Below are 61,281 nucleotides of genomic sequence, written 5' to 3' on the forward strand. Positions count from 1 at the left end.
CCAACACCGCCTGTCCCCCCCCAACACCGCCTGTCCCCCCCCAACACCGCCTGTCCCCCCCAACACCGCCTGTCCCCCCAACACCGCCTGTCCCCCCCCAACACCGCCTGTCCCCCCCCAACACCGCCTGTCCCCCCCAACACCGCCTGTCCCCCCCCAACACCGCCTGTCCCCCCCCAACACCGCCTGTCCCCCCCAACACCGCCTGTCCCCCCCCAACACCGCCTGTCCCCCCCAACACCGCCTGTCCCCCCCCAACACCGCCTGTCCCCCCCCAACACCGCCTGTCCCCCCCCAACACCGCCTGTCCCCCCCCAACACCGCCTGTCCCCCCCCAACACCGCCTGTCCCCCCCCAACACCGCCTGTCCCCCCCAACACCGCCTGTCCCCCCCCAACACCGCCTGTCCCCCCCCAACACCGCCTGTCCCCCCCCAACACCGCCTGTCCCCCCCAACACCGCCTGTCCCCCCCCAACACCGCCTGTCCCCCCCCAACACCGCCTGTCCCCCCCCAACACCGCCTGTCCCCCCCCAACACCGCCTGTCCCCCCCCCAACACCGCCTGTCCCCCCCCAACACCGCCTGTCCCCCCCAACACCGCCTGTCCCCCCCCAACACCGCCTGTCCCCCCCCAACACCGCCTGTCCCCCCCCAACACCGCCTGTCCCCCCCCAACACCGCCTGTCCCCCCCCAACACCGCCTGTCCCCCCCAACACCGCCTGTCCCCCCCCAACACCGCCTGTCCCCCCCCAACACCGCCTGTCCCCCCCCAACACCGCCTGTCCCCCCCCACACCGCCTGTCCCCCCCCAACACCGCCTGTCCCCCCCCAACACCGCCTGTCCCCCCCCAACACCGCCTGTCCCCCCCCAACACCGCCTGTCCCCCCCCAACACCGCCTGTCCCCCCCAACACCGCCTGTCCCCCCCCAACACCGCCTGTCCCCCCCCCAACACCGCCTGTCCCCCCCCCAACACCGCCTGTCCCCCCCCCAACACCGCCTGTCCCCCCCCAACACCGCCTGTCCCCCCCCAACACCGCCTGTCCCCCCCCAACACCGCCTGTCCCCCCCAACACCGCCTGTCCCCCCCCAACACCGCCTGTCCCCCCCCAACACCGCCTGTCCCCCCCCAACACCGCCTGTCCCCCCCCAACACCGCCTGTCCCCCCCCAACACCGCCTGTCCCCCCCCAACACCGCCTGTCCCCCCCCAACACCGCCTGTCCCCCCCAACACCGCCTGTCCCCCCCCAACACCGCCTGTCCCCCCCAACACCGCCTGTCCCCCCCCAACACCGCCTGTCCCCCCCCAACACCGCCTGTCCCCCCCCAACACCGCCTGTCCCCCCCCAACACCGCCTGCCCCCCCCCAACACCGCCTGCCCCCCCCCACACCGCCTGCCCCCCCCCGTGCCGCCTGTCCCCCCCCCCGTGCCGCCTGTCCCCCCCCCCCGTGCCGCCTGTCCCCCCCCCGTGCCGCCTGTCCCCCCCCCCCCCGTGCCGCCTGTCCCCCCCCCGTGCCGCCTGTCCCCCCCCTCCGTGCTGCCTGTTCCCCTCCGTGCTGCCTGTTCCCCCTCACTGCTTATCCCTCCAGCAATGCCTGTCACCCACCACACCACTTGCCCCCCCATGCTACCTGTCCCCCCCGGCTGCCTGTCCTCCCCACACTGCCTGTGCCCCCACTGCACACCCTCTCCCCCTCCCTCACTTAATTTCATCCTGACATTATGCTTACGATTTTTGGGCCAGTTTGTATCTTTTATCCTCGTTGCCAATGTAATAATTCCTGTTCACTGATCAGGTAATGTTTATTTACATTTACCATGGGCGGCACGGTAGCACAGTGATTAGCACTGCTGCTTCACAGCTCCAGGGAGCGAGGTGGTTCCTTAAAGGAACAGTCCCACACTTCACAGGTTAGTTTTTTGTATTCTTACACTAACATCCTGTCTCTCTCTGAACATAGAACATAGAACATTACAGCGCAGAACAGGCCCTTCGGCCCACGATGTTGCGCCGACCAGTTACAAAAACAATGACCCACTAGCCTATACCAATCCCTTTTCGTCCATAAACCTATCCAGAGATCTCTTAAAAGCCCCCAAACTAGATGCATTTACAACTGCAGCAGGCAGGGCATTCCAATCCCTCACCACCCTCTGGGTAAAGAACCTACCCCTGACATCCGTCCTGTAGCTGCCCCCCCTTAATTTAAAGCCATGCCCCCTCGTGCTAGCTTTCTCCATCCGAGGAAAAAGGCTATCACTATCCACCCTATCTAAACCCCTAATCATCTTATATGTTTCAATAAGATCCCCTCTTAGCCGCCTTCTTTCCAACGAAAACAACCCTAAATCCCTCAGTCTCTCCTCATAGGACCTCCCCACCATACCAGGCAACATCCTAGTAAACCTCCTCTGCACCCTCTCCAACGCCTCCACATCCCTCTTGTAATGCGGGGACCAGAACTGCACACAGTACTCCAAGTGCGGCCGCACTAGAGTAGTGTACAGTTGCAACATTACACTGCGACTCCTAAATTCAATCCCCCTACCAATAAACGCCAAGACACCGTACGCCTTCTTGACAACCTTATCTACTTGATTCCCAACTTTCAGGGATCTATGTACACACACACCTAGATCCCTCTGTTCATCCACACTATTCAAAGTCCTCCCGTTAGCCCTATACTCGACACATCTGTTGCTCCTACCAAAGTGAATTACCTCACACTTCTCCGCATTAAATTCCATCCGCCACCTCTCGGCCCAGCTCTGCAACCTATCTAAGTCTCCCTGCAGACTATGACACCCTTCCTCACAATCTACCACACCTCCAACTTTGGTGTCATCAGCAAATTTACTAATCCACCCAACTATACCCTCATCCAGATCATTAATAAAAATTACAAACAACAGTGGCCCCAAAACAGATCCCTGAGGCACACCACTCGTAACTGTACTCCATGATGAATATTTACCATCCACCACCACCCTCTGTCTCCTATCTGATAGCCAATTCCTGATCCAACTTCCTAGATTACCCACAATCCCATACATCTGCATTTTCTGCAGAAGCCTACCATGGTGAACCTTATCGAACGCCTTACTAAAATCCATATATACCACGTCAACTGCCTTGCCCCCATCCACCTCTTTGGTCACCTTCTCAAAAAACTCAATAAGGTTAGTAAGGCACGACCTACCCGCTACAAAACCATGCTGACTATTTCTAATCAATTCATTACACTCCAAATAACTATAAATCCTATCCCTAATAATTTTTTCTAAAACCTTGCCCACAACAGAAGTAAGACTCACCGGTCTATAATTCCCGGCAAAGTCTCTGTCCCCCTTCTTAAACAATGGGACAACATTCGCTATCCTCCAATCCTCCGGAACGTCAGCTACAAGCTTCACACTATTCCAAAAAATATTCTGCTCTTGTATTTTTCCGGCCAAAATGAATAACCTCACATTTCTCTCACATTATAATCCATCGACCATTCAGGTACCGACTCACTGAACCACTTTGTCTCTTTGTGTCCTCCTCACATCTTCCTTCACCTCCTAACTTTGTATTGTCAATAACTTCAATACATCTCTCTCACTCTCTTTGTCTAAGGCATTAATATAGATTGTAAATATCTGGGATGCCAGCACTGATCCTGACAGCACTGTTACAGGTTGGTAACTTACAAACGATTTATTAATGCCCACTGTGTCACAGGCTGGAAACGTTGGCTCGACTCTCTTCCCACAGATGTTGTCAGACCTGCTGAGATTTTCCAGCACTTTCTGTTTTTGAACCAATCCTCTATCAATGCTCAAATATTTCTGTTCAATTTTCTCTAAGCCTGAGTCCTCAAGGGAACGGTCTCAGCTTCTCCAGTCTCTCCACAGAACTGAAGTCCCTTTTCCCACTTACCATTCCTGTAAATCTCCCATAACTGGGAGACAGGCAGTGTTGGGAGACTGGGATTGGGAGATGATATCTGGGAAGGGAGTGGGGGAACTTGTCCACCTGTGAACTGAGGCTGTGATTCTGTTGGCAGTGATCTGGAAGAATCTGATTGAGAAAAACGGTGGTATCATCACCAGCTCCCTCGATCTGACGTCCTTGGCCAAGATTTCCGATGGCTACACCCCGGGTCACCTGGTCGAAGTGGTGAAATCAGTTCTCACTGAACATCGAATACATCAGCAGGCAAAAATCCCCCTAACTGCAAATAACTTCCTCCGAGCACTCAGCAAAACTGAACCTGTCTACCAGCAGGAAGAAGCTGCTTTCGCGGTGAGGAGACACAGAGAGGGAGGGAGACGGAGAGGGAGAGGGAGAGAGAGAGAGAGGGAGACAGAGAGAGTGACCGAGACAGAGAGAGAGAGGGGGGGAGAGAGTGACCGAGAGAGAGAGAGAGAGAGACAGGGAGAGACAGACAGACAGACAGAGAGGGAGAGAGAGAGAGACAGACAGACAGACAGAAAGAGACAGAGAGAGTGACCGAGAGAGAGAGAGTCAGAGAGATGGTTAACAAAGAGAGAGAGAGAGAGAATGTAAGAGAGAGAAAGAGTGAGTGACCGAGAGAGAGAGCGAGAGAGAGACAGAGAGAGAGAGATGGTTAACAGAGTGACACAGAAGGGAGAGAGACAGTGACCAGGAAAGAAAGAGAGAGAGAGAGAATGTAAGAGAGAGAAAGAGTGAGAGAGTGAGAGAGAGAGACAGAGAGCGAGAGAAACTGGGAGGGTGTGTCCCCCTGTGGGAATAACAAGAACTTGGGGATATTTTAAGAATCCGTTCTCTCCCTTTCAAGACAGGGATGAGGAGAAATGGTTTTCTCTGAGGGTCATTAAGATGGGGAGTTCTCTCCCACACAGTGCACTGGAGACGGGGGGCATGATTTTCCCAGCTTGCACTGGGTGGGGAAATGCCAGCAGGAGTGGCGATCGCCATGACTTTCCCAGGCCCGTTTTTAACATAATCACAATCACGTTGGACTAGGGGGCACAGCCTCAAGATAAAAGGGGGGCGGTTTAGAACGGAGTTGAGGAGGAACTTCTTCACTCAAAGGGTGGTGAATCTCTGGAATTCTCTGCCCGTTGAAGTGGTGGAGGCTGCCTCGCTAAATATTTTTAAGAAGCGGGTTGATGGGTTTTTGATAAGAGAGGGGATTAAGGGTTATGGGGAGAGGGCGGGAATGTGGAACTGAGCCACGACAGATCAGCCATGATCTTATTGAATGGCGGGGCAGGCTCGAAGGGCTAGATGGCCCACTCCTGCTCCTATTTCTTATGTTCTTTTGTTCTATGTTCAATATGGAAATGTGAATTTCCTTCTCATTAGTGAGCCATGGGCAGTATCCTTCGTGCTCACTGGCATTCCCGCCCACCAGCGGGAAGTTAAGCTGGGAACCCAGCATGATCTCCCCTGCTGGTGGGGACAGAGGCCATTCAGGCCCCCCGGGAGGTCAGAGGCAGGGGGTTATCTCTCGGTCAGTGCCGGCCTGGCACCCTGACACTGCCCACTGGGCACAGTCAGTCTCTGTTTTTCTCACTCTCTGTTTAGTGTCTCTCTCTTTCTTTGTCTCATCAATTGGTGGAGTTGCTGATAGTACTGAGGATTGTCAGAGGATACAACGGGATAAAGATAGATCGGATAGATTATATCAATGATCTGGATGATAATGTGGTAAATTGGACCTGCAAATTTGCTGATGATACAAAGATTGGAGGTGTAGTGGACAGTGAGGAAGGTTTTCAAAGCTTGCAGAGGGATTTGGACCAAATAGAAAAACAGGCTGAAAAATGGCAAATGGAATTTAACACAGACAAGTGTGAGGTATTGCACTTTGGAAGGACAAACCAAAGTAGAACGTACAGGGTAAATGGTAGGACTCTGAAGAGTGCAGTAGAACAGAGGGATCTGGGAATACAGATACAGAATTCCCTAAAAGTGGTGTCACAGGGAAATAGGGTCGTAAAGAGTGCTTTTGGAACATTGGCCTTTATAAATCAAAGTATTGAGTATAAGAGTTGGAATGTTATGGTGACGTTGTATAAGACATTGGTGAGGCCAAATTTAGAGTATTGTGTACAGTTTTGGTCACCTAGTTACAGGAAGGACGTAAATAAGGTTGAAAGAGTGCAGAGAACATAGAACATAGAACATTACAGCGTAGAACAGGCCCTTCGGCCCATGATGTTGCACCGACCAGTTAAAAAACAATGACCCTCTAACCTAAACCAATCCCTTTTCATCCATAGAAGGTTCACAAGGATGTTGCCGGGACTTGAGAAGCTGAGTTACAGAGAGAGATTGAATAGGTTAGGACTTTATTCCCTGGAGCGTAGAAGAATGAGGGGAGATTTGATAGAGGTGTATAAGATTTTGATGGGTATAGATAGAGTGAATGCAAGCAGGCTTTTTCCACTGAGGCTAGGGGAGAAAAAAACCAGAGGGCATGGGTTAAGGGTGAAAGGAGAAAAGTTTAAAGGGAATATTAGGGGGGGATTGTTCACACAGAGAGTGGTGGGAGTGTGGAATGAGCTGCCGGATAAAGTGGTAAATGTGGGGTCACTTTTAACATTTAAGAAAAACTTGGATGGGTTCATGGATGAGAGGGGTGTGGAGGGATATGGTCCAAGTGCAGGTCAGTGGGACGAGGCAAAAAATGGTTCAGCACAGACAAGAAGGGCCAAAAGGCCTGTTTCTGAGCTGTAATTTTCTATGGAGACTTGGGCAGAGAAATGGCAGATGGAGTTTAATCCGGACAAATGTGAGGTGATGCATTTTGGAGGATCAGGTTTAGGTGTGAATTATACTGTAAATGACAGAACCCTGAGGAACATTAACATACAGAGGGATCTGAGCGTGCAGGTCCACAGCTCCCTAAAAGTGACAACACAGGTGGCCAAGGTGATTAAGAAGGCATACGGCATGCTCACCTTCATTGGTCAGGGCATTGAGTACAGGAGCTGGGAAATCATGTAACAGCTGTATAAAACCTTGGTTCGGCTGCATTTGGGATTTTGCGTGCAGTTCTGGTCACCCACTACCAGAAGGATGTGGAAGCTTTGGAGAGAGTGCAAAGAAGGTTCACCAGGATGTTCCCAGGTCTCGAGGGTGTTGGCTATGAGGAGAGGCTGAATAAACTAGGATTGTTTTCACTGGAAAGACAGAGGCTGAGGAGAGACCTGATAGAGGCCAGCAAAATGATGAGGCACAGACAGGGTGGATAGTCAGAGGCTTTTATCCAGGGTAAGTGTCAATTACACGGGGGGGCACAGGTTCAAGGTGAGAGGGGGAAGTTTAAGGGAGATGTGCGGGGGGGTTTTTCACACAGAGAGGGGTGGGTGCCTGGAACGCGCTGCCAGAGGAGGGGGTGGAAGCAGGAACATTAACAACATTTAAGAAACATCTGGATGGGTTCATGAATAGAGAGGGAATAGAGGGATATGGATTGAGTGAGGACAGAAGGTTTCTTAGTTCAGTCAGGCATCATGATCAGTACAGGCTCGGAGGGCCGAAGGGCCTGTTCCTGTGGCTGTTCTTTATTATTAACGCTCTCTCTGTTACTCCTCAGAACTGGGCTGCAAAGACTCCGCTCGCCAAGAAAGCTCTGAAAGTGAAGAAGGAAAAGGAAGCTGAGGAGATTGCAGCTCAGGAAGCGGCCAATAAGAAAAAGCGATGAAGGTTCAGTGATTGGGACTGAGTCTCAGCACCCAGATTTTACTTTGCCGAATAAACCATCCCCATCTCCCAAAACCAGCAGAACCGGCACGTTCCAAAATAAAGACATCGCAAAGAATATTCCTGAGTGAATTCACTTTCCATCTTATCAACATACCAACCGCGAGCTCCAGTCCCTCGACCTCCAGTCCCTCGACCTCCAGTCCCTCGACCTCCAGTCCCTCGACCTCCAGTCCCTCGACCTCCAGTCCCTCGACCTCCAGTCCCTCGACCTCCAGTCCCTCGACCTCCAGTCCCTCGACCTCCAGTCCCTCGACCTCACCTCCCTCGACCTCACCTCCCTCGACCTCACCTCCCTCGACCTCACCTCCCTCGACCTCACCTCCCTCGACCTCACCTCCCTCGACCTCACCTCCCTCGACCTCACCTCCCTCGACCTCACCTCCCCCTGTCCCACAGTCTCCCGTCCCTCAAATCTGAGATCCTCAGCCTCAAGTCCCTCAGTCTTCACTCCCTCAGTCTCCACCCCCTCAAACCTGAGACCGTCAGACTTCAGCCTTCACTCTCCAGTCCCGTGGTCTCCAGTCCCTCAAACCTGAGACCCTCAGCCTCTAATCCATCAGTCTCCACTTACCTCATTTCCAGTCCCTCAGATTCCAATCCCGCAGAGTCCTCAACCGTTCCTCATACGACAAGCTCTTCATTCCAGGGATCATTCTTCTGAACCTCCTCTGGACCCTTTCTGAGGCCGGCACATCCTTCCTTAGATATGGGACCCAAACTGCTCACAACTCTCCAAATGGGGTCTGACCAGAGCCTTATACAGTCTCAGAAGTCCATCCCTGCTCTTGTATTCTAACCCTCTCGACATGAACACTAACATTGCATTTATCTTCCTAACTGCCGACTGAACCTGCACGTTAATCTTAAGAGAATCTGGAACAAGGATTCCCAAGTCCCTTTGTGTTTCTGAATTCCTAAACATTAGAAGTTGATAAGATGATGAGGGGGATTGATAGAGTGGACGTGCAGAGACTGTTTCCTCGGGGTGGATGTAGCTGTTACTAGGGGGCATAACTATAAGGTTCATGGTGGGAGATATAGGAGGGATGTCTGAGGTAGATTCTTCACTCAGAGAGTGGTTGGGGTGTGGAATGCACTGCCTGCTGTGATAGTGGAGTCGGACACTTTAGGAACTTCCAAGCGATTATTGGATAGGCACATGGAGCACTCCAGAAGTGTGGGATAGACTGATCTTGGGATTGGACATAGCTCGGCACAACATTGAGGGCTGAAGGGCCTGTACTGTGCTGTAATGTTCTATGTTCTATATATTTTTAAAATTCAAATTCCACCATCTGCCGTGGCAGGATTCGAACTCGGGTCCCCAGCTGAGTTGCTGGATTAATAGTCTAGTGATAATACCACGAGGCCATCGCCTCCCCTTCGTTTCCTTTGCTACCAGGGGAACAACTCCAGCTTCTCCAACCCAACCTTGCAGCTAAATTCTTTCTCAGGGTGACAGCCTGTTACTGGTGATGTGTCTCAGGGCTCAGTGCTGGGACCACAACGTTTCACAATATACATTAACGATCTGGAGGAAGGAACTGAGGGCACTGTTACTAAGTTTGCAGATGATACAAAGATTTATAAAAGGACAGGTAGTATTGAGGAAGCAGAGGGGCTGCAGAAGGACTTGGACAGGTTAGGGGAGTGGGCAATGATTAGGAGAAATGGCAGATGGAATACAGTGTGGAAAAGTGTGAGGTTATGCACTTTGGAAGGAGGAAATGGAGGCACAGATTATTTTCTAAATGGGGAAATGTTTATAGAACCATAGAAAATTACAGCTCAGAAACAGGCCTTTTGGCCCTTCTTGTCTGTGCTGAACCATTTTTTGCCTAGTCCCACTGACCTGCACTTGGACCATCTCCCTCCACACCCCTCTCATCCATGAACCTGTCCAAGTTTTTCTTAAATGTTAGAAATGACCCCGCATTTACCACTTTATCTGGCAACTCATTCCACACCCCCACCACTCTCTACGTGGAAAAGCCCCCCCTAATATTCCCTTTAAACTTTTCTCCTTTCACTCTTAACCCATGCCCTCTGGTTTTTTTCTCCCCTAGCCTCAGTGGAAAAAGCCTGCTTGCATTCACTCTATCTATACCCATCAAAATCTTATACACCTCTATCAAATCTCCCCTCATTCTTCTATGCTCCAGGGAATAAAGTCCTAACCTATTCAATCTCTCTCTGTAACTCAGTTTCTCAAGTCCCGGCAACATCCTTGTGAACCTTCTCTGCACTCTTTCAATCTTATTTACATCCTTCCTGTAACTAGGTGACCAAAACTGCACACAATACTCTAAATTCAGCCTCACCAATGCCTTATATAACCTTACCATAACACTCCAACTTTTATACTCAATACTCTGATTTATAAAGGCAAATGTACCAAAAGCACTCTTTACGACCCTATCCACCTGTGACGTCACTTTTAGGGAATTATGTATCTGTATTCCCAGATCCCTCTGTCCTACTGCACTCTTCAGAGTCCTACCATTTACCCTGTACGTTCTACTTTGGTTTGTCCTTCCAAAGTACAATACCTCACACTTGTCTGCGTTAAATTCCATTTGCCATTTTTCAGCCCATTTTTCTAGTTGGTCCAAATCCCTCTGCAAGCTTTGAAAACCTTCCTCACTGTCCACTACACCTCCAATCTTTGTATCATCAGCAAATTTGCTGATCCAATTTACCACATTATCATCCAGATCATTGATAGAGATGACAAACAACAATGGACCCAACACCGATCCCTGTGGCACACCACTCGACACAGGCCTCCACTCAGAGAAGCAATCCTCCACAACCACTCTCTGGCTTCTTCCATTGAGCCAGTGTCTAATCCAATTTACTACCTCCCCATTTATACCTAGCGACTGAACCTTCCTAACTAACCTCCCATGAGGGACCTTGTCAAAGGCCTTACTGAAATCCAGGTAGACAACATCCACCGCCCTCCCTTCATCCACTTACCTGGTAACCTCCTCGAAAAACTCTAATAGATTGGTTAAACATGACCTACAGCGCACAAAGCCATGTTGACTCTCCCTAATAAGTCCCTGCTGAAGATGATACAGTGACGGGGGGGTGTGGGTGGATGGAATTGGTCGGAGTGGCTCTCCCAGAGACCTTCGGCTATTTCCAGCGGGAGGCTGAAGCTGACTCGGGAGGAGAGGGAGAGGCTGCCAAGGATGACGCAATGGTGCACTCGGCTGTTTCTGCACAGTTTCCAATGATGAGGTGACGTGGGGAGGCTGGCTGGGCGGATGTTGTTGTTGGCGAGGGGCTGGGACCTCTGTGTGTGTGTGTGTCTGTCTGTGTGTGTGAGTGAGTGTGTGAGAGTGTGTGTGGGTGTGTTGTGGGTGGGTGAGTGAGTGTGTGTGGGTGTGTTGTGGGTGAGTGAGTGTGTGTGGGTGAGTGTGGGTGAGTGAGTGTGTGTGGATGTGTGTTGTGGGTGAGTGAGTGTGTGTGGGTGAGTGTGTGAATGTGCAATGTCCTTCTTGGAAATTTGGGAATGGCCAGCCTATGATCAGTGTAGGTTTGGAGGGCCGAGGGGCCTGTTCCTGTACTTTGTATTTTGTTCTTTGTTTTAGATACAGAGACTTGGATGTCTCAGACCCAGGAGTGGATACTTCAGGTGCCGGGATTCAGATGTTTCGGGAGGGACAGGGAGGGAGGCGAAGAGGTGGTGGAGTGGCACTGATAGAGATCGTGATCAGGGACAGTGTCACGGCTGCAGAGAAGGTGGATGCTGTGGAGGGACTGTTTACGGAGTCTCTGTGGGTGGAAGTTAGGAACAGCAAAGGGTCGATAAGTTTGCTGGGTGTTTTCTACAGGCCGCCCAATAGTGACAGGGAAGTTGAGGTGCAGATAGGGAAACAGATCCGAGAGAGATGTAGTAATAACAGAGTTGTCGTGATGGGAGATTTTAATCCCAAATATCATAAGAACATAAGAAATAGGAGCAGGAGTAGGCCATCTGGCCCTTCGAGCCTGCCCCACCATTCAATAAGATCATGGCTGATCTGTCGTGGCTCAGTTCCACTTTCCCGCCCTCTCCCCATAACCCTTAATCCCCTCTCTTATCAAAAACCCATCAACCCGCGTCTTAAAAATATTTAGCGAGGCAGCCTCCACCACTTCAACGGGCAGAGAATTCCAGAGATTCACCACCCTTTGAGTGAAGAAGTTCCTCCTCAACTCCGTTCTAAACCGCCCCCCCTTTATCTTGAGGCTGTGCCCCCTAGTCCTACTGTCCTTTCTGAGCGGGAAGAGTCTCTCCACCTCTATCCTATCCATCCCATTCATCATCTTATACGTCTCAATGAGATCTCCCCTCATTCTTCTAAACTCTAACAAGTACAAGCCTAGTTTATTCAGCCTCTCCTCATAGTTCAACCCCCTCAACTCCGGTATCAGCCTAGTAAACCTCCTCTGCACTCCCTCCAAGGCCAAAATATCCTTGGGTAAGTGCGGCGACCAAAACTGCACACAGTACTCCAGCTGCGGCCTCACCAATGCCCTATACAGCTGCAGCAGGACCTCCCTACTTTTATATTCAATCCCCCTCGCTATGAAGGCCAGCATCCCATTCGCCTTCCTGACCACCTGCTGCACCTGCAGACTGGGTTTTTGCGACTCATGCACAAGGTCCCCGAGGTCCCTCTGCACTGTTGCATGCTGCAGTTTTTCCCCACTTAAGCAATAGTCCTTCCTACCAAAGTGGACCACCTCACACTTGCCAACATTAAATTCCATTTGCCAGTTCCTGGCCCATTCGCCCAGCCTATCTAGATCCTTCTGTAGACTCTCCACACCCTCCGCACAATTTGCCGTTCCACCAATCTTGGTGTCATCAGCAAATTTCGACACCCTACACTCGGTTCCCTCCTCCAGATCATCTATATAAATGGTAAAAAGCTGAGGCCCCAGCACCGACCCCTGGGGCACTCCACGAGTCACCAACCGCCAATCCAAATAGCACCCATCGACTGGAATCTCCCTCGGGTAAGGGGTTTGGATGGGGAGGAGTTTGTTAGGTGTGTTCAGGAGGGTTTCCTGACACAGTACATGGATAAGCCTACGAGAGGAGAGACTGTATTTGACCTGGTGCTGGCTAATGAACCAGAACAGGTGTCAGATCTCTCAGTGGGAGAGCATCTCGGGAATAGTGATCATAATTCTCTCTCATTTACACTGGCATTGAAGAGAGATAGGATCAGACAAGCTAGGAAAGTGTTTACTTGGAGTAAGGGGAATTATGAGGCTATCAGGCAGGAAATTGGAGGTTTAAATTGGAAAGAGGTTTCCTCAGGGAAATGTACGGAAGAAATGTGGCACATTTTCAGGGAATATTTGTCTGGAGTTCTGCATAGCAACGTTCCAATGAGACAGAGAAGTTATGGTAGGTTACAGGAACCATGGTGTACAAAGGTTGTAATAAATTGAGTCAAGAAGGAAAGAAAAGCTTACAAAAAGTTCAGAGAGTTAGGTAATGTTAGCGATCTAGAAGAGTATACGGCTAATAGGAAGGAACTTAAGAAGGAAATTAGGAGAGCCAGAAGGGGTCATGAGGAGGCCTTGGCAGGCAGGAATAAGGAAAACCCCAAGGCATTCTACAAGTATGTGAAGACCAAGAGGGTAAGACATGAAAGAAAAGGACCTATCAAGTGTGACGGTGGGAAAGTTTGTATGGAACCTGTAGAAATAGCAGAGATAGTTAATGAATACTTTACTTCAGTATTCACAGTGGAAAAGGATCTTGGTGGTTGTAGCGCAGACTTGCAGCGACTGAAAAGCTTCAGCATGTGGATATTAAGAAAGAGGATGTGTTGGAGCTTTTGAAAAGCACCAAGTTAGATAAGTCACCGGAACCGGATGGGATGTACCCCAGACTACTGTGGGAGGCGAGGGAGGAGATTGCTGAGCCTCTGGCGATGATCTTTGCATCATCAATGGAGACGGGAGTGGTTCTGGAGGATTGCGGATGTTGTTCCTTTATTCAAGAAAGGGAGTAGAGATAGCCCTGGAAATTATAGACCAGTGAGGCTAATCTCAGTGGTTGGTAAGTTGATGGAGAAGATCCTGAGAGGCAGGATTTATGAACATTTGGAGAGGTATAATATGATTAAGAATAGTCAGCTCGGCTTTGTCAAAGGCAGGTCATGCTTTACGAGCCTGGTTGAATTTTTTGAGGATGTGACTAAACACATTGACGAAGGAAGAGCGGTGGATGTGGTTTATATGGACTTCAGCAAGGCGTTCGATAAGGTGCCCCATGCAAGGCTTATTGAGAAAGTGAGGGGGCATGGGATCCTAGGGGACATTGCTTTGTGGATCCAGAACTGGCTTGCCCACAGAAGGCAAAGAGTGGTTATAGATGGGTCATTTTCTGCATGGAGATCGGTCACCAGTGGAGTGTCCCAGGGATCTGTTCTGGGACCCTTGCTGTTTGTGATTTTGATTAGTGACCTGGATGAGGAAGTGGAGGGATGGGTTGGTAAGTTCGCCAACGATACGAAGGTTGGTGGTGTTGTGGATAGTCTGGAGGGATGTCAGAAGTTGCAGCAGGACATAAATAGGATGCAAGACTGGGCGGAGAAGTGGCAGATGGACTTCAACCCGGATAAGTGTGTAGTGGTTCATTTTGGCAGGTCAAATAGGACGGCAGAATATAATATTAAGGGTAAGACTCTTGGCAGTGTGGAAGACCAGAAGGGTCTTGGAGTCTGGGTTCATAGGACGCTCAAAGCAGCTGCGCAGGTTGAAGCTGTGGTGGTGGAGGCAGATTCGATGGGGTCTTTTAAGAGACCTTTGGATGAGTACATGGGACTTCGTAAGATAGAGGGTTATGGGTAAGCCTAGTAGGTATGGATATGATCGGCGCAACTTGTGGGCTGAAGGGCCTGTTTGTGCTGTAGTTTTTCTATGTTTCTATGTCTCTATACAGGGGAAGATTAGAGAGTGGTGAATATGACACCCTTATTCATGAGATGGTTCAAGGACAGTCCCAGTAACTGCAGACCAGTTAGTCATTGAGGCACAGAGTACAGAAGAGGTCCTTTAGCCCCTCGAGTCTGCACCGACAAAAATACACTCAATCTTCACCCGTCCCATTTCCAGCTCTTGGTCCTCAGCCCTGAAGGTGAACTCCACACTGCCCCGAGGAGTAGGGAAAGTCCAGAGATCAAATCATAGAAGAAATAAGGGAATCAAACAGAGGCATGAGAAAATATTGGCCAGCCAGATTAATGCAAACCTAAAGATGTTTTATCCGTAGGTAAAGAGTTAAGGAAAATGTGGGACCAATCAGAGATGGAGGAACTTATGTGTAGATGCAGAGGCTGTGGGAAGAGTTTTAAATGAATATTTTGTCTCCGTGTTTATAAAGGAACGGGATGATGGGGGACGATGGCCCAGTGGTATTATCACTGGATCATTAATCCAGAACCTCAGCTAATGTTCTGGGGACATGGGTTCAAATCCTGCCACAGCAGGTGGTGGAATTTGAATTCATAGAGTCATAGAGGTTTACAGCATGGAAACAGGCTCTTCAGCCCAACTTGTCCATGCCACCATTTTTTTAAACTGCTAAGCTAGTCCCAATTGCCCGCATTTGGCCCATATCCCTCTGTACCCATCTTACCCATGTAACTGTCTAAAACCTTTTTAAAAGATAAAATTGTACCCACCTCTACTACTGCCTCTGGCAGCTTGTTCCAGACACTCACCACCCTCTGTGTGAAAAAATTGTCCCTCTGGACACTTTTGTGTCTCTCCCCTCTCATCTTAAACCTATGCCCTCTAGTTTTAGACTCCCCTACCTTTGGGAAAAGATATTGACTATCTAGCTGATCTATGCCCCTCATTATTTTATAGACCTCTATAAGATCACCCCTCAGCCTCCTACGCTCCAGAGAAAAAAGTCCCAGTTTATCCAGCCTCTCCTTATAACTCAATCCATCAAGTCCCAGTAACATCCTAGTAAATCTTTTCTGCACTCTTCCTAGTTTAATAATATCCTTTCTATAATAGGGTGACCAGAATTGTACACAGTATTCCAAGTGTGGCCTTACCAATGTCTTGTACAACTTCAACAAGACGTCCCAACTCCTGTATTCAGTGTTCTGACAATGAAACCAAGCATGCTGAATGCCTTCTTCACCACTCTGTCCACCTGTGACTCCACTTTCAAGGAGCTTTGAACCTGTACCCCTAGATCTCTTTGTTCTGTAACTCTCCCCAGTGCCCTACCATTAACTGAGTAAGTCCTGCCCTGGTTCAATCTACCAAAATGCATCACCTCGCATTTGTCTGAATTAAATCTGTCTGCCATTCGTCAGCCCACTGGCCCAATTGATCAAGATCCCATTGCAATTGGAGATAACTTTCTTCACTGTTCACTATGCCACCAATCTTGGTGTCATCTGCAAACTTACTAACCATGCCTCCTATATTCTCATCCAAATCATTAATATAAATGACAAATAACAGTGGGCCCAGCACTGATCCCTGAGGCACACCGCTGGTCACAGGCCTCCAGTTTGAAAAACAACCCTCTACAACCACCCTCTGGCTTCTGTCATCAAGCTAATTTTGTATCCATTTAGATCCCTCACCGTGGATCCTGTGAGATTTAACTTTATGCAACAACCAACCACGTGGTACTTTGTCAAAGGCCTTGCTAAAGTCCATGTAGACAACATCAACTGCACTGCCCTCTTGGTTACCCCTTCAAAAAACTCAATAAAATTCAATAAAAAATATCTGGAATTAAAAATCTACTGGCAACCATTGAACCATTGTCAATTGTCGGAAAAACGAATCTGGTTCACTAATGCCCCCTTGGAGAAGGAAATTTGCTGTCCTAAACTGGTTTGGCCTACATGTGAGTCCAGAACCACAGCAATTTGGTTGACTCTTAACTGTCCTTGAGCAACTTGGGGTGGGCAATAAATGCAGGCCAGCCAGCAACACTTTCTCCATGTCCACTCTATCCAGGCCTCACAGTATCCTGCAAATTTCAGTAAGATTCCCCCCCCCATCCTTCTAAACTCCAATCAGTACAGACCCAGAGTTCTCAACCATTCCTCATATGGCAAGTCCTTTATTTCAGGGATCATTTTTCTGAACCTCTTCTGAACCCTTTCCAAGGCCAGCACATCCTTCCTTAGATACAGGACCCAAACTGCTCACAATTCTCCAAATGGGGTCTGACCAGAGCCTTATACAGCCTCAGAAATACATCCCTGCTCTTGTATTCTAACCCTCTTGACATGAATGCTAACATTGCATTTATCTTCCTAACTGCTGACTGAACCAACATGTTAACCTTAAGAGAATCTTGAACAGTGACTCCCAAGCCAATAGAACATAGAAACATAGTACAGCACAATACAGGGCCTTCAGCCCTCAATGTTGTGCCGAGCTATGTCCAAACCCAAGATCAAGCTATCCCACTCCCTATCATTCTGGTGTGCTCCAGAGAGAGAGTTAAGAAGAGCTAGAAGAGGACATGAGAAGACTTTGGCGGATAGGATCAAGGAAAATCCTAAAGCTTTCTACAGGTATGTCAAGAATAAAAGATTGGTTAGGGCAAGATTAGGGCCAGTCAGAGACAGCAGTGGGAAGTTGTGCATGGAGCCTGAAGAGATAGGAGAGGCACTGAATGAGTATTTTTCGTCAGTATTCACACAGGAAAAAGTCAGTGTAGTCGAGGAGAATACTGCGATACCAAGTGGTAGACTAGACGGGATTGAGGTACATAAGGAGGAGGTGTTGGCAATTCTTGAGAGTGTGAAAATAGATAAGTCCCCTGGGCTGGATGGGATTTACCCTAGGATTCTCTGGGAGGCTAGGGAGGAAATTGCAGAGCTTTTGGCTTTGATCTTCTTGTCGTCATTGGCTACAGGTATAGTGCCGGAAGACTGGAGGATAGCAAATGTTGTCCCCTTGTTCAAGAAGGGGAGTAGAGACCATCCTGGGAATTATAAACCGGTGAGCCTTATGCTGGGAAGGTCTTATGAGGAAAGGCTGAGGGACTTGAGGTTATTTTCATTAGAGAGAAGTAGGTTACGAGGTGACCTAATTGAGGCATACAAGATGATCAGAGGGTTAGATAGGGTGGACAGTGAGAGCCTTTTTCCTCGGATGGTGACGGCTAACATGAGGGGACATAGCTTTAAATTAAGGGGTGATAATTATAGGACGGATGTCAGAGGTAGGTTCTTTACTCAGAGAGTAGTAAGGGCGTGGAATGCCCTGCCTGCAGCAGTTGTGGACTCGCCAACTTTAAGGGCGTTCAAATGGTCAGTGGATAGGCATATGGATAACATTGGAATAGTTTAGGTTAGAGGGTCATTAGATTGGTTCCACTGGTCAGCGCAACATCGAGGGCCGAAGGGCCTGTACTGCGCTGGAATGTTCTATGTTCTATGTGCCTATCCAATAACCGCTTAGAGTTCCTAAAGTGTCCGACTCCACTATCACAGCAGGCAGTGTATTCCACACCCCAACCACTCTCTGAGTGAAGAATCTACCTCAGACATCCCTCCTATATCTCCCACCATCAACCTTATAGTTATGCCCCCTAGTAACAGCTACATCCACCCAAGGAAATAGTCTCTGCGTGTCCACTCTATCAATCCCCCTCATCATCTTATAAACCTCTATTAAGTCGCCACTCATCCTTCTCTGCTCTAAAGAGAAAATCCCCAGCTCCCTCAACCTTTCCTCGTAAGACCTACCCTCCAAACCAGGCAGCATCCTGGTAAATCTCCTCTGCACTCTCTCCAATGCTTCCACATCCTTCTTATAGTGAGGTGACCAGAACTGAACACAATATTCCAAATGTGGTCTCACCAAGGTCCAGTATAGTTGCAGCATAACCCCACGGCTCTTAAACTCAAACCCCCTGTTAATAAACACTAACACACTATAAGCCTTCTTCACGGCTCTATCCACTTGAGTGGAAAGTCCATGACAAATCCCTTTGTGTTTCTGATTTCCTAAACATCTCCCCAATCAGAAAATAGTCTTTAAAGAGGAGGAGGGTGGTCACTCTCCTCACCCGAGTTTGTAACAATCTGGGGGTATCCCAGTTGGATGGTGACAAATCGAGGGGTGCCATCCCGATCGGAAACTTTTAGGGAACCCCACCAGGGATTGGCCATTTCCGAGGGTATTTCAGAGTCAGCCACATTGCTGTGGCTCTGGAGTCACATGTAGGCCAGACCGGGTAAGGACGGCAGATTTCCTTCCCTAAAGGACATTAGTGAACCAGGTGGGTTTTTCTGACAATCGACAATGGATTCTTGGTCATCAGTAGATTCTTCATTCCAGATTTTATTGAATTTACATTTCACCATCTGCCGTGGCAGGATTCGAACCCCAGGTCCCCCAGGTCTGGGTCTCTGGGTATTTCTTAGATTAATAACCCTGAGAATAGCAGGGCCATACCTGGCCATTCTTCAGGGTGTTCCTCATTCTCCTCCTCATCTTCCAGATCTACACAGACCTCCGATATTCAACCTTGGAGGATGCGGCTGTTAAACTGAGAACATTCCGGAGAGAAGTCAGTCTGATCGCTTGTCCTTTCAGAGAGTGTCATTGTCCCTCCTGAGTGGGTTTTACTGTGAGTAGTTTCCAGACCCTCCACAGGCAGGTCTCCATCGGGATCACAGCCCGTCAGAAGCTCCTGTCACATCCCACCTTACACGGGAGGGTCTCCGCCCACAATGTTCTCCAAGTGAGCTGAGAACAGCCCAGTTCACAACCCTGGGACTCCCTCCCTAACAGCACAGTGGGTGTACCTACACCACACGGACTGCAGTGGGTCACCATCACCTTCTCAAGGGGCAATTAGGGATGGGCAATAAATATTAGCCAATCGGCCACACCCACATCTTGGGAATGAATGTGTAAAATGGAGGACGGGGGGTGGGGGGGGGGAGCTGGGAGGGGGGTAAAAGTTGGGCAGAAATTGGAAACAGTGCAGGCGGTTTAGGGGCATCGGAAAATAAATAGTTTAACAAAAGAATGTAAGAGTTTGTGATACACTCGGGCGAGATCTGGAGTAATGGAGTTGTGATTATGTTAATGAGACTCTGATGATATGAATAATTTTTGTCCTCATTAACGAGATGTGGGCGTTATTAAACAGAGCTCGATAGATTCCTAACGAACAAGGGAGTCAAAGGTTAGAAAGGGGTCAGTGGAATATCGAGTTAAGAGCACAATCTGAGTGAATGTTGGAGCAGAGTGGAGGAAGGAGATGTGGATTCTGCCAGTTTATTGTTATTTGAAGATGATACAGTTCAGCAGAGATTAGGCCGGCTGTGGGACGATTCTCCAAATACTCAAAGCACACAGTTTTAAAGTGTTTGATGATTGGAGAATGATGAGGCTGAGAATGAGGCCATTCAGCCCATGGTGCCTGTACTGACCCTTTGGCAGAGTCATTGGATTCATCCCACATCCCAGCTCCAGCCGTGGGAAAGGTTTGGTTGTAAATGTCTGGGTTTTATCCTGGAGCACTCGGTGTAGACGGTGATTGTACTGATGGTGCTGACTGAGCATGCTGCCCCGTTCCGCTCAGTAACCTGGTGATGCCGGGGTTAATATATCACAGTGCTGACTTTGGTAAACAAGATTCCAGTGCTGCTTGCTGGGATACAGAAATAACTGCTGTAAATATTTGGACAGAGAGCAGGGAGGTTACAGAGTTAGTCAGTTCTCCCTGTGCTGGGAGCTGGCCGATGACTGAGTGTTCAGAGTTGGGAGAACCTGCTTCACAATGTCTGCCCACAGTTTTGTGTTCAGTTCCAAAGTACTGCGTTCCCTGGAATTGGAGAGAGAGGCAATAGAAGCACAGGAGCTCCGCAAACGGTGCCAGACTTACTATGTGTCCCAGGGGAGAAGGGCTGAGATCCCCAGGACCCCGAGGGTGGGCAGAGGAACTCAGAAACCCTTTCTACTGTGTGAAGATCGGCTGATTCACAATGCGCTGTACACAGGAGACATCCAGAGAGTACAGCAGTTCTTCAGCAAGTCCACAGCAGTGAATCTGGTGATTGAGGGGTCACATGAGGAGCTACAATGGTCATCACAGAGACTGGGTGAGTTCCCCAGACACTGGGGTGTGGCGCACGACCTCCCCCTCTCCACCAAGGGAGTCAGACACGCAGAACAATCTCAACTAGAGCGTTGGATCAGAAAATGTTCAACTAGATAGCATAGAGTCATCAAGGTTTACAGCATGGAAACAGGCCCTTCGGCCCAACTTGACCATGCTGCCCTGTTTTATAAACCCCGAAGCTAATCCCAATTGCCTGCATTTGGCCCATATCCCTCTGTACCCATCCTACCCAAGTAACTATCTAACTGCTTTTTAAAAGTCAAAGCCTCTACTACTGCCTCTGGCAGCTTGTTCCAGACACTCACCACCCTCTGGGTGAAAAAATTGCCCCTCTGGACACTTTACTATCTCTCCTCTCTCACCTTAAACCTATGCCCTCTAGTTTTAGACTCCCCTACCTTTGGGAAAAGATATTGACTATCTAGCTGATCTGTGCCCCTCATTATTTTATACACCTCTATAAGATCATCCCTCAGCCTCCTACGCTCCAGAGAAAAAAGTCCCAGTCTATCCAGCCTCTCCTTATAACTCAATCCATCAAGTCCTGGTAGCATCCTAGTAAACCTTTTCTGCACTCTTTCTAGTTTAATAATATCCTTTCTATAATAGGGTGACCAGAACTGTACACAGTATTCCAAGTGTGGCCTTACCAATGTCTTGTACAACTTCAACAAGACGTCCCAACTCCTGTATTCAATGTTCTGACCAATGAAGCCAAGCATGCCGAATGCCTTCTTCACCACTCTGTCCACCTGTGACTCCACTTTCAAGGAGCTATGAACATGTACCTCTGGATCTCTTTGTTCTGTAACTCTCCCCAGTGCCCTACCATTAACTGAGTAAGTCCTGCCCTGGTTCAATCTACCAAAATGCATCACCTCGCATTTATCTAAATTAAACTCCATCTGCCATTCGTCAGCCCACTGGCCCAATTGATCAATATCCCGTTGCAATTGGAGATAACTTTCTTCACTGTCCACTATGCCACCAATCTTGGTGTCATCTACAAACTTACTAACCATGCCCCCTATATTCTCATCCAAATCATTAATATAAATAACAAATAACAGTGGGCCCAGCACTGATCCCTGAGGCACACCGCTGGTCACAGGCCTCCAGTTTGAAAAACAACTCTCTACAACCACCCTCTGGCTTCTGTCAAGAAGCCAATTTTGTATCCATTTAGATACCTCACCCTGGATCTCATGAGATTTAACCTTATGCAACAACCTACCATGCAGTACCTTGTCAAAGGCCTTGCTAAAGTCCATGTAGACAACATCAACTGCACTGCCCACATGTAGCTTCTTGGTTACCCCTTCAAAAAATTCAATTAAATTTGTGAGACATGATTTTCCACTCACAAAGCCATGCTGACTGTCCCTAATCAGTCCTTGTGTCTCTAAATGCCTGTAGATCCTGTCTCTCAAAATACCTTCCAACAATTTACCCACCACAGATGTGAGGCTCACTGGTCTGTAGTTCCCAGGCTTTTCCCTGCAGCCCTTTTTAAACAAAGGCACAACATTTACCACTCTCCAATCTTCAGGCACCTCACCCGTGACTATCGATGATTCAAATATCTCGGCTAGAGGACCCGCAATTTCCTCCCTGGCCTCCCACAGTGTCCTGGGATACACTTTATCAGGTCCCAGGGATTTATCTACCTTGATGCACTTTAAGACTTCCAGCACCTCCTTCTCTGTAATATGTACACTCCTCAAGACATCACTGTTTATTTCCCCAAGTTCCCTAACATCCATGCTTTTCTCAACAGTAAATACTGATGAGAAATATTCATTTAGGATCTCACCCATCTCTTGTGGATCCACACATAGATAACCTTGTTGATCCTTAAGAGGCCCTACTCTCTCCCTTGTTACTCTTTTGCCCTTTATGTATTTGTAGAAGCTCTTTGGATTCTCCTTTGCTTTGTCTGCCAAAACAATCTCGTGTCCCCTTTTTGCCCTCCTGATTTCCCTCTTAACTTCACTCCTACACCCCCTATACTCTTCAAGGGATCCACTTGATCCTAGCTGCCTGTGCATGTCATGTGCCTCTTTCTTCTTCTTGACCAGGGCCTCAATATCCTGAGTCATCCAGCGTTCCTAACCTCCGCCAGCCTTGCCCTTCACTCTAAGAGGAATGTATTTATCCTGAACCCTGGTTAACACACTTTTGAAAGCCTCCCACTTACCAGACGCCTCTTTGCTTTCCCACAGACTCCCCCAATTAACTTTTGAAAGTTCCTGTCTGGTACCATCAAAACTGGTCTTGCCAATCAGCATCTTTCACAATTTCAGCACGGAGCCAAGTGCTGCACAGACACTGAAGTGTGGAGACTGGGCTGATTCCGGAGTTGAGAGGGTTGGCTTACGTGGACAGACGGAGTAGACTGGGGATATACTCATTGAAATTCAGAAGAATGAGGGGAGATCTTTTAGAAACATATAAGATTATGAAGGGAATCGATAAGATAGAAACAGGGAAGTTGTTTCCACTGGCGGGTGAAACTAGAACTAGGGGGCATAGACTCAAAATAAGGGGAAGCAGATTTAGGACTGAGTTGAGGAGGGACTTCTTCACACAAAGGGTTGTGAATCTGTGGAATTCCCTGCCCAGTGAAGCAGTTGAGCTCCCTCATTGAATGTTTTTAAGGCAAGAATCGATAAAGTTTTGAGCAGTAAAGGAATTAAGGGTTATGGTGAGCATAGAACATAGAACATTCCAGCGCAGTACAGGCCCTTCGGCCCTCGATGTTGTGCCAACCAGTGGAACCAATCTAATGACCCTCTAACCTAAACTATTCCAATGTTATCCATATGCCTATCCACTGACCATTTGAACACCCTTAAAGTTGGTAAGTCCACAACTGCTGCAGGCAGGGCATTCCATGCCCTTACTACCCTCTGAGTAAAGAACCTACCTCTGACATTTATCCTATAATTACCACCCCTTAATTTAAAGCTATGTCCCCTTGTGTTAGCCGTCACCATCCGAGGAAAAAGGCTCTCACTGTCCACCCTATCTAACCCTCTGATCATCTTGGATGCCTCAGTCAGGTCACCTCGTAACCTTCTTCTCTCTAATGAAAATAACCTCAAGTCCCTCAGCCTTTCCTCATAAGACCTTCCCACCATACCAGGCAACATCCTGGTAAACCTCCTCTGCACCCTTTCCAATGCCTCCACATCTTTCTTATAATGCGGCGACCAGAACTGTACGCAATACTCCAAGTGCGGCCGCACCAGAGTTTTGTACAGTTGTAACATGACCTCACGGCTCCGAAATTCAATCCCTCTACCAATAAAAGCTAATACACCGTACGCCTTCTTAACAACCTTATCAACCTGGGTGCCAACTTTCAGGGAGCTATGCACATGGACACCGAGATCTTTCTGCTCGTCAACACTACTCAGGGTCCTTCCATTAGCCCTATATTCTGTACTCCTGTTACTCTTACCAAAGTGAATCACCTCACACTTTTCCGCATTAAACTCCATTTGCCACCTCTCAGCCCAGCTCTGCAGCTTATCTATGTCCCTCTGCAAACTGTAACATCCATCCTCACTGTCTACAACTCCTCCAACTTTGGTGTCATCAGCAAATTTACTAATCCATCCTTCTACACCCTCATCTAGGTCATTTATAAAAATGACAAACATGCGGGTAAGTTGAGCTGAGTCCACAAAAAGATCAGCCGTGATCTTATTGAATGGCGGGGCAGGATCGAGGGGCCGAATGGCCCACTCCTGCTCCTCGTTCTGATATTCTTATGACATTTGGAATGTAGGCAGCCAATGGTCACACAGCAGGATCCCATCAACAGCAATGTGAGAGTGGCCACATAATCTGCCTGAGTGATTTACAGTTAATATTAGTCAGTACACCAGAGAGAATCCCGGTGATTCCAAACCATTGCTGCTTTTGAAAAATTAGCAAACAAACCCAAAACATTCATTGTTTCCGTGTCCGCAGATTCTTCCGGATCCAGAGTTCAGCCAGAATTTTCTCTTTTCGCCAGGATGCAGACGACTGTTCATGAAAATGATGCTGTGGAATCCTTAATCTCCACCTGACAGCACAGAGAGGGTTTTCCTTTAAAATCTCACCAAAAAACAGCATCTCCAACAGTGCGGTGCTCCCTCAGCACTGACCCTCTGACAGTGCGGTGCTCCCTCAGTACTGACCCTCTGACAGTGCGGCGCTCCCTCAGCACTGACCCTCTGACAGTGCGGCGCTCCCTCAGCACTGACCCTCTGACAGTGCGGCACTCCCTCAGTACTGACCCTCTGACAGTGCGGTGCTCCCTCAGTACTGACCCTCTGACAGTGCGGCGCTCCCTCAGTACTGACCCTCTGACAGTGCGGCGCTCCCTCAGTACTGACCCTCTGACAGTGCGGTGCTCCCTCAGTACTGACCCTCTGACAGTGCGGCGCTCCCTCAGTACTGACCCTCTGACAGTGCGGCGCTCCCTCAGTACTGACCCTCTGACAGTGCGGTGCTCCCTCAGTACTGACCCTCTGACAGTGCGGTGCTCCCTCAGTACTGACCCTCTGACAGTGCGGTGCTCCCTCAGCACTGACCCTCTGACAGTGCGGCACTCCCTCAGTACTGACCCTCTGACAGTGCGGTGCTCCCTCAGCACTGACCCTCTGACAGTGCGGCGCTCCCTCAGCACTGACCCTCTGACAGTGCGGCGCTCCCTCAGTACTGACCCTCTGACAGTGCGGCGCTCCCTCAGTACTGACCCTCTGACAGTGCGGTGCTCCCTCAGTACTGACCCTCTGACAGTGCGGTGCTCCCTCAGCACTGACCCTCTGACAGTGCGGCACTCCCTCAGTACTGACCCTCTGACAGTGCGGCGCTCCCTCAGTACTGACCCTCTGACAGTGCGGCACTCCCTCAGTACTGACCCTCTGACAGTGCGGTGCTCCCTCAGCACTGACCCTCTGACAGTGCGGCACTCCCTCAGTACTGACCCTCTGACAGTGCGGCACTCCCTCAGCACTGACCCTCTGACAGTGCGGCACTCCCTCAGTACTGACCCTCTGACAGTGCGGCACTCCCTCAGTACTGACCCTCTGACAGTGCGGCACTCCCTCAGCACTGACCCTCTGACAGTGCGGCACTCCCTCAGTACTGACCCTCTGACAGTGCGGCACTCCCTCAGCACTGACCCTCTGACAGTGCGGCACTCCCTCAGTACTGACCCTCTGACAGTGCGGCACTCCCTCAGTACTGACCCTCTGACAGTGCGGCACTCCCTCAGCACACTTGTTCAGAGAGTCAGTGCAGAGTTAATGGGCCAAATAGTCTCCTCTGCAATGTTGAGATTCTGTGGAATATTTCAACATTTTAAGGAAGGAAGATAACTTTTATTGTAGAATAAATATTAACCCAAAGACTGTTCTCCAAAAGTACTGGTCAGCAGCGGACCAAGCTCGAGTCCCAGGCGAACCACACCTTCACTGACTATGGCGAGGTCTGTAAGACATGATAGGCTACAAGATGAAGGCATGTAAAACCAGCGGCTCCAACACACCCCTCCCTGATCAGCTCAGTGCATTCTACACCCGCTTGGAGCAAGAGGTCAGTGAGAGCGTGCCCCCCACCCTGGAAGCCCCGGATAACCCTGTATCCGAGGTCACCACTGCCAATGTCAGAGCAACTTCCTCGAAGGTCAACCCACGGAAAGTGACTGGCCCGGATGGGGTATCCGGACAGGCACTCAGATCCTGCATGGATCAGCTGGCGGGGGTAATCACAGACATCTTCAACCTCTCTTATTGAAACATATAAGATGATTAGAGGTTTAGATAGGGTGGACAGTGATAGCCTTTTTCCTCGGATGGAGAAAGCTAGCATGAGGGGGCATGGCTTTAAATTAAGGGGGGGTAGTTATAGGATGGATGTCAGGGGTAGGTTCTTTACCCAGAGGGTGGTGAGGGATTGGAATGCCCTGCCTGCTGCAGTTGTAAATGCACCTAGTTTGGGGACGTTTAAGAGATCCGTGGATAGGTTTATGGATGGAAAGGGATTGGTTTAGGTTAGAGGGTCATTGTTTTTTAACTGGTCGGCGCAACATCGTGGCACCCATCATTATGAAGTGCTTCGAAAGGTTAGTCATGGCACAAGTCAATTCCAGCCTCCTGGACTGCCTGGATCCACTACAGTTTGCCGACCGCTATAACAGGTCCACAGCAGACACCATCCCCCGGCTCTGCGCTCAATGCTGGAACACCGAGGTAACAAGGGCACCTACGTCAGACTCCTATTTGTTGACTACAGCTCAGCCCTCAACACCATTATTCCCACAAAACTCATCTCCAAACTCCGTGGCCTGGGCCTTGGCTCCTCCCTCTGTGACTGGATCCTGAACTTCCTAAGTCACAGACCACAATCAGTAAGGATAGACAACAACACCTCCTTCACGATCGTACTCAACACCGGTGCCCCACTAGGCTGTGTTCTCAGCCCCTTACTATACCCCTTATACACCTATAACTGTGTGGCCAAATTCCCCTCCAACTCGATTTTCAAGTTTGCTGATGACACCACCGCAGTGGGTCGGATCTCAAAACATGATGAGACAGAATACAGGAATGAGATAGAGAATCTGGTGAACTGGTGCGGCAACAATAATCTCTCCCTCAATCTCAGCAAAACAAAGGAGATTGTCATTGACTTCAGGAAGTGTAAAGTGGAACATGCCCCTGTCTACATCAACGGGGACCAAGTGGAAAGGGTCGAGAGCTTCAAGCTTTTAGGTGTCCAGATCACTAATAACCTGGTCCCCCCACGCCGACACTATAGTTAATAAAGCCCCACCAACACCTCTACTTTCTCAGAAGATTAAGGAAATTTGGCATGTCAGCTACGATTCTCAACAACTTTTACAGATGCCCCATAGAAAGCATTCTTTCTGGTTGTATCACAGCTCGGTCTGGGCTCCTGCCCTGCCCAAGATCACAAGGAAATACAAAGGGTCATGAAAGAAACCCAATCCATCACAAACCAGCCTCCCATCCACTGACTCTGTCTACACTTCCCGCTGCCTTGGTAAAGAAGCCAGTGAAATTAAGGACCCCACGCACCCCGGACATTCTCTCTTCCACCTTCTTCCCTTTGAGAAAAAGATACAAAAGTCTGAGGTCACGTACTGACCGACTCGAGAACAGCTTCTTTCCTGCTGCTGTCAGACTTTTGAATGGACCTACCTCACACTAAGTTGATCTTTCTCTACACCCTCGCTGTGACTGTAACACTACATTCTGCAATCTCTCCTTTCCTTCTCTATCAACGGTATACTTTGTAAAGTCCACAAGAAACAATACTTTTCACTGTATGTTAATAACGTGACAATAATAAATCAAATCAAAATGGAGTAGCACAGTGGTTAGCACTGCTGCCTCACAGCGCAAGGGACCTGGGTTCAATTCCTGGCCTTGGGTCACTGTCTGTGTGAGTTTGCACATTCTCCCTGTGTCTGTGTGGGTTTCCTCCGGGTGCTCCGGTTTCCTCCCACAGTCCAACAATGTGCAGGCCATACTAAATTCTCCCCCAGTGTACCTGAACAGGCATTGGAGTGTGGAGACTGGGGGATTTTCACAGGAACTTCATTACAGTGTGAATGTAAGACCACTAGTGACTAATAAACAAACAAACTTTTGATGCAGTCTGATTACATCCTTGCTTCCTGGAGGCAGAGTCCGTTTAAATCTAATTTCCATATCATCCCAGATTCCTGAAGTTTCATTCAGATCTTCCCAGGAAGAGAATTCTGTCAAAACTGGAGTCCTTCTCAGATTCTGCCCATAGCCACTGTGATGTCTGCAGATTTGACAATATCCCAGCTGTTTCCACACCTATCTGACAGGATTCCCACACTGCCATCAGCCAGCTTACATTATCCAGCTTACCGCACTGCAGGAACTCACCAAGATTCCTTAGGCAGCACCTTCCAAACCCCACAACCACTTCCATCTGGAAAGACAAGAACTGGTACCTGGGAACACCCCCCACCTGCAAGTTCCCTCCTGAGTCACTCACCATCCTGACTTGGGAATATATCGGCCGCTCCTTCACTGTCACTGGGTCAAAATCCTGGAAATCCCTCCCTCACAGCACTGTGGGTGTACCTACATCACATAGACTGCAGCAGTTCAAGAAGGCAGCTCACCATCACCTTCTCAAGAGGCAATAAGAGATGGGCAATTAGCCAACATCTTGTAAATGAAGAGATCAAACTCCACCTCCTGATTCCATTGCGGAGTTGATCACCCCACAGGCAAGGTTCTCATTGTCTGCCTCGTAGTTCGGGGGTTATCAGTTGCAGTAAGAACGGATTCAGGTTAAAAATAGAAAGCAGCTTGTATCTGAGTGAGTCTGACCAGGGCAAAAATATCCAAAATAACAGCTGTGGAGATGGCTGGACTGTTTTGCAAACAGGGTGAAGGAATGTGGAGAAACAGATCCACAGTTAATAACATCACCACTCATCATCATTACATCATTGACTAAATCAAAGCACAATCACACTTTGTTTAAATCAAAATAACTTCTCAAAGCTCAGTCCTGGTATAATACAGGTTCTCTAACAGAGCAGATATAAAATCGACAAATATAAAGTTGCCAAGATTAGTGATTGAAGGCTTCAGGCCCACTCTCTGTGGGTTTCGGATAGACCGGGGGAGAGTGAGAGAGTTTGGGAGGGACAGAGAGGTCACATTTCCATTCACTAAGAGAGTCACGTTGGTACAAAACAATCAAGTAAGCAGTTTTAAGGGACTGCAGCCCAGGATGTGTCCACAACATTTGGGAATGAGGGAAAGGCAAGTTGAGGCTGTTTTTAATCCTTGTTTATAATGTGGCAAAGCTCTGGGAAACAGAGTTCATTTCTGTTGAGAAGTTGGAGAGGGTGAGGAGGTGATTTATCATAGAACCTTACAGTGCAGAAAGAGGCCCTTCAAGTCTGCACCAAACACAATCCCACCCAGGCCCTACCCCCATATCATACAACAAAAAACAAAGAACAAAATCAGCCCGGGAAACAGGCCCTTCGGCCCAACGAGCCCGCGCCGCCATCTCAACACCACCAGTCCCCCTCTCCACCCACGACCCCTGTCTAATGTTTTATGGCCATCCAGATTGAGGGAAACTGATTTAGGGACAATTTATTCCTGCCAATCAGCCTAACAGCACATCTTTGGGGTGTGGGAGGAAACCGGAGCACCCGGAGAAAACCCATGCAAGCACGGGGAGAATGTGCAAATTCCCCACAGACACCGGCCCAAATCCATGTGTCTGCACAGCAATCAGTGATAGTCACTGAGCTGTCGTCTTGCCCAGTATCTGGTCCAGTTTAGGCACACACTAACGACATGAAGCACTAGGCCAATCTCGAACCACCAAGAGCAGCCCCAGTACGACCCATCGTGTGTATGCCCCTCGTTGGACACGAGGTGGACCGACTTAAAACCTGTGAATGAAATCCCTCTAACTTAGACATCCCTGGACACTAAGGGGCAATTTCTTAGTGTGGCCAATCAACCTAACCCAAACATCTTTGGACTGTGGGAGGAAATTGGAGCACCCGGAGGAAACCCACACAGACACGGGGAGAATGTGCAAACTCCACACGGACAGTGACCCAAGCCGGGAATTGAACCCAGGACCCTGGAGCTGTGAAGCAACAGTGCTATCCACTGTGCTACCGTGCCACCCATTTATCAGAATGATTCCAGAATCAGGGAATTCAATCAATGTGGAGACAACATGCAGGAAAAACCCCAGCTGCTCCACAAACAATCTAGATTTAATCGAGATGTCCTAAATCAGGAGGGATTTTGATTGGGTAACTCGGCAGATGGTGGATTTTGTGGTCAGGGAGTGATCAGTAACAAGGGGACACAGATGTTTGGCAAAAGAAATCAAGGAGGAGAATCCTTTCCTCACTGAGACACTGTGATCTGGAAGATGCTGCCAGAATGTAAATATAAGGGGTTACGGGAATGAGGCCTGGATGGGATTGTGTTCAGTACAGACTCGATGGGCCGAATTGCCTCTTTCTGCACTGCAGGAATGCTACACCTGCACAAAAAAGCTGATGGATGGAGATTAGCAGCGGAATCTCTTAGCTCATTGTCAACTCAGTTAATTGGCCATGCTAAGAAATTGCACCTTAGTGTCCATGATGTGTGGGTTAGAGGGATTAGTGGGTATAATGTGTAGGGATATGGGGGTAGGGCCTGGGTGGGATGGTGTTCGGTGCAGACTCGACGGGCCAAAGGGCCTCTTTCTGCACTGAAGGGTTTCTATGGTTCATCTAATAGGAACTTTCCAAAATGGAATTGAAGAAATTCTTGAAGGAGAAATATCTGCAGGACTATGGGGTGAGAGTGGGGAGTGAGGTTCATTGGATTTCAAAGAGCTAGCACAGGAACAGTGGGCTGAATGGTCTGCTTTCGGGCTGCATTTATCCTCTAACTGTGAGGCAGCGCTGCTGAAAGTAGCCCAGCCACCAGAGTGCAAACTGAAACCGCAGTGTACCTGGGAACCAGCCAGTGTCACGAGTTACACAGCAGCAGAAAATAGAATCAAACTGCACTGAGCTGAGCAAAAACTGTACTTCAAATGGGCAAGGAGCTGAGGAAGTTGGATGGACAGAGCAGAACCCCGTGTATGAAAGCGACAGCTCTGTCTGGACACTTACTGGGATTCTGAGTTATGTCAAACGTCATTGTGACCTCCAAGGCTGAAGGTGCTGCCTGGGAATTGTGGCAAGCTTTATTACTCGGGGATGAGGAGACTCTGGTTCTGCTGATCACTGACCCTGGGCAAGGTCACCTCCACCCCAATGTTGTCTTTGACACCAGTGATGTGGAACAGTGGAAGAATTATAGATACAACCTCCGGGCGCTGAGTACGTGAGTTACACAAGGAAGGTGCTGGAGGTTAGGGCTCTCGGAGGGGCTGGCTCGGGGTGGGGGGTGGGGGGTGGGGCGGGAGCTGTCAGGATATCGCCTCTGTCTGAGAGATCGTGCTGAAGGCAAGTTGGAAAAGTCCATCAGCTTGTTAGATTCTGCTCCCATCTCCAAAACCAAAATACTGACGGTGCAAGAAATGGGAAATCAAATAGAAAATTCTGGAATGATACATGGGTCTGGCAGCGTCTGAGGAGAGAGGAGCAGAATGGAGGTGTTGTGGGGAAAGGTGACTGGGCTGAAATCTGTTTCCCTGCTTGGAGATATTTGCAGCATTTTCTGGTTTATTTTTGCTTTGACCTCAGTGTGAGCAGGGGCACAGAAACTATTTGATTTAGTTTGGCTAATGCAGAATCCCAGAGCATTAGCAGAGGGAGCACTGCGAAGGTTTACCAGGCTGATCCCTGGGGTGGCAGGTCTGTCATATGAGGAGAGACTGAGTCGGTTAGGATTATATTCACTGGAGTTTAGAAGAGTGAGCGGGGATAGAGTCATCGAGGTTTACAGTATGGAAACAGGTCCTTCAGCCCAACTTGTCCATGCGCCCCTTTTTTTTAAACCCTGAGCCAGTCCCAATTGCCCGCATTTGGCCCATATCCCTCTATACCCACCTTACTCATGTAACTGTCTAAATGCCTTTTAAAAGATAAAATTGTACCCACCTCTACTACTGCCTCTGGCAGCTTGTTCCAGACACTCACCACTCTCTGTGTGAAAGAATTACCCCTCTGACACTTTTGTATCTCTCCCCTCTCACCTTAAACCTGTACCCTCTAGTTTTAGACTCCCCTGCCTTTGGGAAAAGATATTGACTATCTAGCTGATCTGTGCCCCTCATTATTTTATAGACCTCTATAAGATCACCCCTCAGCCTCCTACACTCCAGAGAAAAAAGTCCCAGTCTATCCAGCCTCTCCTTATAACTCAATCCATCAAGTCCCGGTAGCATCCTAGAAAATTTTTTCTGCACTCTTTCTATTTTAATAATATCCTTTCTATAATAGGGTGACCAGAACTGTACACAGTATTCCAAGTGTGGCCTTACCAATGTCTTGTACAACTTCAACAAGACCTCCCAACTCCTGTATTCAATGTTCTGACCAATGAAACCAAGCATGCCGACTGCCTTCTTCACCACTCTGTCCACCTGTGACTTCTATGACTCTATATGCAATATGCAGTATGGTATACACAGGGCTGTGTGTGTGCACAATGTGCAGTGTGGTATACACAGGGCTGTGTGTATGTCCAGTATGCAGTGTGGCGTACACAGGCCTATGTACATGTACACTGTGGCATACACAGGCTGTGTGCAGTGTGCTGTACACAGCACTGTGCATATGTGCAGTGGTGTACACAGGGCTGTGTATATGTACAGTGTGCAGTGTGGTGTACACAGAGCTGTGTATATGTACAGTGTGCAGTGTGGTGTACACAGAGCTGTGTATATGTACAGTGTGCAGTGTAGTGTACACAGAGCTGTGTATTTGTACAGTGTGCAGTGTGGTGTACACAGAGCTGTGTATATGTACAGTGTGCAGTGTGGTGTACACAGAGCTGTGTATATGTACAGTGTGCAGTGTGGTGTACACAGGGCTGTGTATATGTACAGTGTGCAGTGTGGTGTACACAGAGCTGTGTATATGTACAGTGTGCAGTGTGGTGTACACAGGGCTGTGTATATGTACAGTGTGCAGTGTGGTGTACACAGGGCTGTGTATATGTACCGTGTGCAGTGTGGTGTACACAGGGCTGTGTATATGTACAGTGTGCAGTGTGGTGTACACAGGGCTGTGTATATGTACAGTGTGCAGTGTGGTGTACACAGGGCTGTGTATATGTACAGTGTGCAGTGTGGTGTACACAGGGCTGTGTATATGTACAGTGTGCAGTGTGGTGTACACAGGGCTGTGTATATGTACAGTGTGCAGTGTGGTGTACACAGGGCTGTGTATATGTACAGTGTGCAGTGTGGTGTACACAGGGCTGTGTATATGTACAGTGTGCAGTGTGGTGTACACAGGGCTGTGTATATGTACAGTGTGCAGTGTATATACACACTCAGTATGAATCTAGCCAGGTTGTTGTCAGGCTGACATTGTGAAGCCACTGTCCCTGTGTGTAATCAATATCCCATTGCTTCTCCACCCTGCAGGAATCTGGTCTCTGTGTTATAAGCAGGAGTTTACCACCCCGTTACAGATCACTGCCAGCCGTGGCTACGACAGGTGTCTGCGGCATTTGCTGAGCTGTGGAGCGGAGGTAGACTTTGCACCAGGAGGGAAGACTGCGCTTCATGAAGCATGTGAAAATGCCCAGACTGAGTGCGTACGACTTCTCCTGAGCTATGGAGCAAATCCCAACGCCTTCTCCGAGGATGGCTACACTCCGCTCCATCTCTGCTCCTCTCCAGAATCCTTACCGTAAGCTGGAACAGATTGGTAACTCCAGTGGGAGGGGGAGGGAGAGGGGAGGGGGCAGTTACCTTTCCCAGAGTTATTTCGGATCATGGGAATGTTTGGAACATGGAAAGCTGCTCCTTAAACCAATTAAATCCTTGGAATTATACCATCCAATCAAATCCTGCCAATTTAATCGACCAATCAAACCCCAGCCAACAGAACAACCAATCAATCCCCACCTATTGGAATAGCCAATCAACCTCCATCCAACGGACCAATCATTCCATCCGGAGTCCATCCTGGATTTCCGAGATCCTCCTGCCGAGAATCTCTCTCAGGGTGGAGTTCGATGCTGCTCTTTGGAACTGACTCTGAGGAATCTCCATGTGCTGTCAGCCGTCATTCCCAACTCCACCCTCCCGGAAATCTTCACATCGAGGTGTCTAGAACAAAGAACAAGGAAAATTCCAGTTCAGGAACAGGCTCTTCGGCCCCTCCAAGCCTGCACTGACCATGCTGCCCCCGACTGAACTAAAACCCCCTACCCTTCCGGGGACCATATCCCTCTATTCCCATCCTATTCATGGATTTGTCCAGACGCCCCTGAAAACTCACTATTGTATCCACTTCCACTCCCTCCCCCGGCAGCGAGTTCCAGGCACCCACCCCCCTCTGTGTAAAAAATCTGCCTCGTACATCTCCTTTAAACCTTGCCCCTCGCACCTTAAACCTGTGCCCCCAGTAATTGACTCTTCCACCCTGGGAAAAAGCTTCTGACTATCCACTCTGTCCCTCATAATCTTGTAGACTTCTATCAGGTCTCCCCTCAGGTTGTGTATTATGGCTGCTGCCATGATCTGGTCATAAGAACATAAGAAATAGGAGCAGGAGTAGGCCATCTAGCCCTTCGAGCCTGCCCCGCCATTCAATAAGATCATGGCTGATCTGTCGTGGCTCAGTTCCACATTCCCGCCCTCTCCCCATAACCCTTAATCCCCTCTCTTATCAAAAACCCATCAACCCGCGTCTTAAAAATATTTAGCGAGGCAGCCTCCACCACTTCAACGGGCAGAGAATTCCAGAGATTCACCACCCTTTGAGTGAAGAAGTTCCTCCTCAACTCCGTTCTAAACCGCCCCCCCTTATCTTGAGGCTGTGCCCCCTAGTCCTACTGTCCTTTCTAAGCAGGAAGAGTCTCTCCACCTCTATCCTATCCATCCCATTCATCATCTTATACGTCTCAATGTGATCTCCTCTCATTCTTCTAAACTCTAACGAGTACAAGCCTAGTTTATTCAGCCTCTCCTCACAGCTCAATCCCCTCAACTCCGGTATCAGCCTAGTAAACCTCCTCTGCACTCCCTCCAAGGCCAAAATATCCTTGCGCAAGTACGGCGACCAAAACTGCACACAGTACTCCAGCTGCGGCCTCACCAATGCCCTATACAGCTGCAGCAAGACCTCCCTACTTTTATATTCAATCCCCCTCGCTATGAAGGCCAGCATCCCATTCGCCTTCCTGACCACCTGCTGCACCTGCAAGCTGGGTTTTTGCGACTCATGCACAAGGACCCCGAGGTCCCTCTGCACCGTCGCCTGCTGCAGTTTTTCGCCACGTAAGTAATAGTCCTTCCTACCATTATTCCTACCAAAATGGACCACCTCACACTTGCCAACATTAAATTCCATTTGCCATTTCCTGGCCCATTCGCCCAGCCTCTCTAGATCCTCCTGTAAACTCTCCACACCCTCCGCACAATTTGCCGTTCCACCAATTTTGGTGTCATCAGCAAATTTCGACACCCTGCACTCGGTTCCCTCCTCCAGATCATCTATATAAATGGTAAATAGCTGAGGCCCCAGCACCGACCCCTGGGGCACTCCACTAGTCACCAACCGCCAATCCGAATAGCACCCATTGACCCCCACTCTCTGCCTCCTATTTGACAACCAATCCTCTATCCACGCTAACACCCTACCCCCAACTCCATGTCCCCTGACCTTCTGCAATAACCTCTTGTGAGGTACTTTGTCAAACGTCTTCTGAAAATCAAGAAAGACCACATCCACCGGCTCTCCTCTATCCACCGCACGAGACACATCCTCATAGAACTCCAATAAATTTGTCAGACACGACTTCCCCTAAACGAAACCGTGCTGCGTCTGCTCTATCAAGCAATTCCCCTCAAGATGCCTCGCTATTTCCTCCTTGATGACGGATTCTAACATTTTACCTACAACAGACGTTAAACTAACCGGCCTATAACTCCCCGCCTTTTGCCTGGCACCCTTCTTAAACAACGGCGTAACATTAGCCGTTTTCCAATCTTCTGGCACTTCCCCGGAATCCAGCGACGTCTGGAAAATAACCACCAAGGCATCCACTATCACCTCCGCCATTTCTTTCAGAACCCTCGGATGCATTCCATCCGGTCCTGGGGACTTGTCCACAATCAGCCCCTCCAGTCTGTCGAGCACCGCCTCTCTAGTAACAACAATGTCATTGAGACCCTCCAGTCCTACCACCTTTCCATCGCTAACACCCGGCAAATTATTCACGTCTTCCTCCGTGAAGACCGAAACAAAAAAGTTATTCAAGACCTCAGCCATTTCCCCATCCCCTACCACTAGGTCCCCCTTCTCATCCTCTAAGGGTCCAACGTTCACCCTAGCCAGCCTCTTCCTTTTTATATACTTATAAAAATTCTTGCTATCCTTTTTTATATTAAGCGCTAGCCCAGCTTCATAGTTTCTCCTACCCTTCTTTATCAACTTCTTTGTCAATCTTTGTTGACATTTAAACCTCTCCCAATCCTCTTCTCGCCCACTACTCTTAGCTACTCTAAACGCCTCTGCTTTTAATTTAACACTTTCCTTCACCTCCTTCGTTATCCACGGCTTATTACCTCTCCTCCTACGGTCCTTTTTGACCATCGGAATAAATTTCCGCTGAGCACCAAGAAAGATCTCCTTAAAGATCCTCCACTGCTCCTCAGCAGACCTACCTTCCAACGCACTCCCCCAATCAACATTTGCCAATTCTTCTCTCATCCTACCGTACTCCCCTCTGTTCAAACAAAGGACGCGTGTCCAGGAACCCACTTTGTTCTCCTCCATCTGCGCCCACTGTAATGATCCAATTTGGATGGACAAGAGACAGGTGACTGGATTGGCCGCTGAGCTATAACTGTGTTTCTTGTTGCTAGGTGTGCAGCGCATTTGTTGAAGTTTGGGGGCCATGTTAACAGTCGCACGGAGGATAAAGATGACACAGCACTTCACATTGCGGCTAGGTTCGGGCTAGAGGAACATGTGACCAGGTACCTGGAATATGGAGCCTCTGTCAACAGGATGAATGACTGTGGCCAGACACCACTGCACTGTGTGTGTGCACAGACACATGGCAAGGAGGATGTTGAGCGATATTACCGTGTGTGTAAGCTGCTGATTGAACAAGGAGCCAGTGTCAATGCCCTGGATGAGGAGAAGCAGTCTGCTCTACACCTGGCATGTCGCACCGCCAATAACAAGATAGTGAACCTGCTTCTCCATCAGGGAATCGATGTTAACCGCATGGACTACGGTGGCAATGCCCCAATGCACAAAGCTTTACAGGCTGTAGCCTACAGGTTAGAGCTGGAACCAGAACACACAGTCCGATCCCTCTTAAACTACGGATCCATCCGCATCTGGCCAGGTGCAATTCCTAAGGTGAGACAAACACCCCTCCTGATTGGTCAGTGCAAGTATGTCTATACTGACTGATATGTGTATGTGTTCTTTCTGTGCATTTGGCATGAATGTGAACATGTGTTCATGCGTGCCTGTGTTACTTGGACAGTGTTGGCAAGAGTTGGACAGGATATTTCTACACAGCGAGTTGTTATGATCTGGAATACACTGTCTGAGTGGGTGGTGGAGACAGGGAAAGCTCACAGTCAGTGGAGCATGGACCTTCTCTATTCAGAGTAACATTATTACAATTACACTTCACTGGGCTTTCCGCAGTCTGGTTGATGATGTTTTATCAGGAAGAGGTGAGTGGGTGGGTAAGTGGAGCTGAGTCCACAAAAAGATCTTATTGAATGGCGGGGCAGGCTCGAGGGGCCGAATGGCCCACTCCTGCTCCTGGTTCTTATGTTATTAAAGACTGATTTCCCCTCTCATCACTTGTCTGTAAATGGAAAGGTTATTTGAATGTTTCCATTTTTATGAGTGGCGCGTATTTCCAAATTTGGTATAAATAGCCTAGAACAACTCCAGGTAGCATGTACTCGGAGCATTAGTTAATTTGCACACACTTAAACAGGGGAGGATAGAGGCAATCATAGAATCTGTACAGTACAGAAAGAGGCCTTTTGGCCCATTGAGTCTGTACCAACCACAACCCTACCCAGGCCCTATTCCCGTATCCCCACACATTTACCCTACTAACCCCCTGACACTAGGGTCAATCTACCATGGCCAATCACCCTAACCCACACATCTTTGGAGTGTGGGGGGAAACCCACGCAGACATGGGGAGAACATGCAGACTCCACACAGACAGTGACCCGAGGCCAGAATTGAACCTGGGACCCTGGCGCTGTGAGGCAGCAGTGCTAACCACTGTGCCACCGTGCTACCTAATGTTGTTGCCTCCTTTTCATCTGTACAGTAAAGTGGGATAGAGAAAGAAAAATTTACAAGACAAGACTAAAGAGAAAAGAGTGATTGTTTCACACGTGTCCAGAATCAGAGTCCAATGGTGTACTCCTTCACAGAGTCAACAGGCTGGACAGATGCGGGATAATTCACTTTCCAATGCAGTTGACTCCCACAGTGATTCACGTGGGCATGAATCAGTCAGGCTTGTAGGCGATGGTACAGAGGCTCAGTAGAAACAGTACAGATGAGCTGAGGCACTAAACCTGGATAGAGCTCCTTTTCCCCGCTGCTGCTTGGTAGAAGAAAAGATGGCACCCTGACCTTGCAGCTCCACAAGACAGTATTACTGGTTCCACCAGCTTGGTTCTTGGTGGGGGGGGCAGGTATGCAATGGTGAAATGGTTCCCACCTCTCCACTTTGGCTGAGACAAACGATGGCTTTCTGAGATGGTTCATGTTCCAGCCATCGTGGGGGCCTTTCTCCCAGCAGCTGAATCAACTCCAGTTGGTTTGGCCTTTGGGTAATTCCCTGAGAAACTGGTCTCTGCAGACCCCAGGGATCATTCGTGTATCTTCAGAGATAATGAGGCACAGGTTTCTGCAAAACTGCCAAACAGCACTGATTCAAACATTGCACTGGATAGGAAGGACTTCAGCCTCTTTTGAGAGAATGAGTCCAGAGAGACCATAATAAGATACAGACGGATTGGTCAAATGGGCAGATAAGTGGCAGATGGAATTTAACCCTGAAAGTGTGATACACTTTAGAACATAGAACATTCCAGCGCAGTACAGGCCCTTCAGCCCTCGATGTTGTGCCGACCAGTGGAACCAACCTAATGACCCTCTAACCTAAACTATTCCTTTGGAATACTCCTTTGGAAGGAGTAATTAGACAAGGAAGTACTCAATAAATGGTAGGACATTAGGAAGTTCTGTGGAACAAAAGGACCTTGGTGTGTTTGTCCACAGATCTCTGAAGGCAGAAGGCCATATTAGTAGGATGATGAAAAGGGAATATGGGCCACTTGTCTTTATCAATCGGGGTACAGGTTACAAAAGCAGGGAGCTCATGTTGGAGTTGTATAGAACTTTGGTGAGGCCACAGCTGGAGTACTGTGTGCAATTCCGGTCACCACATTATCAGAAGGATGTGATTGCACTGGAGGGGGTGCAGAGGAGATTCACCAGGATGCTGCCTGGGATGGAACATTTAAATTATGAAGAGAGGTTGAATCGGCTTGGGTTGTTTTCATTGGAGCAGAGAAGACTGAGGGACGACCTGATCGAGGTGTACAAGATTATGAGGGACACGGACAGAGTGGATAAGGAGCAGCTGTTCCCCTTAGTTGAAGGGTCAGTCACGAGGGGACAGAGGTTCAAGCCAAGGGGCAGGAGGTTTAGGGGGGATTTGAGGATAAGCTTTTTACCCAGAGGGTGGTGAGGGTCTGGAATGTGCTGCCTGGGAGAGTGGTGGAGGTGGGATGCCTCACATCCTTTAAAAAATACCTGGATCAGCACCTGGCACATCATAACATTCAGGGCTATGGGCCAAGTGCTGGCAGATGGGATTAGGTGGGAGGTCAGGTGTTTCTAATGTGTCGGTGCAGACTCGATGGGCTGAAGGGTCTCTTCCACACTGTATGATTCTATGGTAAGATCCATATTGGGCACTGGATCCAGTTCTGGTCAGATCCAATGTCCACATTCTCTAAACCTGTTATCGTTGTGTTCACCTTGATCAAACCCTCCCTCAGTCTCCTTCAGTCCAGAATAACAGCAGCTGCTCCAAATGAACCTGTTGAAACCATTCCCGCCTCCCCCCAATCCCAGGAATCTGCCTTATATTATTAATTTCTTGAATGGACCAACCATACATTAAGTTGATTTTCCTCTACACTCTTGCTATGACTGTAACACTACATTCTGCACTCTCTTTTCCCTGATATACGGTATACTTTGTATAGAGTGCAAGAAAGAACACTTTTACTGTGTTCCAATACGTGTGACAATAAGCAATCAAATCAAATCGTTTGGGTAAATCTCTCTCCACACCCTCTCAGGAACACTCATATCCTTCCCAAAGTCTGCTGAGTAAAACTGGACACAAAACTCGAACTGGGGCCGAACCAGGGCTTTAGAAAACTTCAACATTAAACTTCCAGCTTATAGAAACATAGAAACAAGAGGCAGGAGGTGGCCATCTGGCCCTTCGAGACTGCTCCAGCAATCATTCTGATCATGGCTGATTGTTGCATTCAATATCCTGATTCCCTTCCCCCCATATCCCTCGATCCATTTAGCCCCGAGAGCGATATCTAATTTCTTCCTGAAATCTCACAACGTTTTGGCCTCAACTACTTTCTGTGGGAGTGAATTCCACACATTCCCCACCCTCTGGGTGAAGAACTTTCTCCCCACCTCAGTCCTAAAAGGTTTCCCCCTTATCCTCAAACTCTGACCCCTAGTTCTGGACTCCCCCACCATCGGGAACATTCTTTCTGAATCTACCCTGTCTAACCCTGTGTGAATTTTATAAGTTTCTATCAGATCCCCTCTCACTCTTTTAAACTCAGTGAATATAATCCTAACCCACTCAGTCTCTCCTCAGGTTTTAAGTCGGTCCGCCTTGTTGTCCAATGAGGGGCATACACACGATGGGTCGTACTAGGGCTGCTCTTGGAGGTTCGAGAATAGCCGAGTACTTCATGTCGTTAGACATGTAATACTGGGCCGAAGGGCCTGTTTGTGCTGTAGTGTTCTATGTTCTATGTTCTATGTTAACTTTGTACAGTAGTTTGTTATATGAGACCTTGTCAAAAGCCCTCTGAAAGTCTCAATAAACCACATCCACTGGTTCTCCTCGATCAATTTGACTTTTATGCTCAATGCCTGTACTTACGACCTTGTTGCCATGTATCCACCCCCCCCCACCCGCTGCCCCTCAGGGTGGGGGCGTATCCCTCGCCCCCCCCCCCCCTCCCCCCCCCCAGTACTGAGTGAAGCCACCCAGCTGTGCCAATGTTACACTCTCTATGTCTTGGTCCCAGGTGCTGAAGTTCTGCTCCCAGTCTCCACGGACCATTGAGGTTCTCATCAACGTCTACGATCGGCTCAAAGTGACAGACGATTGGATGGAGTCAGTGCCCCTGAAGCTTTTCCAGGTACAACCAGTATCCAGAGTTTGGAAAGTTTGTGCAGAAATCTCTCCCCAGGAAAGAGTGGTCACGGGACACCAAGGTTTCAATTTGTCCGGGAAACATTGTGCCTTTGCTGATCCATAAAACACAATGTCAGCTGCGGTCACTGAATGACAGCCCCCAGCTCCTACAACAACAATAACTTACATTGATATAGCACCTTTAATGTAATACAATGTACTAACATGGGGTGGCACAAGGGTTCTGGGTGTCTGGAACCTGCTGCTGGAGTTGGTGGTGAAGGCAGAGACTGTAGACTCTTTTGAAAAGTAGCTGGATCTGCACCTTGAGTGCTGTAAGCTACAGAGCTATGGATCAGGTGCAGGAAGGTGGGATTAGAAAGGGCACCTGGTGCCCTTGGGCTGGAATGGACCAGATGGGCCGAATGGCCTCTTTCTGTGCCGTACCTTTTCCGTAATTCCATGGTTCCAGGGTAAGGAATCATTCATATCAGCTGCTCAATAAATAAATACTTGCATTTAAGTAGCACCTTTGACAACCTCAGGCTGTCCCATCATGTATTATCACCAATGGAATATGTTGATGTGTTGTCCATACAACCTGGCAATTGAATCATAGAATCCCCACAGTGCACAAGGAGGCCATTCGCTCCATCAATTCTACACCAGCTCTCTGACAGAGCATCTTACCCAGCCCCAGCCCACTGTACTAGCTGGACATTTTCCTTGGCCAATCAAACTAATCCACACATCGTTGGATTGTGGGAGGAAACCGGAGCACCCGGAGGAAACCCACGCAGACACGGGGAGAATGTGCAAACTCCACATAGACAGTGGCCCAAAGCGGGAATTGAACCCGGTTCCCTGGCGCTGTGAGGCAGCAGTGCTAACCACTGTGCCATCGTGCTGACAAATGATAGTCTACGTTGTAATGTCAGAAATGTAACACCCAATTGATGCACAGCAAGATCCCACATGTTAATGATCACTTGTCTGCTTTTAGTGATATTGAGATAGCAAATGGAAATGGAGGGAGACTTGGTGGGGTTGGGGGGGTGGGCATTTGATAATACTTAGTAAGGCATTTGATCAAGTTCCACATGGTAGGCTCATGAAGAAAGTAAGAAGGTGTCAGGTAGAAGGAAATTTGGCCAATAGGACAAGTAACTCATAGAAGACAGAGGGTGGTGGTGGAGGGCTTTTCAGACTGGAGACCAGTTACCAGCGGTGTACCACAGGGATCAGTGCTGGGTCCTCTGATATTTGTGATTTTTATCAATGACTTGGAAGAGGGGGCTAAAGAGTGGGTTAGTAAATTTGCTGATGACACCAAGATTGGTGGAGTAGTGGGTGAGGTGGAGGGCTCTTGTAGGCTGCAAAGAGACATTGATAGGATGCAGAGCTGGGCAGAAAAGTGGCAGATGGAGTTTAACCCTGATAAGTGTGAGGTGATTCATTTTGGTAGGACAAACTTGAATGTGGATTACAGGGTCAACGGCAGGGTTCTGAGGAATGTGGAGGAACAGAGAGATCTTGGGGTTCATATCCACAGATCTCTGAAGGTTGCCAGTCAAGTGGATAGAACCGTGAAGAAGGCTTATAGTGTGTTAGTGTTTATTAACAGGGGGTTTGAGTTTAAGAGTCGTGGGGTTATGCTGCAACTATACTGGACCTTGGTGAGACCACATTTGGAATATTGTGTTCAGTTCTGGTCACCTCACTATAAGAAGGATGTGGAAGCATTGGAGAGAGTGCAGAGGAGATTTACCAGGATGCTGCCTGGTTTGGAGGGGAGGTCTTATGAGGAAAGGTTGAGGGAGCTGGGGCTTTTCTCTTTGGAGCAGAAGAGGATGAGAGGCGACTTAATAGAGGTTTATAACATGATGAGGGGGATTGATAGAGTGGACGTGCAGAGACTATTTCCTCGGGTGGATGTAGCTGTTACTAGGGGGCATAACTATAAGGCTGATGGTGGGAGATATAGGAGGGATGTCCAAGGTAGATTCTTTACTCAGAGAGTGGTTGGGGTGTGGAATACACTGCCTGCTGTGATAGTGGAGTCGGACACTTTAGGAACTTCCAAGCAGTTATTGGAAAGGCACATGGAACACACCAGAATGATAGGGAGTGGGATAGACTGATCTTGGGTTTGGACATAGCTCGGCACAACATTGAGAGCCGAAGGGCCTGTACTGTGCCGTACTGTTCTATGACTGCTCAGTCGCCCAGGTAGACGCCGAGTTCCACTGCTGCTTCGGTCAGTGGAAAACGACCATTAGACCTGAGCCGCCTGCGTGCAGGTCCGTGATTACAGCTCCCAGTGTATCCACACCTGCTGCTTCATCGCTCGCCCATCACCACAGGACTTCAAGGGTTGAACAGGACACTGATGATGATGATGATGGTGTTGAGACTAGCGCTTGATTTGGATTAAAGTGAGGGAGAGTTGCGCAGCGTCAGCCTCACTCCCTCTTCCCAATTCCCATCTAGATCCAGTGACAAGAGTCAAGACGGCTGGAAGTGGGACTGGGTGCAGTGGATGACCAGGACGTCTTCTGCGTCTTGTCCTGCTCTTCTCGTTCCACGACGCTTGCAGAGACCGCCTTCTTGACCGTTGGACCTTCCACTGGTCTCTTCCGCTCAATCTTCCGGACTCTGTCTTCACATGCTGGGATAGACATCTCCCTGTCTCACCGAGGGCTGAGACCCTTCGGTTACCCTCACCTGGTTTAGCCGGCTTGTTGAGGCCGTTGCCCGGGGTGTGGCTGCTGTCGCACACAAACAGGGACCACAGGTGAGAGCTGAGTGCCAGGTGGGGACAAAGGATGGACAAACCACCCTGAAAGGACACGACATGTTCCCCCACCAGAGGGATTACCCCTCCCTGACACCCTATACACCCTGATATTGAGACAGCAAATGGAGATGGAGGAAGGCTGGGGAGGGGAGGGAGGGGGGAAGAGGTAATGAGAGTGTGAGGGGGCACTTGTGGGGTAAACACACAGGCATTAACAAGTCGAGGACAGAATGTGCTGTAAATCCGTGTAACTCCCTATCTGTTCCCACAGGAGCACCAGGAATTCTATGACTCCCTGTTTGCACTTTCCCAGAAGCCACGTTCTCTTCAGCACTTGGCGAGGTGTACGATACGTAACCAACTGGATGGTCAGTGCCAGAAGCTCGTCCCCGAACTCCCACTGCCCACCGTCCTTCAGGAATATCTCCTGCTGCAATTCCGTGGATACGTCAGTTAGCAAATCCATCAACACCGGACAGACAGAGTGACCCACCCCGGGCTCCGGCACCCCCCCCCCACCCCTTCACACTGCTCACCCCCCCCTCACCCCCCCATCCACCCCTTCACACTGCTCACCCCTCCCATCCACCCCCCCCCCATCCACCCCCCCCCTCACCCCTTCACACTGCTCACCCCCCCCAATCCACCCCCCCTCACCCCTTCACACTGCTCACCCCCCCCTCACCCCCCCCCATCCACCCCCCCCATCCACCCCTTCACACTGCTCACCCCCCCCCCCACCCAACCCCCTCACCCCTTCACACTGCTCACCCCCCCATCCACCCCCCCTCACCCCTTCACACTGCTCACCCCCCCCTCACCCCCCCCCATCCACCCCCCCTCACCCCTTCACACTGCTCACCCCCCCATCCACCGCCCCCCTCACCCCTTCACACTGCTCACCCCCCCCTCACCCCCCCCATCCACCCCTTCACACTGCTCACCCCCCCCCCATTCACCCCTTCACACTGCTCACCCCCCCCTCACCCCCCCCCTCACCCCTTCACACTGCTCACCCCCCCCATCCACCCCCCCCTCACCCCGTCACACTGCTCACCACCCCCCACCCCCCCCCCATCCACCCCCCCCATCCACCCCCCCCATTCACCCCTTCACACTGCTCACCCCCCCCATCCACCCCCCCCTCACCCCGTCACACTGCTCACCCCCCCCCACCCCCCCCCCATCCACCCCCCCCCATCCACCCCCCTCACCCCTTCACACTGCTCACCCCCCCCTCACCCCCCCCCATCCACCCCCCCTCACCCCTTCACACTGCTCACCCCCCCCCACCCCCCCCCATCCACCCCCCCCTCACCCCTTCACACTGCTCACCCCCCCCATCCACCCCCCCCTCCCCTTCAGCCCCCGCCCCCCCCCCCCCCCCCATGCTGAATCTAGTTAACCAATACCCTCTCACCCCCACCTTTCTGGGCAAACCAGATTTCCAGCAGGGCTGGTGCGGTGATAGTGAGGGAATGAGGAATGGAATGCAATGGGAACGAGAGAGGAAAGAGGTGAAAGAAACAGATAAGTGGCCGGGGGGGTGGGGCGGGGGCGCAGGGGGTGGCAGGGGGGGGGGTGTCCGGAGAGAAAGCAATCAAACAAAATCAGTACCATTAACCCTTCAACTCTGGCCTTTTCTGCTAACTCCAGGTTAATGCCTCACAGATTCAGGATCAATGCAGCAGATCTCCCCACAGCCGTTCCAGATTCACAGCATCTTCCAGCCCCAACTGCCCCCTCCAGCCCCCACAGCCTCTTCCAGCCCCGACTGCCCCTTCCAGCCCCCACAGCCTCTTCCAGCCCCCGACTGCCCCTTCCAGCCCCCACAGCCCCTTCCAGCCCCGACTGCCCCTTCCAGCCCCCACAGCCTCTTCCAGCCCCGACTGCCCCTTCCAGCCCCCACAGCCTCTTCCAGCCCCGACTGCCCCTTCCAGCCCCCACAGCCCCTTCCAGCCCCGACTGCCCCTTCCAGCCCTCACAGCCTCTTCCAGCCCCGACTGCCTGTTGTTATTGTCATGTGTCTGGGACGGGGGGGTGGATTTACCGGGGTCAGGCCAGAGTTCCACCCTATACACTGACCGACAGCTGGGCTGATGGACCTGGGATCCAGGTTGACGAATGAGCACAGTTTACCGTCTGGGTGTAAACTCACTGGTCTGTTCCTGTTCTATCGGCCAGTCAGCCCAGCTAGTTTGAGGGTCGGTTTAGCTCAATTGGCTGGACGGTGATATAGAATAACATCAACAGCGCGGGCTCAATTCCTTCCCAGCTGAGATCCCACCTTCTCAACCTTACCCCTTGCTTGAGGTGTGGTGACCCACGGGTTAAATCACCACCAGATAGCTCGCCCTCTCAAAACACAGAGCAACCAATGGCTATCTGAGATAGGGTGACTTTACCTTTTGGAATGTTTTACCCTCTCAGGGTCCCGATCCCTGCTCCCCTGTATTTATCCAATTCTACATAATATCAATCAAAATTCTTCACCTTAACAAGGTCCACATTCTCACCGCTCACACTGACATCCACATTGTTGGGGAGATGCCAGTGTTGTAACTGTCCTGGGAGAGCTTGGCTAGGGGAGCAGCAAGTTCTGGAACACAAATCTTCAGTATTATTGCTGGAATGTTATCAGGAGCCATTCCCTGTACAGTATCCAGAACATCCAACTGTTTCTGGATATCACACGGAGTGAATCGGATTGGCTGGAGACTGGCGTCTGAGATACTGGGGACCACTGGAGGAGGCGGAGATGGATCATCCACTTGGCTGTTCCAGCTGAAGATTGCTGAAAATGCCTTGTCTTTCACACGGATGCTCTGGGTTCCTCCATCGTTGAGGATGGGGATATTTGTGGAGCCCCCTCCCCCAGTGAGGTGTTTAATTGTCCCCCACCGTTCAAAATGAAGGTCCACCACTTTCTGTCTAGAACAGCGATGATCTGGACTTATAGAATCTCAGCCTCAATCAGATTGGAGAGCGGTTCCTCAGTAAGTTTATTTATGTAGCAGTTCAGCTGTTTAATCCGTTGATTGTGGTTTGATATTATTGGTTCAAGTTTGAGCCAAGGTTATTTTTGAATTTTGCCAATTAAACAATAAAAAAAGGAAACTTGTATTTCTGTAACACCTTTTACAAACACAGCACTGCTCGAGTACGATTGAAGTGATGTCTCTTCTGTAATGTAAGAACTGCAGCTGTAGGTTTGTGCACAGCAAGATCCCACCGGTAGCAGATATATGAATGGAAAACACTGCCTGCTCTCATTGGCTGTTGGAAGAACTGCCCAGCCTGATTGCCAAGAATGTCCATTGGATCAGTCACATTCACAGGTACAAATCCCGGTGTAATATCAACACAGACTGGGAGGAATTCCTCGCAGTAAATCTGTGAGACCGGCAACAACGCACTGAGGAGGAAGTCGGTGTATGTGTGCTGCCCCCCCCCCAATCACTAGCCTCCCTATGGATTCTTCAACTCCCCCCATCCACCAACTGCCAATCCCCAACACCCCCTCCCCACAACCCAACCCTCCCCCCCCGACGGCCCACCCTGACCCCACTCAATCCCCGGCTCCCAATAGTTTCCCTGACCACCCCCCCCGCCACCTGATCGCTGGGCATAAACCCATTGCCCCCAGTGGCCAGCCCCGATTGCCCCCCTCCCTCCCCCACTGATGGCTGTGCAGAGTGGTCAGCGCCCATGGGTGATGCCAGGGTGCCAAGCTGTCAGTGCCGGGTTGGCACTGCTCAAGGGCCACCTCAATGACCGTCACACCTGGTCCACACACTGGTGGGAGCCTTCACTGTTCAGAAGCTTTAGTTAGCTCAGACAGTTGAACCCTGTACTTGCTAAAGCGATGCTAATCACCACTAATATATTGTAATGAGCCTTGCCCCATTTCCTGATGAAAGGCTAATTACACCATAAAAATGGCCCAGGAAAGTCACGACCAGCTGGACTCCAATCGCGAATCCTGTTTCAATCCTCCCTCCTGTATTTCCCAGGCTGCTACACTGCTGGAGGAGCACAGCGGCAGGAAAATCACAGCCTATGATTCTTGGGGAATCCCAGTGTAATATCCTGCCCAACTGATCCCATCAAATGAGCTTTAATCTCTCAAATGGGAATTGAAAGTTGGCCTATCCATGGCTCACAGGGAAATTAAAGCTAGTATAAAAGTATTAAAGGCAGACAGATTGGCCAGAAAAGAACAATAGATCTGAGGATTGGGAGCAGTTTAGAATGCAGCAAAGAAGAACCAAGGGAGTGAGTGATTAAGAGAAAATAGAGTATGAGAGTAAGCTTGCAGAGAACATAAAAACTTACTGTAAAAGTTTCTGTCAGTAAGTGAGGAGAAACAGATTGGTGAAGACAAATGTAGGTCCCTTACAGTCAGAAACCGGGGAATTATAATGGGGAATGAAGAAATGGCCGAGCAACTGAATATATAATTCTGTCCTCACAAAGGAGAACACAAATAACATAACAGAAATGTTGTGGCACAGGGTTTACTGAGAGGGAGGGATTAAAGGAAATCAGCATGAGTAGAAAATGGTGCTGGGAAAATGGATGGGATTGAAGGTGGATAAATCCCCAGGGCCGGATAATCTACATCCCAGAGTACTTAAGGAACTGGCTCTGGAAATGGTGGATGTATTGGTGGTCATGACTTGATTAACTCTGGAACAGTTTCTACAGATTGGAGGGAGCGAATGTCACTGTTTAAAAAGGGAGAAAACAGGGAATTGTAGAGCAGTCAGCCTGACACTGGGAGTGGAGAACATTCTTGAATCCATTATCAAAGATCTTATAGCAGAGCACTTGGTAAAAGGATTGGACAGAGTCAGCACAGATTCATGAAAGGGAAGTGATGTTTGACAGATCGACTGGAATTCTTCAGTGATATAACGAGTAGAGTTGATAAGGGGGAGACAGTGGATGTGGTTTATTTAATTTTCCACACAAACTCTTATGAGGGACTTTGTTGAAAGTTTTCTGAAAGCCGACAGTGTGTGGGATTGGGGAAAGTGCGCTGAGATGGATTGATAACTGATGGCAGATAGGAAACAAAGATTAGGAATTCATCTGTCTGAATCCCACTGCACCCCCCGACCCACACCCCACCCCACCCACACCCCGCCCCACCCACACCCCGCCCCACCCACCCCCTGCCCCACCCACCCCCTGCCCCACCCACCCCTGCCCCACCCACACCCACAAATTGAACACACCCAGACTAAATCCCACACAATTAGCCCTCCCAAACTCACCCCCCCACGTGCTCCCCCCCACACCACACCCTCCCACACTGAACTGCCACCACACTACACCCCCCACACAAACCCCCCCAAACAAACCCCCCCACACAAACCCCCCACACAAACCCCCCCAAACATACCCCCCCACACTACACCCCCCCACACAAACCCCCCCAAACAACCCCCCCCACACTACACCCCCCACACAAACCCCCCCAAACATACCCCCCCACACTACACCCCCCACACAAACCCCCCCAAACAAAACCCCCCCACACAAAACCCCCCCAAACTCCTCCACACAAAACACCCAAAATCCCCTCCCACAAAATGCCCCCAACAAAACATCCCTGCACTAAACCACTTCACACTAAACCCCCCACTGTAAACCCCCCCCACTGTAAACCCCCCGACTATAAACCCCCCCCCACTGTAAACCCTCCCCACTGTAAACCCCCCCCACTGTAAACCCCCCCCACTGTAAACCCTCCCCACTGTAAACCCCCCGACTATAAACCCTCCCCACTGTAAACCCCCCGACTATAAACCCTCCCCACTGTAAACCCACCCACTGTAAACCCCCCCCACTGTAAACCCCCCCCACTGTAAACCCTCCCCACTGTAAACCCCCCCCACTGTAAACCCCCCCCCACTGTAAACCCCCCCACTGTAAACCCTCCCCACTGTAAACCCCCCCCACTGTAAACCCCCCCCACTGTAAACCCTTCCCACTGTAAACCCCCCCACTGTAAACCCCCCCACTGTAAACCCTCCCCACTGTAAACCCTCCCCACTGTAAACCCCCCGACTATAAACCCCCCCCCCACTGTAAACCCTCCCCACTGTAAACCCCCCCACTGTAAACCCTCCCCCACTGTAAACCCTCCCCACTGTAAACCCCCCGACTATAAACCCTCCCCACTGTAAACCCCCCCACTGTAAACCCCCCCACTGTAAACCCCCCCACTGTAAACCCCCCGACTATAAACCCCCCCCCACTGTAAACCCCCCCCACTGTAAACCCCCCCACTGTAAACCATCCCCACTGTAAACCCCCCCCCACTGTAAACCCTCCCCACTGTAAACCCCCCAACTATAAACCCTCCCCACTGTAAACCCCCCCACTGTAAACCCCCCCACTGTAAACCCCCCGACTATAAACCCCCCCCCCACTGTAAACCCTCCCCACTGTAAACCCCCCCCACTGTAAACCCCCCCCACTGTAAACCCCCCCACTGTAAACCCTCCCCACTGTAAACCCCCCGACTATAAACCCTCCCCACTGTAAACCCCCCGACTATAAACCCTCCCCACTGTAAACCCACCCACTGTAAACCCCCCCCACTGTAAACCCCCCACTGTAAACCCTCCCCACTGTAAACCCCCCCCACTGTAAACCCCCCCCACTGTAAACCCCCCCACTGTAAACCCTCCCCACTGTAAACCCCCCCCACTGTAAACCCCCCCCACTGTAAACCCTTCCCACTGTAAACCCCCCCCACTGTAAACCCCCCCACTGTAAACCCTCCCCACTGTAAACCCCCCGACTATAAAACCCCCCCCCACTGTAAACCCTCCCCACTGTAAACACCCTCCCACTGTAAACCCTCCCCACTGTAAACCCCCCGACTATAAACCCTCCCCACTGTAAACCCCCCCACTGTAAACCCCCCCACTGTAAACCCCCCCACTGTAAACCCCCCGACTATAAACCCCCCCCACTGTAAACCCTCCCCACTGTAAACCCCCCCCACTGTAAACCCTCCCCACTGTAAACCCCCCGACTATAAACCCCCCCCCACTGTAAACCCCCCCCACTGTAAACCCCCCCCACTGTAAACCCCCCCACTGTAAACCCCCCCACTGTAAACCCTCCCCACTGTAAACCCCCCCACTGTAAACCCCCCCCACTGTAAACCCTCCCCACTGTAAACCCCCCCCACTGTAAACCCCCCCACTGTAAACCCCCCCACTGTAAACCCCCCCCACTGTAAACCCCCCCACTGTAAACCCCCCCCACTGTAAACCCCCCCACTGTAAACCCCCCCGTAAACCCCCCCCACTGTAAACCCTCCCCACTGTAAACCCCCCGACTATAAACCCTCCCCACTGTAAACCCCCCGACTATAAACCCTCCCCACTGTAAACCCCCGACTATAACCCTCCCCACTGTAAACCCCCCGACTATAAACCCTCCCCACTGTAAACCCCCCGACTATAAACCCTCCCCACTGTAAACCCCCCGACTATAAACCCTCCCCACTGTAAACCCACCCACTGTAAACCCCCCCCACTGAAAACCCCCCAATGCCCCCCACAATAACCCCCACACAATAAACCTCCCACACTGAACCCCCCACACACACTGAACCCCCACACACACTGAACCCCCCACACACACACTGAAACCCCCCCACACTGAAACCCCCCACACTGCACCCCCCCACACACACTGAAAACCCCCCACACTGAAACCCCCCACACTGCACCCCCCCACACACACTGAACCCCCCACACACACTGAACCCCCCCACACACTGAACCCCCCCACACACACACTGAAACCCCCCCACACTGAAACCCCCCACACTGCACCCCCCCACACACACTGAAAACCCCCCACACTGAAACCCCCCCACACTGAACCTCCCCACACACTGAACCCCCCTCACATTGAACTCCCCCCAACACTGAACCCCCTCCACACTGAACCTCCCCCACACTGAACCCCCTCACACAGTGAACCCCCCCACTCTGAACCCCCCATACTAAACCCCCCCACACTGAACCCCCCACACGCTGAACCCCCCCCACACACTGAACCCCCTCCACACTGAACCCCTCCACACTGAACCCCCCCACACTAAACCCCCCACACGCTGAACCCCCCAACACTGAACCCCCCACACACACTGAACCCCCCCGCATACACTGAACCCCCCCACACACTGAACCCCCCACACACACTGACGCCCCCCCACACACTGACGCCCCCCACACACACACACTGAACCCCCCCACACACTGAACCCCCCACACACTGAACCCCCCACACACTGAACGCCCCCACACACTGAACCCCCCACACACTGAACCTCCCACACACTGAACCCCCCCACACACTGAACCCCTCACACACTGAACCCCCCACACACTGAACCCCCCCACACACTGAACCCCCCCCACACACTGAACCCCCCACACACTGAACCCCCACACACTGAACGCCCCCACACACTGAACCCCCCCACACACTGAACCCCCCCACACACTGAACCCCCCCACACACTGAACCCCCACACACTGAACCCCCCACACACTGAACCCCCCACACACTGAACCCCCCACACACTGAACCCCCCACACACTGAACCCCCACACACTGAACCCCCCACACACTGAACCCCCACACACTGAACCCCCCACACACTGAACCCCCCACACACTGAACCCCCCCACACACTGAACCCCCACACACTGAACCCCCCACACACTGAACCCCACACACTGAACCCCCCACACACTGAACCCCCACACACTGAACCCCCCACACACTGAACCCCCCCACACACTGAACCCCCCCCCCCACACACACACTGTACCCTCCCCACATACTGAACTTCCCCCACACACTGAACCCCCCCCACACACACACACACTGACCCCCCCGCACACTGAACACCCCCCCACACACTGAACCCCCCCACACACACACACTGAACACTCCCCCACACACACTGTACCCTCTCCAAGTACTGAACTTCCCCCACACACTGAACCCCCCCCCACACCACACACACTGAACACCACCCCCCCGCACACTGAACCCCCCCGCACACTGAACCCCCCCACACTAAACCCTCCCAAATTAAACTCCCCCACTACACTCCTCCATACTAAACACCCACATTAAACCCCACACTAAACCCTCCCCCACATGAAAACTCTCACACAATAAAACCCCCTCACACAAACACCCCCCCACGACACGCCGTCCATACTACACCCCACCCACACTGAATCCCCTAATACTGAATCCCCCCACACTAAACCACCCCCACAATAAACTCCCCTCACACAACCCCTGCACACAAACAATGCAGAACGCCCCCATACTAAACCGCTCCACACACTAAAGCCCCCTCACACTAAAACCCCTCCACACTAAACCCCCACACTCAACCCCTCACACCCATCCCTCCACATTCACCCCCCCATACTCAACTCTCCCCAGATTCACACCCCACACACTCACCCCTCCCACACACTCACCACCTCCCCCCCGCACACACAGTCACCCCCCTCACTCACACCCCCCACACTCACACTCCTACACTCAACCCATCCTTCCCCATGGTAGGCTACTGCAGAAAATGCTGATGCATGGGATTGAGGGTGATTTAGCAGTTTGGATCAGGAATTGGCGAGCTGATAGAAGACAGAGGGTGGTGGTTGATGGGAAATATTCAACCTGGAGTTCAGTTACAAGTGGTGTACCTCAAGGATCTGTTTTGGGGCCACTGCTGTTTGTCATTTTTATAAATGACCTGGATGAGGGTGTAGAAGGATGGATTAGTAAATTTGCGGACGACACCAAAGTTGGAGGAGTTGTAGACAGTGAGGATGGATGTTACAGTTTGCAGAGGGACATAGATAAGCTGCAGAGCTGGGCTGAGAGGTGGCAAATGGAGATTAATGCGGAAAAGTGTGAGGTGATTCACTTTGGTAAGAGTAACAGGAGTACAGAATATAGGGCTAATGGAAAGTTGCTGAGTAGTGTTGACGAGCAGAGAGATCTCGGTGTCCATGTGCATAGATCCCTGAAAGTTTATTGTGAGGGTAGTAAGGGTGTGGAATGCCCTGCCTGCAGCAGTTGTGGACTCGCCAACTTTAAGGGCGTTCAAATGGTCAGTGGATAGGCATATGGATAACATTGGAATAGTTTAGGTTAGAGGGTCATTAGATTGGTTCCACTGGTCGGCACAACATCGAGGGCCGAAGGGCCTGTACTGCGCTGGAATGTTCTATGTTCTATATATGTTAAACTTTCCCCCACACTAAACCCCCCACACTACAAAACCATCCCCCCGAGCACTAAACTTTCCCACACAAACTAGGGAGACTCCAGAACACAGCAATGTGGTTGATTCTCAACTGCCGTATGAACAAGACCAACTAGGGATGGGCAATAAACGGTGACCAGCCAGCGATACCCATGTCCCACAAATGAAAAACACTGTCAGAATAAACCCCCCCAAACAATATCTCCCGCAGATTAAACATCCCCAAACAGAACTTTCCAAAACTGACACCCCCTCAAACAGAACCTGCCCGAAATCAACCCCCCCAAACTCAAACCCTCCCCCACCCCACAAACTGTAATGGCGACTCCTCGGATACTGAAGCAGTCCATGTCCAAGTGCAGCCGGACCTGAACAATATCCGGGTGGATATTACAATGTTACAAAAGACATTTTATTAATGATCTGGATGAGGGTATAGTTGGGTGGATTAGTAAGTTTGCTGATGACACCAAAGTTGGAGGTGTGGTAGATTGTGATGAAGGGTGTCATAGTTTGCAGGGTGACTTGGACAGGTTGCAGAGCTGGGCCGCGAGGTGGCGGATGGAGTTTAATGCGGAGAAGTGTGAGGTAATTCATTTCGGTAGGAATAACAGATGTGTTGAGTATAGGGCTAACGGGAGGACTTTGAATAGTGTGGATGAACAGAGGGATCTAGGTGTATGTGTACATAGATCCCTGAAAGTTGGGAATCAAGTAGATAAGGTTGTTAAGAAGGCGTACGGTGTCTTGGCATTTATTGGTAGGGGGATTGAATTTAGGAGTCGCAGCGTCATGTTGCAACTGTACACAACTCTGGTGCGGCCGCACTTGGAGTACTGTGTGCAGTTCTGGTCCCCACATTACAGGAAGGATGTGGAGGCTTTGGAGAGGGTGCAGAGGAGGTTTACCAGGATGTTGCCTGGTATGCAGGGGAGGTCCTATGAGGAGAGACTGAGGGATTTGGGGTTGTTTTCACTGGAAAGAAGGCGGCTAAGAGGGGATCTTATAGAAACATATAAGATGATTAGAGGTTTAGATAGGGTGGATGGTGATAGCCTGTTTCCTCGGATGGAGAAATCTAGCACGAGGGGGCATGGCTTTAAATTAAGGGGGGGTAGTTATAGGACGGATGTCAGGGGCAGGTCTTTACCCAGAGGGTGGTGAGGGACTGGAATGCCCTGCCTGCTGCAGTTGTAAATGCGCCTAGTTTGGGGGCGTTTAAGAGATTGGTGGATAGGTTTATGGACGAAAAGGGATTGGTTTAGATTAGTGGGTCAATGTTTTTTTTTAAAAATAAGACTGGTCGGCGCAACATTGTGGGCCGAAGGGCCTGTTCCGTGCTGTAATGTTCTATGTTCTATGTTCTATTTGTCCCACATAAATACCATCTTCAACCAAAGAAAATCTAACCACTGCCCCTTGACATTCACTGGCACTACCATTACTCTAACCGCCCCCCCCCCCCCCACTGTAAACATACTTGGGGCTACCATTGACCAGAAACTGGGCTGGACCAGCCACATTAACACAGTGGCTACCAGAGCAGGTCAGAGGCTGGGATTCCTGCAGTGAGTAACTCACCTCCTGGCTTCCCAAAGCCTGTCCACCATCTACAAGGCACAAGTCAGGAGTGTGATGGAATATTCCCCACTTGCCTGGATGGGAGCAGCTCCAACACTCAAGAACTGGACACCATCCAGGACAAAGCAGCCCGTTTGATTGGCACCACATCCACAAACATCCAGTCCCTCCATCACCAACGCTCAGTAGCAGCAGTGTGTACCATCTACAAGATGCACTGCAGCAATTCACCAAAGATCCTTAAACAGCACCTTCCAAACCCACGGCCACTTCCATCTAGAAGGACGAGGGCAGCAGATACCTGGGAACACCCCCACCTGCAAGTTCCCCTCCGAATCACTCATCTTCCTGACTTGGAAATATATCACCGTTCCTTCACTGTGATTGGGTCAAAATCTTGGCATTCCCTCCCTAACAGCACTCTGGGTTTACCTACACCACATAGACAACAGCGGTTCACAAAGACACCACCCACCACCTTCTCAAGGGGCAATTATGAATGGGCAGTAAATGGTGGTTTAGCCTGTGACACTCACATCCCTTTAAATAAGGAAAAACACAGCAAACACACACACACACACGGACAGGGGGAGGCGGGGGGGGGGGGCCGCAGGGAGGGGTGGGGGAGGCAGGGAGAGGAGGAGAGGCGGGGGGGCAGGGAGAGGAGGAGAGGCGGGGGGGGGGGCAGGGAGGGGTGGGGGAGGCAGGGAGAGGAGGAGAGGCGGGGGTGGGGGGCAGGGAGAGGGGGAGGCAGGAGCACGGGGAGAGGGGGAGACCGGGAGGGGGGCTGTGGGCTGTGTACCTCACTCCTGTCCGGGTAGTTTGCAGACTGGTGCCAATCAGAGGGTGAGAGGTGGCTGGATTTCTGTAATCAGTGAAGGTTCAGCCCCTCTGATCCTGAATGGGGTAATTAGCGGCTGATTGGGACAAATCCAGAATTAAAAGGCTGTGGGTGAATATTTCAGTGCGGCTGTGGGAATGAGCTGCAGACAGGCTCCCTAATGCTGGGATCAGCCTGTTTCTATTCACTTCATTCCCCAAACCTCATCTGGAACATTTTCCAATGATTTCTGGGAGTATCTCGGTGGGAATCTCTCTCCTTTCATTCCGTCTATTTCACCTTTCTCAAACTCTGGCACTTTTCTCTGCTCCAGCTGGAATATTTGGGTATTTTTCTGCCGTGTCCCTGTTATTTCTGGGGATTTATGATGATTTTTTTAGGTAGTTTCTCTGGGATCAGTTCCCCGGTTCAGCCGGTGACAAACTCCGCAATGTTTTCTGTTCCCCGCTCTGGGGTGGGTTTTGAGATTTATTTCCTTATTATTTATGGACAAACACATCCTCAATCAGGAAAAACTCTTTGAAACCATCTGCTTCCCTCCCCTCTCTTCAGCCGCGCTCTCAACGCGCCTCCCAAACTTTAACAAAGCTCCTCTTGTCTGATCACATCTCATCCATCTCACTTAATAATACCCTCCTGCCTCTCTCAAAGGGACAGAACCTCTCCCCCCACCCCCCACCCACCGGGGGATGGGGACTCAGCCACACTCAGGCTTTCTGCCTTCTCTCCCTCCCTTCCCGTCCCCCTCCCCTCCGTCCCCTTTCCCCTCCTTCTCCCTCCCCCTCCCTCTCCCCCCTTCCCCTCCCTCTCCCCCCTCCCCTCCCTCTCCCCTTCCCCTCCCCTCCCTCTGTCTCCTTCCCCCTCCCTCTACCCCCTTCCCCCTCCCCCTCCTCCCTTTCCCTCCTCCCCTTCCCCTCCCTCCTCTCCCTCCCTCCCCCTCCCCTCCCTCTCCCCTCCCCTCCTCTCCCCCCTCCCCTCCTCTCCCCTCTCCCCCTGGCCCTCCCCCCTCCCTCCCTCTCCTTCCCTCCCTCCCTCCCCCTCTCTCCCTCCCCCTCCCTCCCTCCCTCTCTCTCCCTCCCTCCCTCTCTCTCCCTCCCTCCCTCTCTCTCCGTCCCTCCCTCTCTCTCCGTCCCCCTCTCCCTCTCCCTCCATCTCTCTCCCTCATTTCCTCAATTACCCCTTCCAAGCTGCTGCCCCCCCCCCCCTTTTCCTTCTCCATCCCTCCCTCTCTCTTCCTCTTGTTTCTATTCTCCACCAATAGAAATATAGAAAATAATTGCAGACGGCCATTCAGCCCTTCCAGCTGCTCCTGATTCTCTGTCTGACCCACCCCTCCCCGTCCCCCTCCCCATCCCCCTCCCCGTCCCCCTCCCCCTCCCTCGCTGTGACTGTAACACTACATTCTGCACGCTCTCCTTTCCTTCTCTATGAACAGTATGCTTTGTGTAGCACACAAGAAACAATACTTTTCACTGTACGCTAATACATGTGACAATAAATCAAATCAAATCCCTTGACATTTCTAGACTCTAGAAACCTATTTTCTTGTTAAATATACTCAGTCACTTGGCCTCCACATCCTTCTGTGGGAGAGAATTCCACAGGTTCACCAATCTCTGAGTGAAAATCTCCTCCTTTTAGTTGCGAGTGGCCTACCCCGTATCCTGAGACTGTGACCCCTCGTTCTAGACTTTCCAGCCAGAGGAAACAGCATCCCTGCATCCAGTCTGTCCGGCCCTGTCAGAATTTCATATGTTTCAGTTAGATCCCCCTCATAAATTCCAGTGAGTACAGGTCCAGTCGACCCAATCTCTCTGCGTACGACAATCCTGCCATCCCAGGAATCAGTCAGGTGAACCTCAGCTGTTCTCCCTCGATGCAAGTTAACCCTCTCTTCGATAAGGAGACCCAAACGGCACAAACTATTCCAGGTGTGGTCCCACCAACACCTGTGGGGATTAAGGGTTATGGGGAGAGGGCGGGAAAGTGCAACTGATCCACTTCAGATCAGCCATGATCTTATTGAATGGCGGGGCAGGCTCGAAGGGCTAGATGGCCTACTCCTGCTCCTATTTCTTATGTTCTGTACAGTTGCAATAAGACATCTCTGCTCCTCTACTCAAATCCTCTTGCAATGAAGGCTAACTTACCATTTACCTTTCTAACCCCTTGTTGTACCTGATTCCCATCCCCTCATTCTCTCTTCCACTTAAACTCTCTCCCTCACCCATTCTTCTCTCCCTCGTTCCCCTCCCTCTCTCCCTTTCTATCACCCTCTGCTTCTCTACCTCTCTGCCTCTCTTCCCCTCTCCCTCCCTCCCTCTTCCCCTCTCCCTCTCCCCCTCCCACACCCCCCTCCCTCCCTCCTCCCCTCTCCCTCTTCCTGTCCTTCCCTCCCTCTCTCCCTCTGTCTCCCCCTCCCTCCCTCTCCCCCCTCCCTCTCCCCCTCCCTCTCCCTCTCCCCCCTCCCTCTCCCCCCTCCCTCTCCCTCTCCCCCCTCCCTCCCCCTCCCCCTGCCTCTCCCCCTGCCTCTCCCCCTCCCTCCTCCCTCCCTCTCTCCCTCCCTCTCTCTCTCCCTCTCCCTCCCCCTCCCTCCTCCCTCCATCTCCCCCTCCCTCCCTCCCGCCATCTCCCCCTCCCTCCCTCCATCTCCCCCTCCCTCCCTCCCTCCATCTCCCCCTCCCTCCCTCCCTCCATCTCCCCCTCCCTCCATCTCCCCTCCCTCCCTCCCTCCCTCCCTCCCTCCCTCCCTCCCCCTCCCTCCCTCGGTCACTGTGGTGAATTCTGTCACAGTCCCAGGGGTTGGGTCATTGCTGAGGGAGTGACTCCCACACAGCAGAGCCGGGGTGGGGGGGGGGGCGGGTGGAGGGGGGGGAGCGGGAATGTGGTTTGATCTGATGGATGAATGGAAATGGGAACAGCCTCTCCCTCCCCCACCCCCTCCCTCCCTCCCTCCCCCTCAGTGTTTATCAGGCGGCTGCAGTTAGAGCATCAGCTCAGAGTCTCCGGGAGTGAGTGAGGGAGGCAGTGAGTGAGGGAGGGAGGCAGTGAGTGAGGGAGAGGGGCAGGTTCCCTGTCCCACACCTCCTGCTCGGAGATGCAGCGGCCGAATGGACAGGGGACTGCCTTTTCCATCGATTCCCTGATCGGATCGCCCCAGCCCCGCTCGGGACACCTCCTGTACACCGGTTACCCCATGTTCATGCCTTACCGGCCGGTGGTGATCCCACAGGCTCTGCCCCACACCCCCCTGCAGTCCGGGATCCCCCCCCTCACCCCCTTAGCCTCCTTCGCCAGCCGCCTGACCAACACTTTCTGTGCCAGTCTGGGTCAGGGGGTGCCCTCCATGGTGGCACTGACCACAGCTTTACCCAGCTTCAGCGACTCTGCGGAAACTTACTGTCCCGGGCAGGAGCTGCCCGTGTCCCGCTCCAATCCCGAAAACAATTCCCGGAGGCAGGAAAACTCCGAGCCGGAGGATGTGGGAATCCCGGACAAAGGCAACGAGCTTCTCCCTCTGAGCGACAACTATCCCAGTCTGACAGGTGAGGAGCCGGGAAAAAAAACTGGGGAGAAAGGCGGAAAAATTCGGAGAAATGCGGGAAATTTTCAGGGAAAAAAATCCGGAAATTTTTTTCCAGGGAAAAT

The 61,281-nt window shown here is 50.7% G+C and overlaps 1 protein-coding gene across 2 annotated transcripts; it reads left to right on the top strand.

Moving 5' to 3' along the window:
- The first annotated feature begins 20,479 nt into the window (after window positions 1-20,479).
- On the top strand, window positions 20,480-45,390 carry asb10 (ankyrin repeat and SOCS box containing 10). Of its 2 annotated transcripts, none has more exons than XM_080184644.1 (5): window positions 20,480-20,870; window positions 34,031-34,298; window positions 37,484-37,988; window positions 41,975-42,088; window positions 45,153-45,390. In XM_080184644.1, exons 1-5 carry the CDS (start codon window positions 20,549-20,551, stop codon window positions 45,336-45,338), a joined length of 1,395 nt encoding a protein of 464 aa, XP_080040770.1. In that variant the 5' UTR covers window positions 20,480-20,548; the 3' UTR covers window positions 45,339-45,390. The 2 variants fall into 2 exon arrangements, with proteins under 2 accessions (XP_080040770.1, XP_080040771.1); XM_080184645.1 differs by lacking the exon at window positions 20,480-20,870 and adding an exon at window positions 31,576-31,814.
- Window positions 45,391-61,281: the final 15,891 nt, after the last annotated feature.

The sequence above is a fragment of the Carcharhinus amblyrhynchos genome, unplaced genomic scaffold (assembly GCF_965287045.1).
Source record: "Carcharhinus amblyrhynchos unplaced genomic scaffold, sCarAmb.v2.hapA scaffold_850, whole genome shotgun sequence".
In the NCBI taxonomy this organism is placed as follows: domain Eukaryota; kingdom Metazoa; phylum Chordata; class Chondrichthyes; order Carcharhiniformes; family Carcharhinidae; genus Carcharhinus; species Carcharhinus amblyrhynchos.

What these genes read in the sequence shown, in the direction of transcription:
- asb10 (XM_080184644.1), top strand. Translation starts at nt 20,549, where the DNA reads ATGTCTGCCCACAGTTTTGTGTTCAGTTCCAAAGTACTGCGTTCCCTG. An exon ending in GGCCAGGTGCAATTCCTAAG is followed by an intron (nt 37,989 to 41,974) that starts GTGAGACAAACA and finishes TCTTGGTCCCAG; the next exon opens with GTGCTGAAGTTCTGCTCCCA. An exon ending in TGCCCCTGAAGCTTTTCCAG is followed by an intron (nt 42,089 to 45,152) that starts GTACAACCAGTA and finishes CTGTTCCCACAG; the next exon opens with GAGCACCAGGAATTCTATGA.